Source organism: Ipomoea nil, unplaced genomic scaffold (assembly GCF_001879475.1).
Source record: "Ipomoea nil cultivar Tokyo-kokei standard unplaced genomic scaffold, Asagao_1.1 scaffold2036, whole genome shotgun sequence".
NCBI classification, from domain to species: domain Eukaryota; kingdom Viridiplantae; phylum Streptophyta; class Magnoliopsida; order Solanales; family Convolvulaceae; genus Ipomoea; species Ipomoea nil.
Window position 1 is genome coordinate 225,017 of NW_017618464.1, and position 60,948 is coordinate 285,964.

The following is a 60,948-nucleotide window of genomic DNA, read 5'->3' on the forward strand; positions in this document are numbered from 1 at the left end:
AACTGCTCCTGGTGCTTTCAATTGCTTCCCAATTTGAATTGTTGCAATTGGCTCCCAACTGCTCCTGGTGCTTTCAATTGCTTCCCAATTTGAATTGTTGTCTTTGACTTTGAAATTGGCTCCCAGACTTCTCCTGGAATTGAATTTCTCTCCATATCTTCTTTGAATTGGCTCCCAGACTTCTCCTGGTATTGAATTTCATCTCAATTCAATTTGATCTCCATGTCTTCTTTGAATCGGCTCCCAGACTTCTCCTGGTATTGAATTTCATCTCAATTTAATTTGATCTCCATGTCTTCTTTGAATCGGTCCCCAATTTCTCAATTGGCTCCCAATTTCAATTCTACATTGGCTCCCATATTGAATTGATTCCCATGGTTCCCAATTTCAATTGGCTCCCATATTGAATTGATTCCCATGGTTCCCAATTTCAATTGCTTCGAACTAGCTCCCAATTTCAATTCCTATGAAATCGGCTCCCCTGCTTCCCAATTTCCACTTGTAATTGGCGCCCAACTCCATCAAATTAATTTAATTTGACTTCTCAAATTTTACCTTGTAAAATTATTGATGGTGAGTTTTGAACTTGAGCCATTTCAAATAATATATCAAACATCATCCACTTCGTCCGTACAACTTTTGATTAAATCTCTAATCACATTTGATGTACTTCTTTCTTTCCATAGATACTTGATCTCCAAGTCAATTTCATGCATTCTTCCAATATTAATTTTCTTCACGAAAATTCTTCTGGGATATCTTCTTTGAGTAGCATTGACGTGATTTCATATCTTTCATCTTCTTCTTCAATTTGTCATTTTCTCCAGACAAATTCTTGATTTTCGGCTTGATATCTTCTTCTTCTATTTTCATGCATCTTCCTCTGTTTTTCTCTTTTCATAATTAAATAATTTCCCGATCACGGTCTAAGACTCTACTAGACCTATGAAATAAAATTGGGGGATCTACAAATACAAATTTGGCATATCAAAACCATTACACTTTATTCCTAACACAATCCACTAAACCTTTGTAGACTGGGTACGTACCTTGTGTGGGGCACTTGGGTGAGATTGTTATTTCTCTACCTTTGTACATTGGATTATGAGTTAGTGGATTGGACGCCTCTGTGATCGTCCCCCAGATGTAGATACACACTGTATCGAACTGGGTAAACATCTTATGTGTTGCTTTATTACCTGCTTTAGTTTACACTCTCTGCAAATGGATCTACGATCTATCTAACTTACAGACTTTAGATCTCTGAATTTTTCAGTACAATTCATCAGTCGATTATCTCTATTAATAATCTTAAATTGAGGAAATGCAAAATTACAATATTTGCCTCCGGCTGCTCATACTTTATCAAGAAAGGAGAAAATAAGTTTTTGTGAGTGTTTACGTGGAGTAAAGGTACCACAATGGTATTCATCAAATATCAGTAGACTTGTTAATATGCAAGATTTAAAGTTGGTGGGGTTGAAGTCTCATGATTGTCATGTCTTAATGCAACAACTATTGCCAGTGGCTGTTAGAGGCATATTGCCTAAAAAGTTGAGATATACCATCATAAGACTTTTTTTCTTTTTCAATGCAATATGTGGGAAAGTTGTTGATCCAGACAAATTAGATGAATTACAAAATGACATTATTGTTACACTGTGTCAGCTAGAGATGCACTTTCCACCTTCATTTTTTGATATCATGGTTCATTTGCTTGTGCATTTGGTGAGAGAGATCAAACATTGTGGTCCAGCTTATTTGAGGTGGATTTACCCATTTGAACGATACATGAAAGTATTAAAATGTTATGTTAGTAACCGATATAGGCCGAAAGCATCTATAGTTGAAAGCAATGTTGCAGAAGAGGTTACTGAGTTTTTTACAGAATATTTGGCAGGGGTAGATGCTATTGGTGTTTCTAATAATCGACATGAAGGAAGAATTGTTGGGAAGGGTACTCGAGGAGTCAAAGTGAAGACTCTGCCTCGTGAAGATGTTGAGGAGGCACACTTGTACATCTTGCATAATACAAGTGAAGTCAAACCATATTTAGATGAACACAAGGCATTGATTAGAGAGCAAAATCCCAGAAGGACAGACAGGTGGATTGTGGGCGAACATAATCGAAATTTTATTCGTTGGTTCAAAAATAAAGTTATTGAAGAGAATAATGTTTCTGAAACTGTTTCATGGTTAGCACATGGTCCTGGTTTGGATGTCATATGGTATAATGGATATGACATTAATGGGTTTTCTTTTATACAAAAGCTCAAGATGAAAAAAGCACTATGCAAAACAGTGGAGTTACTTTGGTTGCAAATTCAATGCATTTCAGTAGTTCGAAAGATACAAATCCTGTGTTTGCAGAGTTGTCATATTATGGTGTGATTGAAGAAATATGAGAAGTTGATTACGTTTTCTTTAGGGTGCCGGTGTTCCGATGTAGATGGGTAGATAATAAACATGGTGTAAAAGTTGATGAGTTAGGATTTACACTCGTAGATTTTAATCGTGAAGGGCACAAAAATGAACAGTTCATAATGGCATCTCAATCAAAACAAGTCTTTTATATTAGTGATCCTTGTGACAAAAAAATGGTCAATTGTTCTTCATGGAAAGAGACAAATTACTAGAGATGAGAATGAAGATGTTAGTTTTGATATTGAGGAAATACCACCATTTTCTTCAACTTTATTGCCCACTATTATTGATAATGAGATAGATGAAGTACATGCATCACGAGATGATCATCATGAAGGGATATGGGAGAATTGATTATTACATGTAATGCTCACTATTTATTTTGGTTTTTAGTTTTCTTATTGTAGTACTTCTATATATTCTAATAATTTTTGTTTCTAAATAAGCGTATGGATTCAGCAAATGGTGATGGTACTACACAAGATACTCATATTACTCAAAGTAGTAATACTACTTCTAAGACGAGGGGTGCCACTCGTATGCAAAAACTCATTTTGCAGTGTTCTACTTTGGGGAAACACCACATTGAGCTTGATGGATTGGAGTCTATCTACAGGCCAGAAGGCAGTGCATTTAAAAGTTATGTTGCATTAGTGGGATGAATCCATACACCTATCACAATAGATGAATGGTCGAATGTCCCTGGAACTATTAAGAGTACTATTTGGAAACAAATCCTGGTAACTTTTAATTTTTTAAGATTTTGATTTATTCATAAAGTTTCTATAATTACATTTCTAACTAATAAATAATTTTGTTTTGCAGAATACTTATGATATTCCCGACACACCTGCTATAAAGAAAGAATGGATAAAATATGTGGGTGATCGGTGGAAAGATTTTAAAGCGAAATTGGTGAGCAAGTTTATATACGGCAGTTTTGCAAGTATGAATCCATGTATAAAATACAACTTCATTGAACAAGAGACATGGGATGAGTTTGTAAAGTCGTATACAAGTCCAGAATATGAGGTATCATTAGTATTCTATCAATGTTTCGAACATAAACTCTATCATTATTATGAGGGACATGGAAAGAGTTTGATTAATATTTTGTATTTATATAGGCAAACAGAAAAAATATTAAGACATACAAGCTAAGAATATTCATCCACATCTTTTAGCTCGAGGAGGTTAAAAGGTTGGAGAAGATGATGATGGATGAGAAGTTGAAAGAAAAACAAGCATGTGCTGATGCAGATCCGTCGTATACAATGAGTCCTCCACGTAGAGCCGAAAAGTGGAAGAAAGTAAGAATTGACAAGTTAGGAAATTATCGCACTGAATCAACAAAATTGGTGGCGGAAAAAAAATGTAAGTAAAATATGTTGTCATTTACTAAAGTAATAGTAATTATTATTGAATAATTTTTATATATGTTAGGATACTCTTGCGTTCCAAATTTCTCAAGTAGAACTTGTTGAGGAGGGAAGACAAGATGCATTAACTGTTGCATTGAGTACTGATGAGCATTCTGGACGTGTTAGAGCCATGGGAAGAGGACATGGCTTCAAAAGTGTATTTGGCCATGCAAAACGTCGCCAAAAGACTCCTGAAGATGTTCAACGATTGGTTGATGCTGCTGTTGATGCACGTCTTGATGTTGTTGTTGCACTAGCGCTAGAAAAACAAAATCAGCAAAATATTGCTAAGCAGGAGGAATTGAGTCAATGATTAACTGATCAATTTGAGGCACGCGTGGCTCAGATGATGCTACAATTTAGTTCTCTGCAGACTCCTGTTCACCATTCTGTACAATAAAAGCAGGGGAATGACGTATGTGTGGATGCTGAGCTACCATCTCGAAGTGACAAAGCTAGTTCCCCGGATCCTTTTAGTAATTTACCGGCTGTAAGTATTCGTTTATAGTTAATCTTATTATTATTTTTCAATAAAATTTTATATGAATCTTAATTAAAAATTAATGCAGTTAGGGGCACGATGTCAATTGTTCTTAAAAGATCCAATTAGACGGCCAGTGGCATATGGGATAACTTACAGTGGTGGGCCGGTTCATGGGGTTGTACTGGATATAAATCATGTGAAGGTGAGCGTAAATAAAGTTAGTGATCCAAGTGCACATGTACCAATCCCCACCAGTGAGGTTCAGCTTGTAGGTGATGCAATTCAACACTTTATTGCTTGGCCAAAGAAGTTGGTAGAGTTATGTACTGAAGCTGATGCGGTATGTACACTGAAATTATTTCTATTTTAAAATAGTAAGTAATTTACTTTTTAAAATAATAATTCTTACTTGTATTATAATTCACAGTCAAAAGAAAAGACCAAATTGACTTTTCAATCGGGTGTGCAATCTGTACATCAACAATTCACTATAGCTGAACCAGATTCTTTGAATGATGGATGCAAAAAGGCCTTTTCAATAGCTCGCCGTTTTGAACACCATCTTGTGGTCAATGTGGCTCGTGGTATTATGGGCAACATTGACTATGACTTGCACCTTGCAAGTGATGAGATAATGCGTTTCTTAAAAATTGAGACCATCGATGTTTCTCTAGTTCAGTTCTTTATGAGGTAATAAGTTCTTTAGTATTATTTATTCATAATAGTTTTATATTTATATAGTTGGTAATCTATATATAATTGGTTGTGCTTGTGAATAGGGGTATTTACATTAGTTTTGAGTTGGCATCAAAAAACACGTATGGCTTCCTAGATCCATATTGGATTCAACCACAAATGAATAATATGGAGGACAGAAAATCGTATATAAATGTCACCATGCAGTCTGGGAAGAAATTTGTATACTTAGCCACATATGTTCTCAAGTAAGTATTAATTACGTTTTAAATAAAAATACGTATATATAATATATTTTTATTATATATTATATTCATTTAAAACTTATAAATATTTATTTGTAGTGAGCATTGGATGTTGATGGCGATTTGTCCTGGACTAAATGAATTTTTTTGGTTTGATACACTTGGTCATGGGCCACGTGAAGACATTAAACATATAATGGAAACGTATGTAAATTTATATAATTAATTAATAGTTATCATTAAACTAGTGATGCGAAGTATTTATATATATTTTTTATGTCTTATATTAATAGGTGTATGACTGCAACAAACATGATGAGTGGAAAGAAACAAAATCGTTCACCAAAATGGACTATATGTTAGGTAAGTACTTCATTCACTTTGTAAAACATGCAAACTTATTGTTTTTTATTAATTTATTTTAATTTTGCTGTAATTCAAATGTAGTGTGCTATACAAAAAGGAACCACCGAATGTGGTTATTATGTGATGAAGTTCATGTTGGAAATTGTTTCCAACAATCTAAACAAATGAATGGATAAGGCAAGTAATTTCATAATATATCTTTTTTCTTCAAATGTTTAAAAATACTTGCTTATTTATTAATTTTATTTCTTTTGAACTTTGTAGGCTTTGGAAAGACAAGGAAGATTGCCCTACAACAAACAAGAGATTGATGAAGTTAGAAACAAATGGTCTAAGTTTCTTATTGATGAATAGGTTAATTAATAAAACGCTTCTTAGTTGATACTTTACGTTTAAAATTAGTTTATGTTTAGTAGTTTTGTTGAATTGTGTTACTTATATTCTTCCAAAAGGTTGGACACTGCGCACAAGGAGCCCCCCTCACTTTGAGAGGTTGTTCCCACACTGCCGCTGGTGAGACTCAATCCCTAGTCATTCTTCCAAAGTTTCACCTCTACGACCAGTTAAGCTACCCATGCGGGCAATTGTGTTACTTATATTAGTTTTATGTTTAGTAGCTTGAATTAGCTTAGTGAATTGTGTTCTTTATATTAGTTTCATGTTTAATAGTTTGTGAATTAGTTTAATGAATTAGTTGATTTTGAATGTTAAATTGCTAGCTGCGCAGGATCTGAAAATTGATACAGGTTGGGGTAGAAACCATAAAACAAATATAATAATAAAAAAATAACATACGACGTCGGCTTTTAGGATAAAGCCGACGTCGAATAGTTTTTATAAATTTAATTAATAACATACGACGTCGGCTTTTACCTAAAAGCCGATGTCGTATGTTAATTATTTTAAAAATAAATAAATACTATACGACGTCGGCTTTTAGGTAAAAGTCGACGCCGTATGTTAATTATTTTTTTTTTAAAAAAAATAAATAATATACGTTGTCGGCTTTTACCTAAAAGCCGACGTCGTATGTTAATTATTTTTTTTAAAAAAATTAAATACTATATGACGTCGGCTTTTACCTAAAAGCCGACGTCGTATGTTAATTATTTTTTTAAAAAAACATACGACGACGTCGTATCATTTACTTACTACATTTCTAAAGTCGACGTCGAAAGATAACCGACGTTAAATGGGGTATTTTAACCGACGTTAAAACTCTTTTCTGTAGGAGTGACTTGACAAAACAAAAGGAATATGAATCTTTCATAACAGTAATGCTCAAACCTCCCATGCAGTGTCTCTCTTACAGGGTTTCGAACAACAAAACACATGGGTTGAAAAAATAGACTCACCATCATATGCTTTTTATGGACAACTTCACCAAAAGGTAGAGGTTTTTTAGCGACTAACAATAGTTCTCAGCATTCAAATTATACAAGAAATATTTCACAACGGTTGCAGAAAGGGAAAAATCAAACTCCACGACCACTACCGCTTGGTAAATGGCGCATGACAAGTACAAAATGAGAAATGTATAGTACAACTATACAAGAACGAACACTGTTAGCTTTGTGGAAGACATGGACATATTGCCAAAATGTGTTGGAGTCTACCAAATCAATCAGCAAATGATGAGGACCTTTCTCAAGCTGTTGTTGCTCTCACCATGGATACTTCAGTTCTAGATGTCAAATGGACAACCGACACTAGAGCCTCAAATCATATGACTGCAAATTCAGGTATGTTACTAAATCTTTAAAAAATATGCTGGTCATGATTCAATATTCATTGGTGATGGTTCTCACTTAAAAATAGATGTTGTTGGGGATGTTGTAGTTTTTGATGGTAAGAATGATTTATTACTCTGTGATGTCCATCATGTACCCCAACTAACTCATAATTTACTCACTATTAGTCAGTTAACATCAGAATATCCTTTTAAATTGTGAATTTACTGATAAGATTTTCTGCATTAAGGAACGAGCAACAAGTCGAGCCATAATAGTGGGTCAACATAAAGGGGATTTTTTTTCTTTTATCCAAACCAAAGGAAGCACACTTTTCCAATAGACAAAACTCATGAAGAGTTGTGGCACCAACACCTTGGACATCAGCAAAAACCAATTGTTCAATTATTACGTACTAAGAATTTAATTCATGTTAGTTCAAATAAAAAGCTGGACATTGTTTGTGAAAGTTGTCAATTAGGCAAACTTAGCAAACTACCTTTTAATTCATCTTCGTCTTCCAGTATTGGTGTTTTTGACAAAATTCATTCTGACATTTTGGTATCAGCCCCTATTTGTGATAGTCTTAAGTTAATTATTTCTTTTTTATTTAGTAATTTAGTAACATTTATAATAATAAGGTTTTGAAAAACAGATCTGGTTTTTTTTTTAATCGAAATATCAAGTAAAAAATGTTGCTTTAAGCGTAACACTAATGTTTAGCATTTTGAATAAAAAACATAATGAAAATTGGTGTCCATTGCAATTTTTGACATGATAAAATGACTAAAGTGATCAAATCTAGAACAAAAAATGGAATTAACTCTAGTTTTAAGTTAATTGGATTAACTAATATAAGTAACTAAATTTCATAAACAATTTTTTTAAAAAAAAAAATCCCAGTAATAGAGATACTTGCATCATAAATTTCTTTGGGTTCATTTAGAAAGCGGCAGAAAAATGACTTATGAAAAATGAGTCTGTTAGGAACACTTGTATTAGGATTTTGATGATACCAATGTAACCTAGAAAGTAGACCCCTAACCTTTGCTATTTTTAATCGCTGCTTTCGTTCTAGATGAGAGTTGCCATAACTCACACTGTAACTCGTGTTAAGCTAGTCAAACACACGAGAACGAGTTATGCTTAGATGTTAGGGCTATCAAGACGAAAGAAGGTTCAAGACACGAAGCATGAAGCGTCCTGAACGAAAGTTAATCGGGAGTTGTCATCTACCACGAAGAGACAGTCTTATTTATGACAACCCTTCAAGACATTCTTTGTTCCCAATAACAAGAAGAATGTCTTCATTGTCTGATTTGACAACATCCTAGGAACAAAAAGGACCTCAACATATGGGACACGCATACCAAGGAGCATTAAATGAAGTTGTACTATTCTAAAGCTAAAAGACAAAACCCTAAGGCTATCCATGCCATCAACGGCTACAAGGTACAAAACCCATTAATGGAGCATTTAATGCGGGAAGCTCCCAGGTCCTTACCCACTGGATATTAGGTTTGAAAAATTTCATTTCCCTCCAACGGATGAAATCTTCCTCACCTATATAAACCCACCTTCATCAACTAAGAAGATGTTGGTTCTTTTCACTCGATCTAACCTCTAAGCAAAAGCTATTAAAACTTCTAAGTTCTCATCAAGCTTTTGCGAACCAGTGTTAAGGTGTTAAGATATTTGAAGAAGTCCATTGATCCTAATCTTACACCTTGAAGAAGTCTTGTAACTTGTACGAAGCAACCATCTTTCATCAGTCAAGACTTCACCACGTTGGAGAAATCAGAATTTATTTTCTACCAACCACAACTCTGAAGAAGAAGTTGATAGAGGCTGAGTAAACTCCTGGAGTTGAAAAACCTGCAGGAAGCTGTCCGGCTTAGTGATCAAGGAAGCATTCTGTGTAATTGTACTAACGAGTGATAGTGCAAACCTTCCATAAGTTGTGGAAGAAGAGTGGATTAGGTAAAGTTGTCCAAACCACTATAAAAACTCTCGTCTCCTTGTCTCTTTACTTACTTTATTTACTTTCTGCATCATACTATCTTTCGCGCCCAAACCGAAAGTTTCCTTAATAACGTCAAACCGTGCAAAGCAAGTAAACGAACTTAACATTTCCGCTGCGCCAAAACACCAAAAGGTTGTTATTCGGCAAAACACGAAAAGAGTCTATTCACCCCCCCCCCCCCCCTCTAGACTCTCGCTATAACTCTACCGGGACCAACAGAGTCATTTTAATTTCAAGAAAATATGCATTTTCCTATGTTTGATTGCATTATGGAAAACTATCTTCTTTTTTTCGTGTCCATGAATTAATTAACTTAACATTTAAAAAAATAATAAATAAAAAGAAGATGGGAGAGCTGAGAAAATTAAATTTGTGATAGTCTTAACTCTTTAAGTTAATTATTTCTTTTTTGTTTAGTAATTTAGTAACATTTATAATAATTTGGCTTTGAAAAACGAGATATTGTTTTTTTTTCTAATCAAAATATCAAGTCAAAAATGTTCTTTTAAGCGTAACACTAATGTTTAGCATTTTGGATTAAAAACATAATGTAATTTTTTAGCAAATTTTGACATGATAAAATGGCTAAAGTGATCAAATTTATGTTAAACTTTTTATTAAAATACTTTTTTTTTAAAAAAAAAAAAAGGAGAAGAAGAAGGAGGAGGAGAGGAGTACGTAGAAAGGAGGAGGAGGAGAAGAGAAGGAGAATGAGGGGAAGAGGGAAGAAGATTTATATATGATATTAGTTTAAAGAGTTAATTATATTTTTGTCTTAGATTTATAGGTGACAATTCATTTTTAGTCTTTTTTTTTATTAGAACATGCAAAGTCATAGTATTATTGTTGCATGACCATTTTTGGTCCTCCTCCAACAAAATTGTTGAAATATCGATAAATACAAAAGACATTTCAATGTTTTTTAAATAAAATAGGTTGAACCACTATATTTTTTTTATGTTTATTTTTTGAAAAAAATACATCCATAATTGAAGAATGAAATTAAATGTCATTGTATTTAATGAAATTTAATGTCATGAGGATAGAAATCACAATTACCATTTCATAAGAAACAAAATTAAACAATTGTACATATAATTTTGAGATGTTTCAAACCTGCAAACCTCTACCTTCCTCCCACTCTTCAATTTCTTTAATTTATTAATGGCTAAAGTGTCATTCCGCACCCTGAACTTTCATAAGTGCTATTTCGATCCACAAACAAACAAAAAAAAAATTCACCTAAAACATTTTGCAGGTTTCCCGGTTGCTTGATGACATGGGACCGGTAATGTGCTGATGTGGACTATTTATTAAAGTCAATTCTTCTTTTTTAAGACCAAGAAACCTCTGCCGCTGTAAACTTGAGCTCGAAAAATCTCACCGGCGGACGATGCATGTTTGAATCGTCGAGAAGCTTCAGAGAATGGGGAGAGAGGTGGCTAGACAAAATCCACCGTCGGCGCTGTCGTAAATGGTGGAGCAACTCATCGTTGTCAATCCTTACAATTCAGACATCCTCCCTAATCTCGAGAACTACGTCAATGAACAGGTTTCTTCGCAAACTTACAATTTGGATGCAAATCTTTGCCTGAGAGGATGAGTACACAAATTGTTACTCGCATTTGGTCAAGGCTATGATGGCCATGCCAATCTTTGCCTGAGAGGATGAGTACACAAATTGTTACTCGCATTTGGTCAAGGCTATGATGGCCATGCCAGCGCTAGATTTTTGTCTTTTCTTAATCCAGGCAAGGTCTTCGTGAATTGCATCATGAAATCCAATGCAACCTATAGGTAACCTGCAAAAAGTTCTAGGCGACAAATTTTTTTTAGTTTGTGGATCGAAATAGCACTTATGAAAGTTCAGGATGCGGCATGAAGAATCGCTTATGGTTCATGGTGCGGAATGACACTTTAGCCTTTATTAATTTATGTAAAGAATTTGAGAACTGAGCGCATAAGCTCTTATAGAAAATGTTGTACTCTATATATTATTATATGGTACTCTGTACAAGATTACAAAAATAAAAAAATTCAATGCCCATCGTCTTCTATTCTATAGGTTGGATTCCTCACCCTAAGGGACCCCTCACACCGTAGTTCGTCTGCACTATAAAAAGATACAAATCACGATAATTCAATGACTCGATCAGCATGTAGGGCTAATTGGGAATACTGTCAATACTGAACAAGCGAGCCCGTATCTTCTATTCTATTCTATTTAATATGCACCCACAATCCCTTGCTGGGTACGCCACGGTGCACAACAAAGATCAAGTAATAGCCTGGTGGTGCAAGCTTGCCAGAGGACGGCGCCACAGCGGAGATGGTCTCCTTGGCCACAGAGGTGAGTCCCAAAATCAGCATCCTTTGGCCCTCAGAGTACCCGTGAGTGGTGAAAGGCGGCGGATACATGGTAACCTTAATACTAGACATGTCCGCCGCATCATCTAGCTTGAAATGGATATTGAAATTCTTTCCATAAACCAATTCCGTTTGGGAAAGCTTCTCCACGATCTGCGGCCGGAACTTTTGCAGTGCGGGGGCTAAGTACGGCGGCGAGAATTTCTCGACGCGCATGTCGGTTGGGTATTTGGCTTTCATATCGTAGGAATCGTGGGTGTTACTTCCCGCTACTAAGATCTTAGCGTCGGGCAAAACCGCAGAAGTGGAATGGTACATTCTTGCAATTTTTGTTGGTGTCAACTCAGTAAACCTTTCCCCTTTCGGTTTATCCGGGCTGTAAAGCACCGGAGTGAAATTTGGTTCCTCCGCCGCGTCCCAACCAGAGGTCCCGGTTTTCGCGCCATTAATTATGAGGACATTCTCATCGGGGAGAATCAACATATCTCCCATAACCCTCCCCGACGGCATCTCCTCAATTTCCCACTTGGCCCCTTCCTGATTCGCAACAATCCTGCCGCAATCCTTTAACGCCGGCGGAAATTGCCTCGGCGGATGCTCTGTGACCTTGAAGGCTTCGTGTGTATTGCCGCCGCAAACCAAAACCTCCGCCTTCACAAAATCATTCGCTTTGGTGAGTTTGAGAGGAAGAAGCGCGGATTGCCCCGAGGCCGGGTAGTTCCGGGACCCCCCTGGCAGCTTAGGAAGCTCCCGAACCGTCTTTCCGGTTCTAGGGTTGAAAATAATGGAGCGATCGTTGGCGAAGAGGAAGACATTGCCGTCGGGGAGGAGGTACACAAATGGATACAAATTATTCTCCAGAAAGCCGTCGGTGGTTTCCTCGAGCAGCCGAAGCGGAAATTGTTTGTTGGGGAATTTAAGCTGATCTGGCGGGACAATTTCATAGTTGTGAGATTTTCTTCCTCCCACCACGATAAAATCACCATTTTCCAAGACTTGTTGAGAAGCATACCTGCCAGTTCAGTTCAACGTAGTAAATTAAATTAAATTAAATTAAATTAATTATTATAAGATCAGAATTTGAAAATAATAATGCTTACCATCTGTTTGCAGAAAGTCCAACATCTTCCTTGAAATCGCATAAATCGCAGGGTTCCAGGATTCTAATTCCTCGAAAACCTTTGTCGTAGCCTCCGGTGCTTATCAATTTTCCGGTGCTCGACAGCCCTCCCGACGAGCACCATGTATTCAGGCTCAACTAAACATATATGCATAAAAACAATATAATTAATTAATTAATGAAATAAATTGTACCCAGGCCAGGCCAGTATTATATATATACCTTGAGTGTCTTGACAACTTTAGCGGTGTCGAGATCATAGGTAACGCCATGAGCCCAGCAGTCTTCACAGCCCTTATCATCTTTTCTGCACCACTTAGGATTCTGCATCAGTGCGGAGCGACCAAGATTAATGGCGTCATACCAGACAACCCTGTTGTTTGTCATCAACTGCATGTGCATGGCGGAAACACCCACGTTTTCAGTTACAGTTTGCCAGCTCGAGGCTGAAGGATTCATCTCCAAATCTGGTTTCCCATAGGCGCTGCAAACAAACAATACAAGAACATAATAATAAGCTACTGTTATTGACGCCATTGGAGAAACTCGATCTTTTATTTATCTAGCTTCTCCAATGGACTAATTCTTTTTATTTATTTCTCGATGTTCGATGTTCGATGTTCGATGTTCGATGTTCGATGTTCTTCGTCCTGCCTACCTCTTCACATATATATACTTGCATTATTGCGCTACTCAGATTCAAATGCCTACAATTATGGATATCCACTATTATTATATACAAACAAACTACCTAGCTCTTGCCTCATGCCCATCAAATTTTATTTTCTCAGCTCTCCCCTCCCCTCCCCTCTTCTTTTTATTTTATTAAAATGTTAAGTTAATTAATTCATGGACATGAATAAATAAATAAATAAATAAAGATAGTTTTCCATAATGCAATCAAACATCAGAAAGAAAAATGCATGTTTTCTGGAAATTAAACTGACTCATTTTCCAGAAGTTATTTTCATGTCGCTTTCTAAATGAACCCAAAGAAATTTGTGATGCAAGTATCTCTATTACTGGGCATTACCATTTTTTTGTACTTTATCAACAAAACAATTTAAATATCATTAAATACAATGACATTTCAGTCTTCAATTATGGATTTAATTTTTTCAAAAAATAAACCTAAAAAATATAGGGTTCAACCTACTTTATATAAAAAAGATTGAAATGTCTGTCTAAAAAAAGATTGGAGGACTATAAATTGTCATGCAATTTTGAAGTGTTCTTAATGGAGACTTTTGTGAATAAGCAATGGACTAACAATGTTCGTTCTTGTACAGTTGTACTAAACATTTCTCATTTTGTACTTGTCATGCGCCGTTTACCAGGCGGTGGTGGTCTAGAGTTTGATTGTTCCCTTTCTGCAACCGTTGTGAAATATTTCCTGCATAATTTGAATGCTGAGAACTATTGTTAGTGGCTAAAAAACCTCTACCTTTTGAGGAGAATTGATTGTTGTAACGGTTGTTGTTGTTGTTATAAATATGTTGCTGGTTTTGGTGAATTTGTCCATAAAAAGCATATGATGGTGAGTCTGTTGTTTCAACCCATGTGTTTCGTTGTTCGAAACACTGTAAGAGAGACACTGCATGGGAGGTTTGAGCATTGACGTTATGTGTAACACCCCAAAATTTTGAAACTTTCAAAACTTATATAATAAAGGTAAATTCTCATTAAATCCCAAAATAGAGTATTACTAAACATAAGGGTGCGGGGTGCTATGCCACATATGAGCTGGAGAACTCAGATGCACAGGCTAAACTAACTAATTATCCACGATACATCATTGAGGCACGCAGGCCAAAAAGGAAAACTATCTATCTACTCCAAGCTCTTCTAGCGCGCTCTGGGGACTAATCAGTTGTGCCTGAAAGCCAAATATATCTGTTCAGCGAATGATGCCGGTAACCCACTCCAACGCGTTGAAATACAGTACGTATAGATAGATATATATAGATATACGAAAATCATTTTGAAGCAGGAAGATATATACTTAAGAGACACTAGTTTTAAAACCGGGAATAGACTAAGCAAGTAGGGACAAACACATCAAACAATGATAAACAGTTAAGTAGAGATAACATCATAAGGAATACGCATCTAAGGTCACAGAACACTTTTCAATTCAAACACATCATCATTCAATCATCATTCATATCACATAATCGTTGATGGCGCCACGGGACCAATCGCATGCCCCGAACATGCGGGTTAATTATAACACCCCCCCCCCCCCCCAAAACAAGCTATAATAAATGCCTTAACGCATGCAGATAACATAACAAAACACTAGCACAGCGGAAGAAAAAGGATAACTGGATAACATAAAATCCAAACGGGGGTGTTATGCCGCGCTTATCAACACGATAAACGCTACGGCCAAATCTGCATGGTTTACATCTATCCAAAAACTCATAAGTCTAAAAACCAAATCGGCTCACAGGCCGTACAACAGGGAAAGGTACTATACTATCGGGCACTAGACATCGCGCTCGACTAGACATCACCTATATGAACACAAAGATAAACATGGGACGACGCCCGGTCAGCGAATAATGCTGGTAACACACCAATACATGTGAAATATCATACAGAAGTAAGGTATAAGCTGTAAAACCATTTTCGAAACGGAATACATATATATAAGTTCAAAACCAAGAGTCAAAGCCAACATAAGACTCAACACTCTCACAAGCAACACGGGAACACATCCCAAGACCACAAGAACAACACAACTCACAAAAGAGTCAAGGCATGACCTATCATCACTCAATAGATCAAAACCCGACAAGTACAACGTGAAAGAATAAGACGCACACAACCGGCAACACATGCCAAGGCCACACCTGCCTTTGTGACTACACACATCACAAGAGAAGAATACACAACACTGGCTACAATAGCCCTTGCGACATCACCCATCATGAGTTGGTATGCCTGCCTTATGCCCTGTTCCAACCTTATGGCTACCCCCAACCTTGTATCTTCATTCCAACCATTACCTCCAGGACCCCTGTACTTCTTAGTCCAACCTTCTTCCTCCTAGGACCGTCGTCCCCCGCCAACAAACCACCAACAAAGCCACCAATTCATAGTACACAAGGTACCGTACACAAATGGCAACACATGCCCGGATAACACATGTTATCCCCCATAAACACGTGAACCTTACACAAAGGCACAGCTCCATAATCACGCCACGGCCACCACGAGGACCGCTGCAATACCTTGGTGACTAGTGTCTCATACCACTAATCGTGCAATCCAGGTAAAGCCACACACACCACACCTCAACAGGAATCAATCAACGGATTGCAACGAAGGTATGAAACATACTCAATCAAGGAATGTGTCACAACCCAACAACAACAACGATGAATAACACAAGTTATCATCAACCAATCGGAAGGTACAAACAACACACATGCTAGCATTTAGACGCCGAACTAGCATGCTTATCAACGAGGAAACCAAAGATAGTTCCGAGGAACACACAAGACACTTCACGGTTCAGCGAAACACAATGTTGAACACTTAGCACGATTCAAGAAACCAAAGTCCTACATGGATACCTACCATATAGTTCTAGACATACGAAACATCAAGAAGACACTCAAATAGTTCCACAAAAGAACACCGGGAAGTCAAAAGACCAAATACCGAGTCAAAAGAATCACGGGGAACAAATCCCATCACAACACCACTGTGTTCCCCGCAGGTAGACCCACGGGTAGGCCCCTACCCGTGGTTCCGCCGGCGGGTACACACCCACGAGGCCAATGTACCTGCGGGTGGGCGGCGGGTAGGGCTCTGCCCGTCGTTCCGCCCACGGGTACATCCCTGTGTCCAAATAATCCCTTCGGGGATTTTCAACTCCAAACTCAAATTCAAGTCCAAAACATGCCAAATCTCACCAAGTACAACAAAATGACTTGAATCAAAGGAAATGTCAAGCAATGGCACACAAAAACCCTAAACACAAGCTCTAGATATGCATTTTCACAAGACAAATGCATAAACACTCACATTTCATAGCAAAACACATGTAGAATCCAAGAAATCACATATAGGTAAGAAAAATAGGTTTTGTAGAGCATGGGTTACCTCTTGTAGACTAAAAGACTTCACTTTACACTTCAACAAGCTCCCCACAAGGCTTACTTCCCAAACCCACTTCAAGAACAAACCAAGAGATCATAAAGATCCTACTTTTAAGAAAAAGACATCTAAGATGGAACCAAAAACACAAGATGGACTTAGATCTTACCCTCCTAGATGCCCAAATAGGTGAAAGGTTGAATCTTGGAAGCAAATCTTGAAGTCTTGACAAGGTCTAAACTTAGCATGGAGGAAAAGCTACTCATCTTTCTAGAGAGAAGGAAGAGCTAATGTTTTAGAAAGTGTAAGGGATGAAATGAAGATGTCTTCTAGGTTAGGTTACAATACTAACACTAGGTAAAAGGTCAAGAATGCCCTTACGAACATTTAGAAAGTGTAAGGAACAAGGGAACACCCTTCAAAGCTCAAGGTACAACATGACTTTGAAGTTGACTAGTCAAATACTAGTCCTCAAGTATTAAAAATCAGGATTTTAGGAATTAATTCCTCAATTGAAATAGGATTAATTACTCAATTAATCCATGGATTGAATGTGGATTTTTGGGGTGTCACATTAATGTTTATAGCATTAACACGGCCACGCAGCACCCTACCTCAGTACCGTGGTATGAGGGGAGTTGATCGCAACCAACCCTTTGAGAACCGCTGATGAACTCAACGTCGGACCACGATCCGACACACCGCTGACGCGCACAGTCGGTGGACCGCGATCCCCTTTACAAGGGGGGACTTACGACCCTACACACTGTTGATGCGTACAGTCGGTGGATCGTAGCGGCTCAAGTCCGACACACCACAGAGCTAAACTCAGTCGATGGGCGAAGATCCTCGGAGACTACGGCCCTACACACCACTGTCCCATCACTCGGTGGATCGCAGCCAGCCGTAGCCCTACACACCGCCTGATTACTCAGGTCGGTGGACTACAGCCTTCCTCGGCTTGTTGGCACTACACACCGTTTGGCGCGTCCAGGTTGTTGGGTCATATCATCGAGGCCCATGTGGACCTGTAGTCCAAGAAGTGAATCAATTCGGCCTTTAGCCAACTTTTGAGCTTTATCTCATGAACAATCCATTTGGCCTCCAGCCACTTCCAAACCTTTAGTCCGGGAACAAACCATTCGACCTTTAGTCGACTTCCAAACCTTAGTCCGGGAACAATCCATTCGGCCTTCAGCCGACTTCCGAACCTTAGTCCGGGAATCACCCAATTGGACTGTAACCAAAATGGGGGATCATGCAACACATAACACATAGGAGCACGTAGTAGCACATTGGGGGGAGGGGGGGGGGGAAGACATATAAATAAACTTACGTGTGATCATTCACATACTAAGAATAGTCATAAGGGTTCATACAACTTCCACCTAGGTCAACGGGTTACCAATTCAACTAGCATGTAATTCCTAAGACTTATTTAACCTACGAATGGTACCCGAAACATCAAGCTAAAGTCACGCACGACAAACGGGGTCCGTTGGGACACCATGGGGAAGCGGGGAACATTAAACGGGGAAGCCAAAGACCCGAGGTGGGGTACGGACCAGCGGGTAGCCGGTGGGTGGGAGTCACCCGCCGAAGGACACTGTTCAGTGCAGCGGGTTGCCGGCGGGCAGGCGGCTACCCGGTGGCTTCCCGCTGCCGGGCGGTGTCCTTCGGACAGCGGGTAGGTGGCGGGTTCCCCTACCCCCCACTGACTCTTTTCTCATATATTCGTCCCGGGAACCTTTGTGGAACCTGAAACCATGCTTAGACACTTTAAAACGCAATTAGCGACACCACGTAGGCAATTAACGGATCAAAAGCAAGAATCACGTAGAACTCATCCTATTACGACTCCTAAATATAAACAACACCCGAACATGCGAATTCCCACCCAAATATATATCAAGAACATCCCAACACAAATTCCCAATCCAACCTAGGGCTCTAATCCCACCCAAATCATCAAGATCATATTTTATCTTTAACATCAAGAAATATCAAGATTCGTCAAGAACTATCTCATCAATATCAAGAACTTCCTTTCAACATCAAGATCATCAAGTTTATCAAGAATGCACATAAATCCTCTTATCAATCATCAAGAACATATATCAATTAACATAGAAGAATTCATCAAGACACAAGAGTATAGAGGGAGACCAAGGAAGAGATTATAGCGAAGAAAATAGGTTTTGTTGAGACATGGGTTACCTCTTAGCCTTAATTAATCCTCCCTTGGCTATTAAGGTTCTTCCCTAAAATTTCCATCTGATTGACCTCCCTAGGCTTGGTGGTGGGGAATCCCTTGGGAACTCTTGTGTGGTGATATCTATTGTGGTGTGACTTCTAGGTGTCTCATATGTCCTTTTATATATATATATATATATATATATATATATATATATATATAGGAGTCCTAATTAGGGTTTGAATGATATGGGTTTACTAATTCTATTCCTTATAAGACTAAGGGTTTGGTTTAGGGATAAGGGTCCATGGTCCATGGTGGACCATATTAATTAATTAAAGGGAATCCTAATCATAATCTGAATAGTAAAGGCCTACTTTCTTCATTCCTAATAGATAATTAGGTCTATGACTCCTAATTAGAATCTGATTAGTAAAAAGGTTTACTCCCTTTATTCCTAATAGGCTTAAGACTCTAGTTTAGGCAAGGGTCCACGATCCATGGTGGACCACATTAATTAATTAAAGGGAACCCTAGCCAAAATAAATCCCTTTTTAATTATTATTAATGGAATTAATTAAATATTTAATCCAGGATTGAAGGCCGTAACACGGGGTGTTACACTCTCCCCCGCTTACAAGAAGCTTCGTCCCCGAAGCTTGGAAATCATTTTGGGGTAAAGAGCCCTAATTAGTATTAAGAAAATATTATACGGGAGATATATACATATACACATAAATTTACTGGGTTTAAGCCTAACTATTGTGCTAGCAAAATGCATCAAATAATAAGATTATGAATATGCAACTCACATTATGTTAATTTTACGGATGAATGATAACATAACATAGAAGTCTTACACATGGCATGTTCATTGTGTAATCAATTTTATAATGATTTAACACATAGGATCACAAGTTGCACCGATCATTTATTTATGTACCTATTTAAGAGGCAAATACCACGTGTGTGCAGATTCGGATAGTCACATCTACTATACTAATAAGAGCCCAAGAGAGTTAGGCCTATAATGGGTAGAAAAAATGGCGGTCAAATTTTTTAATCAAATGAATGGCTCAGATTGATCAGATTTTAATTTTTCCTTGAGATTTCCTAATTTATCCTTAATTAATATGATTATGTGTTAACTTTTCCGTTAAATATTATCTTTTCCGTTAGTTTCTGTTAGTTCACTGTTAACTTACTCATTGATTTTAATAAGAAATGTCTCAGTTTCGAATCCCATCCCAATCAAATTAAAGTTGGCATAATTAGTACTCTATTTTACTCTTATTAAATTAATTAATAATTTAGTAGCTACAATAAAAAATAATACATATGTATTTCTTTAATTTAGAATTATGTGTGTACAATGTCTTTATTCAAAAAAAAATATTCATTATCAATAAATTAAATAAGAAAAATAATTTTATTAATTAGTTAGATTGTCTTTATTTTTCTCAAATGTAAAAATTCTTTACATTCAAATTAATCAATTAATTACCTTCAAAAAAAAAATTAATCAATTAATTATATTCACTACATTGTCTATTATCTTTTTTGTGCACTATTTTTTAATTAAATATCAAAGTTATAATACAAAATAATGCTATATATTTATTTACCAAGTATTTTATTAATATCATGAAAAAATTAAAAATTAAAAAAAACACAATTAATAAAGACAGTCATATTAACTACTTGAGGAATTTGTTGACAAAGAGAGTATTCGAATCACACAACAAATTGAAGTGACAACTACATCGCAATGTCCTTGTTTGATAATCAGCAGTTAGCGGTTAGCGTTAGTGGATTTGACCAGCGAATTAAGGCAATCAACAGATAATTATTATTATTATTATTATTATTATTATTATTATTATTATTATTATTATTATTATTATTATTATTATTATTGTTATAAAAAATTTAAAAAGTATAATTAAGGCAATCATATTAACTATTTAGGGGATTTATTGACAAAAAGAGTATTCAAATCACACAACAAATTGAAGCGGGAAACTATCTCGTAATGTCCTTGTTTGGCAATCAACAGTTAGCTCTTCAATATTAGTATATATTTAATATTTTATGCCCTAATTTTTATTTGCTCTCCCTTACTTCCCGTATTTGGTTTCAACCATACCCATACAATTATTTTATTGACAATTATAATCAATCTTGACTATATTATCTTGCATTTATAAACTTAGAATTACCTATTTAAATACACAAATTCAACATTCAATTATCTATGCATGAACAATTCCAATATGCCCTTAGGGTTGGGGTTCAGCCTTTTGGAAGAATGAACAATTCCAATATAATCTTGCATTGATATATTTTATAGTACTTATTTAAAAAAAAAAAAAAACATTGGGCATTATCCCAATCGCGCAATGCGCGTAAAAAACTAGTAATTATTATAAAGCACATATGTACATATTTCAAGTTGTTAAATAATAACTAGTCTTATGGAAATCATAAAACACATGTATGTATTATTCAACATGTTAAACTAGTGCATGATTAACAATTAAATTCATGTACTCAACGTCGTGTCATAACCAAACGATTGTTATATAAATTCAGGAAAGTCATAAATCATATAACAATTATTCAAATAGCGAAAATCAGATTTTGAGGAAAAGGTTTTAAGTAGTTTAGGAGGGAGGGTCTTGCTTCTTATGTGGTAAATAAGTTCTGGGGAGACAATAGAATTAGTATCTTTATTTTGCATACCATGGATAATGGTGGGTAATCACATAACAAGTATTGGTGCTTATATGCAGATTGCTTGTAATTAATAATATTGCATATATGCATAGTGGGATGCTTTATAACATATAATTTTGTCTAACATGCTTTGTATATATACCTGAATGCGTGTAAGTGTGTGTTTTGACATAAACGTGCTGGCTATGTGTATATGAAAGTATAAATTTCCACCTATGATTGGAATATGCGATTCGCATACAAATATTCTTTAATATTTACAAGTAAAATAGCATAGGTTCTCAAATACTAAAAGGTTTATCTTGAGAAATCTTGACAGAATTTGACCGCACAATTACTTAGGAAAATTAGTTTTATCCCGGTGGTAAATAAATTTTAGGTAGGCATAAATCTTACCTCTAGGAGCCCAGGATACCTAAAAAACTTAGGATTGAAGACCCATGATTGCTAATTCCTAAATCAATTGGTGACCTGATGATGAGGCTAAAGTTTTTAATTACTTAGGGAAGGTAGGGGTGGTAACAGGGAGGTCATGCGAGGGGGAAATGAAGAATTAGGGCTATCTCAGGATATGTGTATATAAGAGTGATGTAATTTGTATGGAATGGTATTTTAGGGTTAGGATATGCTAAGTGCAAACTCATAGATGCATATAAGATTTTCATAGCTAGGATACATGTGTACGGTTTTGGGGCTAGGGATATTATTGTATATAATATGACTGTAACAATTTATATGAATATGTATGAATAAGGGAGGATGTTCTATGGGTTCACAAGTCTATATATATATGAATATATAAGCATATCGGGGTGTACCGTATATGACGCAACCATGGAAGACTTAGGCTTAGGCAAGGTAACTAGGGTTAGAGTGTAATTATAATGAAAATAATAATAATAATAATAATAATAATAATAATAATAATAATAATAATAATAATAATAATAATAATAATAACAACAACAACAACAACAACAACAACAACAACAACAACAACAATAATAATAATAATAACAACAACAACAACAAAAAAAAACAACAACAACAACAACAACAATAATAATAATAATAATAATAATAATAATAATAATAATAATAATAATAATAATTTGCGTGTAGCTGTAGCATACAAATGTAATTGGGGTTTACTATATACTTTAGGAACGTATATATATATATATATATATATATATATATATATATATATATATATATATATATATATATATATATATATATATATATATATATATATATATATATATAATAGAGTTTTTTTAGGGGAACATATTCAGAATAGTAGTGATATATCTATTTATGTGTAAATGTTTGTTTAGGGGGGTCCTTATCATAATGGTCAAGGGTTCTAAACAAGCATTGGAGGCTTGTGGTCTATTATGCAACATGGAACAAAGTCTAGAGGGATAGTTTTGAGATAGTTTGGGGATGAAATATAATTTTTCGAAGGATAATTTTGAGATGACCACTTGGTTTAGGTTCCACGGGTTTCTCCCGGTCTCACTCATATTGTCTTTCGGGTCGAAACTTAATACGCAATGTACCCGAGGATTTAGATTTCTAGAAGTGGAATTAGTCCCTATAATTTCTATGTAACTTATAAACAAATCAATTAGGAAGATAATTTGTCTTTTATGTTCAAGCATTCGATTGTTATTTACATGTTAAATACATAAGAAGTATCAAGGAAGACACACAAATGCACAATGGATCAATAAAATGAGAAGTCAAGAAAACATACCGTACCAGTGGGCGCGAGGTGGGCGGTCGACCGCCTGTCAAGTCCCCACTGGAACGTGGCAGTGGGCACATGGTGGGTGGTCGACCTCCTGCCAAGGCCCCACTGGAACGTGATTGTGAAGAAGGAATCACTTCGGGAAAGTTCCGAGAATGCACAGATTTAAGTCCAAACAATTTCATGCTCATATGAACAATAAAAGGGATTTAAGTGCATGGAAAATCTTAGGAAATCACATTATAATGATACTAACAAGGGACACGGGAGACACTTAATGAGATATCATAAGGATCACACACCCCATTCTCCCCCTTCTTAACTAAAGCTACGCCCCCACAATTTTCCTCCATGCAAACTTATGCAAGTACTTATCAAGCTTTTAGTAGATTAATTATCAAAGTAATTGGTCAATTATGATTAGGGAAAGTGAGATATTATATGTCGAATAAAATTACCAATTACAAGTTCCAAAATACTTTATCAAATAACAGATATCCTAATAACGTATGTTTGATCAAATAGTCTAAGCAACAATATGCAGTTCCTAACTTGGTCTAAATCAATTAGGAACATACGCTTAAGCAAATAAACAAGTATGATAATCAAAGAGTGATAAGCAACAAAGCAGGTAAAAGCATGCAAGGACATCACAAATTTCTAGGGCAAGTATGTGGAATGAAGAGTTAGTGCGTTGTACCCTTACCTTGACATGATAAGCGAAGGGGGAAATTATTTAAATTAATGAGGGATAAAGTGAGGGGAGGTTATGTGATGACAGGCAGGCTCACAATCTCACCGCGCGTCCTAAGATTCCTGAATCCTATGTTCCTAAATACCTAGAGTTCAAGCCTAATGTCCTAAAGTTTGGTCTTAAGAGTCTTATCCTAAGGTCAAACTTAGGCTCTGATACCAACTGTAACACCCCGAAATTTTGAAACTTTCAAAACTTATATAATAAAGGTAAATTCTCATTAAATCCCAAAATAGAGTATTACTAAACATAAGGGTGCGGGGTGCTATGCCACATCTGAGCTGGGGAACTCAGATGCACAGGCTAAACTAACTAATTATCCACGATACATCTTTGAGGCACGCAGGCCATAAAGGAAAACTATCTATCTACTCCAAGCTCTTCTAGCGCGCTCTGGGGACTAATCACTTGTGCCTGAAAGCCAAATATATCTGTTCAGCGAATGATGCCGGTAACCCACTCCAACACGTTGAAATACAGTATAGATAGATATATATAGATATACGAAAATCATTTTGAAGCATGAAGATATATACTTAAGAGACACTAGTTTTAAAACCGGGAATAGACTCAGCAAGTAGGGACAAGCACATCAAACAATGATAAATAGTTAAGTAGAGATAACAACATAAGGAATACGCATCTAAGGTCACAGAACACTTTTCAATTCAAACACATCGTCATTCAATCATCATTCATATCACATAATCGTTGATGGCGCCACGGGACCAATCGCATGCCCCGAACATGATGGTTAATGCTTATAGAATTAACACGGCCCCGCAGCACCCTACCTCAGTACCGTGGTATGAGGGGAGTTGATCGCAACCAACTCTTTAAGAACCGCTGACGAACTCAACGTCGGACCATGATCCGACACACCGCTGACGCGCACAGTCGGTGGACCGCGATCCCCTTTACAAGGGGGGGACTTACGACCCTACACACCGTTGATGCGTACAGCCGGTGGACCGTAGCGGATCAAGCCCGACACACCGCTGAGCTAAACTCAGTCGGTGGGCAAAGATCCTCGGAGACTACGGCCCTACACACCGCTGTCCCATCACTCGGTGGATCGCAACCAGCCATAGCCCTACACACAGCCTAATTACTCAGGTCGGTGGACTACAGCCTTCTCGGCTTGTTGGCCCTACACACCGCCTGGCGCGTCCAGGTCGGTGGGTCATATCACCGAGGCCCATGTGGACCTGTAGTCCAAGAAGTGAATCAATTCGGCCTTTAGCCAACTTCTGAGCCTTAGCTCAGGAACAATCCATTTGGCCTTCAGCCACTTCCGAACCTTTAGTCCGGGAACAAACCATTCGACCTTCAGTCGACTTCCGAACCTTAGTGCGGGAACAATCCATTCGGCCTTCAGCCAACTTCCGAACCTTAGTCCAGGAATCACCTAATTGGTCTGTAACCAAAATGGGGGATCATGCAACACATAACACATAAGAGCACGTAGTAGCACATTGGGTGGGAAAGACATATAAATAAACTTACGTGTGATCATTCACATACTAAGAATAGTCCTAAGGGTTCATGTAATTCCTAAAACTTATTTAACCTACCAATGGTACCCGAAACATCAAGCTAAACAAACGCACGACAAACGTGGTCCGTTGGGACACCATGGGGAAGTGGGGAACATTAAACGGGGAAGCCAAAGACTTGGGGTGGGGTACGGACCAACGGGTAGCCGGTGGGTGGGGGTCACCCACCGCCTGCCCACCGGAGGACACTGTTCCGGGCAGCGGGTTGCCGGCGGGCAGGCGGCTGCCCGGTGGCTGCCCGCTGCTGGGCGGTGTCCTTCAGGCAGCGGGTAGGTGGCGGGTCCCCCTACCCCCACCAACCCCCCACTGACTCTTTTCTCATATATTCATCCCGGGAACCTTTGTAGAACTCGAAACCATGCTTAGACACTTTTAAACGCAATTAGCGACACCACGTAGGCAATTAACGGATCAAAAGCAAGAATCACGTAGAACTCATCCTATTACGACTCCAAAATATAAACAACACCTGAACATGCGAATTCCCACCCAAATATATATCAAGAACATCCCAACACAAATTCCCAATCCAACCTAGAGCTCTAATCCCACCCAAATCATCAAGATCATATTTTATCTTTAACATCAAGAAATATCAAGATTCGTCAAGAACTATCACATCAATATCAAGAACTTCCTTTCAACATCAAGATCATCAAGATCATCAAGTTTATCAAGAATGCACATAAATCCTCTTATCAATCATCAAGAACATATCACAATTAACATAGAAGAATTCATCAAGACACAAGAATATAGAGGGAGACCAAGGAAGAGATTATAGCGAAGAAAATAGGTTTTGTTGAGACATGGGTTACCTCTTAGCCTTAATTAATCCTCCCTTGGCTATTAACGTTCTTCCCTAAAATTTCCATCCGATTGACCTCCCTAGGCATGGTGGTTGGGAATCCCTTTGGAACTCTTGTGTGATGATATCTATTGTGGTGTGACTTCTAGGTGTCTCCTATGTCCTTATATATATATATATATATATATATATATATATATATATATATATATATATATATATATATATATATATATATATATATATATATATATATACATACATACATATATACATACATACATATATATATACATATATATATATATATACATATATATATATATATACATATATATATATATATATATACATACATATATATATATATACATATATATATATATACATACATATATATATATATATACATACATACATATATATATATACATACATACATATATATATATATATATATATATATATATATATATATATATATATATATATATATATATATATATATATATATATATATATATATATATATATATATATCTAGGATTCCTAATTAGGGTTTGAATGATATGGGTTTACTAATTATATTCCTTATAAGACTAAGGGTTTGGTTTAGGGATAAGGGTCCATGGTCCATGGTGGGCCATATTAATTAATTAAAGGGAATCCTAATCATAATCTGAATAGTAAAGGCCTACTTTCTTCATTCCTAATAGATAATTAGGTCTATGACTCCTAATTAGAATCTGATTAGTAAAAAGGTTTACTCCCTTTATTCCTAATAGGCTTAAGACTCTAGTTTAGGCAAGGGTCCACAATCCATGGTGGACCACATTAATTAATTAAAGGGAATCCTAACCAAAATATATCCCTTTTTAATTATTATTAATGGAATTAATTAAATAATTAATACGGGATTGAAGGCCGTAACACGGGGTGTTACATTATGAAAGATTCATATTTCCGTCCAAGATTGGCAAGTAAAGAGTATACTTTTGTTTTGTCAAGTACTGGGTTCCCTATGGCTGCAAGACTATCGCAAATAATTTTGAACTTTCTTAAATATTCTGCCAAAGACTGATTTGGATCTTTTCTGAGATATGTGAGTTGGTTGCCGAAGATTAAATTCACGTTCTTGGGAATAAGGATAATGAAAGCCTATAAGAGATGTTTAGGAACCATACCATTATCCAAAGCCTACTTGACCATCGTGGTGACGGACAGACCCACATCATCTAGAAGTGTTGATAGAATGTCGCGAGAATTCTGTCTAGGCCTGGTGACGTGCTGTAGGTATACGTGGGGTGGAAAGAAGTTTGGGAAAAGAGATTCCCGGAGTTGTCGTTCTTCATGAAGCTTTCTTTTGAATAAAAGGGAAAAGGTGAATGGTTTTCAAAATTAAAGGGATATGCACTACAATTGGTGACAATTCTCTATCCCTTGACTTGTTAAGCCCTATGTTTTAATTCTAAAGTTTGGAAATCTTGATTGTTTTGCACATGCTTAATTGGCTTTACTTTATCGCGAAGGATTAGTTTTCAAGCTCACACAAGTCCCGTAAAAATCCTAAAGTGTGGAAAGGGACAAGCACTTTTGTTGAGACCTTAACTTTCCTTGTCTACCTATGTTTTAAAGAACATCGAGGGCGATGTTTGGTTTAAAGTGTGGAAAGGGAAGCACTTTGTGCTTAAATAACTCTTGTTGTTTAATTGATTCATTGGTGCTTGATTGACGAGTGTGTTGGATTTGGAGAGTGCATAGTTGTTCATATCATGTGATAAATGTGATAGTGATGTGCCCGTACGAAAATATTTACTCTTGAAATATCTTTTGGAAGTCTTTCCCTTTACACCCAAGTTAGGAATTGCATAGATAAGCCATTTAGGTTTACATTGGATGCATGCTTGTATAAATTCACCTCTTATCTTGCTTAGACCTTAGTAAGCGATCTCTCGAAGTGGGAGTGTGTACTCTCTAATCTTGGAAAGATAAGAGAAGAAAGGTCGGGAATGAACCTAATCTTGGTAAGGTATGGGGCAAAAGGTGAAGCCTTGTGGTGAGAAGTGTGAGAAAAATTCCCTAATCCCAAAAGAAAAGAATGAGTTAAGAAGTAGGGGAATGACGTTGAGAAAAAGGCAAAGACCAAAAATAAATGGCCATCTCGTGAGATAAGAAAAGAGGTAAGCCATCTAGCTAGGACTTGGGGCAATTCCATTGCACTGTCTTCGAAAAAAAGTAGAGCTCTAAGTAAAGTCGGTTGTCCTAATGGCGATGTCTTAGGAGATGAGAAAAAAACAGAGCAAAAAGAGGGAGCCATTGCCTATGTCGGGATCACAAAAGACTTCCTCGGGTTAAAACATAGAGATCTATGCCGTGGGGAGTCGATCTTTGGCATAAGGGTGGATGTGTGTAACACCCCAATTTTTATATCCAAATTTTCTTTAAAATTTTTTTTCTTAATTTACAATTTACTAAACTCATAGCGGAAGCATTAACTAATCAAAAGAAAATGGGTGTTACCGCCACACTCAGGTATTTCTCTATACCCAAACGCTAAGGCTAAATTTACAATTTACAATAAACAACTCAAGATATATACTAGTACAAAAAACAACTAACAATTCAATTGTCTAACTAATAAATGATATCTCTAGCTGGTTCGCTCATTCTCATGCCCAATGCTCATGCAAGAGTTCCTGCAAAAACAATTAAAGAATAGAAAACAAAGAAACACACAAATTCAGCATTAAGCTTGTAAGATCTACTTCACCCCGTAAAACATTTTTGCACATAGCATGTAACATACAGGAGAAGATAGTTTACATCTAGAATGACCCCTTAATACATTTTTATTCTCATTAATAATACCAAATCAGTATTTCTCACAATAGGAATTTTAGGAACCATTCAAAAGTAATATATATTTTTGCAATATGGAGGAACACCAATTTCAATACAATGGGCAGGGTCTTGTTTCATCAAGCCCTAGTGAACAGTAATCACCATACTGAACACTACACAAAATCTCATTCAATCTCAAGTAATGGGCAGGGTCTTAATTATTTAAGCCCTAGTGAACAGTAATTCTCTTTACTGAACACTACTCAAAAATCCCATTTAAATCAACCAAATAATGGGCAGGGTCTTATTCGATAAGCCCTAGTGAACATTACTCACTGTACTGAACACTACGCAAAATTCCCATTTAAAGTGGAACAGAACTAATACCTTAAGTGTGCACACCCCCAATGGGTTTCCAAGCCCAATAGGTAGTAACGAGTCCTAGTAGCCAGGATACGTTTCTACTGACTACTACTCAACAGGGTAAATACCCTAGTGGTAGACTCCGCTAACCACTCCTCAAAATACAACAGGACTAAAAGTCCTAGTGAGACAGGATATGTTTTCACTGCTCACTCCACAAAACATCAGAGATTTTTTAAGCTCCCTAGTGAGTCGGTATATTCAACCGCTCACTCCACAACAAACTGGGTCATAACCCAAGTATCCAGAATTTCACAACAGGATACTACACAAGTCTTAAAATCAATTGTCTTTATCCTCAATCTTTATAAAAGTGATAACATTACTGATATTTCTCAAGCAAACAAATTCTCAACACCTCAAATAAGGAACCAACAGAAATTTTCAGAAGGTATGACCTATATTGCAAAATTTATAGAAATATATTGGTAACACATTTTCAGATGAAATTTTCCAGATACAAGGTACAGTGAGTCTAGATTATACACAAAAAGTTTCAAATCAATCCAAGATTTAAAAGTATTTTTCCCGAATTATTTCCCAACACTGCGCCAGACAGAAATTGAACTGGCAGTACACTGCCTCAACTTTACGAAATTTTTCTGGAAAAACTGAAACATATTTTTAACCAAAACTTTTTACAAACATCAAATATAAAAAGTCTAGGTTCTCCATAAAAAATTTCAAGAAAAAAGAAGTTCAGGAAGCAATTTTCACGAATTTTTCTTTCCAGCTGCGCCAGTCAGAATTTTCTCAGGCAGTGATCAAATTGTGTAAAATTTATCCTTTTTAATCACCAAAGAATCACAATATCACATGTGCAGGGATTTCAAAACATCTAAACTCATATATCAACTCACATAATATAATCAAATAACTTACAACACTAAATATCATCAATTTTTCAAAATCACGAATCACATAAACAATTAGAAAAATCAATTTTTGATTTGGGGTAAAAGGATTTTAGTGAACATAAATCTTACCTCGAACCAGAATCAACAAAATCCTTGAATGAAATCCTACGATGAACAGAGCCAGATGATAACAGAAGAAGACCGACGACAAAGCCAGCGATGACAAAAAAAGACCTATGTATATTTTTCTCTTTAATTTTGTGTTCGGTGATATTGGGAAAAAGGAAAACGATGAGAGTATTGACTAATGATTATGATGAAGGGGAGGATTTAATGAATCAGCTACTGATGAGGATGGGAACAATTAGACTCCTACTTAAATACTTAACTAATAGCTTATATTATAAATAATAATTCTAGTTGTAGGAGACTACAATACTTAAAAACTTAATATAATATTAATATACATATTAGCCTACTAGTACTTAACATATATACATACGTAACACATATATAAATAAATAATTATTAGCCATAATACACCGTTTAGAAATAAAAGAGTAGCAGTATTAGACTAGTTTAAATAGTTTTGGGTCACATAAAATAATATAATTTCAGACCGTATAGTAAAAATATTTTATTTAACATAATATCTATTTTATAAAATTTTATTTAGAATAATAATATTTATAACAAAATACTCAAATAACCGGGGTATCACAATGTGTGTGACAACCAACGCTTAAGTCGGGACCACAAAAAGTTTCCCCGGGGTTAAAACACGGAGCTCCGTTCCGGAGGAAATTGGACCTTGGCTTAAGGTTGGTGAGTGGACCATGCCAAACCATTCACTTATTTACTTGTAAAGGACCTTGGCGGTATAAGAATGGGGTCGGTTGGTTTGTACACATCGTTCCCACTAGTGTGGCTCGGCTATAGGCGTTTGTAAGATAAGAGGTGAATACCAATTTTGGATTGCATGCTTCACGAATGGTGTGAGCGGGTATCCCTTTTTTAGTTTTCATTCTATCTTTTAGGAGTATGAGGCTTCCTTAGTATATTCCTTGAGTAGCTTTAGTATGGGTGCATGGCTAGCATATTTATTACATGATATGAGGGACTTCACCCCCTCTGTTTGAGTGACACTTATCTTGATTGACCTTTGGATGAATTAAGTTATCATTGGGTTGGGGTTAAGTGTATCTTTGACACTTAAGTGATCATTGGTTTGATTGAAACTTGCTTGAGGGCAAGTGATTTGTAGCAAAAATGAGATGTGAGCTCGGGTGTGTTATGTCGTCCTCAGGGGATTGGTGATTATGGCACGCAATATGCAATCACAATAAACTAGGCACTAGCATAAGGAAATCAACAAGAAGCTAAGCAAACTACAAGTTTAAGGAAATGATAACACTAACACATATACACAAAGACGAAATAAAGAAATAGGACTCAAGCACGGGAGCATTATCATCTAGATGCTTTAACATCCTAAACGATTAGGCAGAACAAGTAACCAAGGAATCAAGCGGGAATGCACGTAGGTGTCCTAGTCTATGAACCATTCTCGTGATTAATAAACAAGGATTAGAAGAAGGAATTGCCCCAATTTCATGGTGAATCAATTCCAAGTCCATCAAGCACACAAAGCATCTAAAGCCCCCAATTTCCCCTATTTTCGTAGGAAGAAATCGGGTCTATGCAAGGGGTGGCTTGGATTCATCACCCAACTCTCGTTGAGGCAAGGAATCTTCCAAATTAAAAAACAAGCTAATGAATGTGTACATCAAACATTAACAAGATATAAATATAATACCTTCACAAACACATGAACCCTAGGTTGGAGTTCTTCCCCTTTTTTGCAATAATCACAAATCAAGCATCAAGATAGATAATACAACCCTAACTGGAATGTGTGCTTCAATTGTAACTGTTGCAGAGTCAGGGATAAAGCAGATCAACTGGTAATGGAAGGAACACGATCCTCTGACAACTGTTATGTACTGACTAATGAAAATGCTTGTCACCTATCAAAATCAGATGAATCAAAACTTTGGCATAGACGACTGGGTCACATAAACTACAGAGACATGGATAAAATGATCAAATTGGATGTTGTGCGAGGGATACCTAAGATCAGAATAGAACAAGAAGGGATTTGTGGTGCATGTGCCATTGGGAAACAAATAAGAACTCCTCACAAAGCAGTAAAAGTTATTACTACCGAGAGATGCCTAGAACTGGTTCATATAGACCTTGTGGGACCAACACAAACTGAAAGCATTAGTGGAAAGAAATACATATTTGTGTGTGTAGATGACTTCTCTCGGTTCAGCTAGGTATATTTCCTAAGAGAAAAATCTGAAGACTTCAATGCTTTTAGAACCTTGTGCATAAGGGTTCAAAAAGAAAAGAACGAGCCTATAATAAAAATTCAAAGACTAAGAAGTGATCATGGTAAAGAGTTTGAAAACTCTTTCTATTCAGATTTCTGCTCCGAAAATGGTATAGCCCATGAATTCTCAGCTCCCAGAACAGCTCAATAGAATGGTGTGGTGGAAAGAAAGAATCGAACCTTGCAGGAAATGGCTAGAGTTATGCTACATGCATCTCATCTACCACAACGTTTCTGGGCTGAAGCAGTACACACTGCATGTCATACAGTAAATAGAGTCTACCTGAGACCAGGTACGTCCAAAACGCCATATGAGATCTGGAAGGAGAAGAAACCGAACTTGAAGTATTTTCATGTGTTTGGGACAAAGTGTTATGTGCTGATCGATAGGGAACAAAGGGGGAAGTTTGAACCTAAGAGTGATGAGGGCATCTTCCTGGGGTACTCTCCAAACAGTCGAGCAAATCGAGTCTACAACAAAAGAACTCAATCTGTAATGGAATCAGTAAATGTTGTTATAGATGACTATCCTGACGAATCTGTAGAAGCATCAGTAACTGAACCAGAGACAGAACCTCCTCTTAGTGATTAGACACAGCTGAGGACACCAGATCCAAAACTCAATATTCATCCGATGATGATCAAGAAAGTTCTGAACAGGAGACGTCTCTCGTCGATAATGTGGGTAAGAACAAGCCCACCAGAACTCATAAAAATCATCCTTCAGACAACATTATTGGCAATCCAACAGATGGGATGAACACCAGAAGTCGGATGAGAAACAATCTGATAGAAATATCCGGATCAGCCTGCTATACCTCAAAAATTGAACCAAAAAGTGTAAAAGAAGCTTTACAGGATGATTTGTGGATCAAGGCTATGCAAGAGGAGCTGCACCAATTTGACCGGAATCATGTCTGGGATCTGGTTCCAAGACCTAATCGTGTCAACATAATCGGAACAAAGTGGATCTTCAAAAATAAAACTGATGAAGCTGGAAATATTGCAAGGAACAAAGCTCGGTTAGTTTCTCAAGGATACACTCACATAGAGGGAATTGACTATGATGAAACGTTTGCTCCTGTGCCAAGGTTAAAGTCGATCAGAATTTTGTTGGCAGTCGCAGGCATACTGGGATTCACACTGTTTCAGATGGATGTTAAGACAACGTTTTTGAATGGGTACCTGCATGAAGATATCTATGTGGCTCAACCGAAAGGATTTGAAGATCCAGACCATCCATCTCATGTCTACAAGCTTAGAAAAGCCCTCTATGGTCTCAAACAAGCTCCAAGGGCATGGTACGAACGACTGACACAGTATCTGCTACACCATGGGTATAAGCGAGGAAGTGTTGACAAAACCCTATTCGTAAAAACCACTGGAAGTCATGTTACCATTGCTCAGATTTATGTGGATGACATTGTCTTTGGCTCTACTTTACAAAAGTACACCGATGATCTAGTAAAGGTCATGAAGGAAGAATTTGAAATGTCCATGGTTGGTCAACTGACTTATTTCCTAGGGCTGCAAGTTAAACAAAGTTCTGAAGGGTACTTTATCTCAGAGGAAAAGTACGCTAAGAATTTGGTCAAGAAGTTTGATCTAGAATCGTGTAAACCATCCAGGACACCTATTTCTACCTCCACGAAAGTATCAAAAGATGACACTGGTGCATCAGTGGATAACACGGTCTACCGAAGTCTGATAGGAAGTCTGCTGTACTTAACCGCTAGTCGACCAGACATAATGTTCAGTGTTGGAATATGTGCAAGGTATCAATCTGATCCAAAAGAATCACACCTGATAGCTGCTAAACGAATTTTGAAATATATAAAAAGAACAATTCAATATGGGCTATGGTACTCCAAGGACAGTGAACTTAGTCTGGTTGCATACTGTGATGCTGATTGGGTAGGAAATATTGATGACAGAATGAGTACTTCGAGTGGATGCTTCTTTGTTGGTAAGAACTTGGTATCGTGGCTGAGCAAGAAACAGAATTCAATTTCCTTAAGTACTGCAGAGGCAGAATATATAGCCGCTGTTAGGAATATATTGTATAAGTTTTGATGAGCCAAATGTATTTTGTAGACCCCAATTTTATTTTATTTGAGTCAGTTCTGGTTCACCAAGTATAGTGCACCACTGCCATGAAGCCTACATGAAGTCTACGAAAAAGCAGTTTGAAGGAAGAATAAATGAAAACGAGATCATAGCTTAATAGATTTAGGAAGCATCAAGTCACCAAAGGTTGAGATGGATGAGATGGTAGAAGATTTGTTGAAGCATGCCTAATGCGAGATGATCCACAGTTCAATTCTCATTAGAAGAAATTTTGGTGTAAAGATGAATTTCTATCGTGAAGTAGCAATATAAGGAGATGATGTCATCATGATAGTAATATCAGGTTATACTATCATGAAAGAACAATTTTTATCGTGATAGTTGAGAATTATCGGGTGATGACGTCACGACTATCGGGTAATGACATCACAATGTGATCAAGCTAGTGGAGAACACGTGGAGGAGATAAGTCAAAAGAATTTAAGTCTTGGATTATATCAATTGGTTACCCAGTTGAGATGGAAGAAGCCTTGCTAAACAAAGCAAATGGTCCACAGTTTAATTCCCGCCTGAAGTGATTTTATGATTTCATAATATTGGTTCATGATATATAATAGAACGTGATACATGGTCCATGATACAAGGTGGAACATGATATATATATGGTCCATGATACAAGGTGGAACATGATAGCTAGCTCATGATATGAAATGGAACATGATATATATGGTCCATGATACAAGGTGGAACATGATACATGGTCCATGATACAAGGTGGAACATGATAGCTAGAACATGATATGAAATGGAACATGATATATATAGTCCATGATACAAGGTGGAACATGATATACTATTGGGACATGACTTCATCAAAAGGAGCTATGACATCATGATAGAATTAGACAGAAACATTTTTTGAAGCTCTGTTTCTGCAGAAGAAGTCGAAGGAGAAGAAGAAGCTGATATACGAAGGAGATCTTTTTAATACTCAAGCAAGAATCAGCAGACAAATTATTTGATCAACTTGGCACATCAGATCAATAATTCAACAAAAGTCATGCCAGAGAAATTCAAATTTGGAGGCTACCCATGCCAAGGAAAAAGCTTTGTCAGATTAAAGAGGAGCAACGGCAAATTTATTTAAATCTTCTGACAGACGGCGAAATGATTTTTGCAGACCAAGTTGGCAAAATTATTTGATCAACTACAATTCAAAATGGACGATCGAGATTGAAAGTTGATCAACGGGCAAATAGCTTTCATCTGCTATAAATTGCCCAAGCAGACTTGAAGACAAGCACGACTTGAACAAGAAAATTATCCAATCAATCATCAAGTGATATATTGAGCTATACACGATCAAATTCAAGTCTGAGTGAGAGAAAAATCTTTGTATTTCATTGTAAATCTTCTACTGAGTGTAGAAAAGGGGTAGAGTAACTAGGGAGAGTGAAAAACCCAGTTGGAGTGTAGCTTTGTGCGTAGCACTCGGTTGTAACGGGCAGAGTAACAAGGGGAGCTTGTGAAAACCCGGTGAGAGCGTAGCTTTGTGCGTAGTTCTCGTGGTGTAGGAGTACAGCTTGGTGCGAAGTACTCGGGAAGGCGGAGTAACAAGAGGAGCTTGCGAAAAACCTTGGTGGAGTGTAGCTTTGTGCGAAGCACTCGGAGAAGTGTCGTTGGGCACTTATTCACTATTGTATCTGGTTGATCGAAGAATAGTGAATTTCCTCCTTGAAGTGAAAGGAGAAGAGTGGACTAGGAGGATTACACCACCTCTGAACCACTATAAATCTCTCTCTCTATTTACTTACTGCTCATATATATTTCGTGCATGCCTATATTATCTGTGAACTAACCTGTTACGGTTTATTGCGTATCTTTATCTGTCTGGGTTTGATAGTTCCCTCGTTTGCATGCAAGTGAAATTTTATATACATCATCCTACATCTATATCAAGTGTTTCTAACGTGATGCATGTATAGAATCTCTCTTGAGCACGACACAATTTAAAGCATAACACTTTGCCGTTACAATTCCGCTGTGCACACTCTAAGTTGTTATACTTGTTTATGCTTGTTACTTAGAGTTGAAGTTACAAAGTGTTGTTTGCAGAAGAAGTTTGAAAAAGTTAGAGAAGTCTATTCACCCCCCCCCCCCCCCTCTAGACTTCTCACCACCCTTTCGAGACCAACAAGTGGTATCAGAGCGGTTGTCTATTTGAGTCATTTCTTGACTGCTAGACAGATCTCGAAAAACTTCAAGATGAAGAGAGATATGGTTCTTGCTCAAAATTTGCTTTTCTCACTTGATAAATTTGATGATTGGAAAATACGTATGCAGGTGCACTTATCTGCTTTAAATGATGAAATGTGGGAAGTCATCACAAATGGCCCTATCCAAATTATGGAAGCTAATACCGCTACCCCACGAGATCCAAATGCTCCACGATATATTCCAAAGCCAAAAATGGAGTGGACAAATGAAGACAGAGGACGAAATAACTTGGACAATATTGCCAAGGACATTTTGTTCAAAACAGTCGATGACACCATATTCCCAAAGATTCGAAAGTGCACCACGGCAAAAGAAATATGGGATACTCTCATAAGTATCGGTGAAGGCGACGAACAAGAAAAAGACAACAAACTAACCATCGTCATGAAGAGGTTCGAAGATTTCAAAATGCTACCGAACGAAAGCATCACCGACATGGAAGCTCGATTGATCAAAATACTTGGAGAAATCACGGATCTGGGAAAGACCATTACCCAGAAAGAAATATCGCTCAAAGTGTTACGCGGACTACCTACAAATTGGGATATGAAGGTGACCGCAATGCGCGATCATAGAGATCTAAGGACATTATCTACAGATAAACTCTTTAGTGATCTAAAGGCGTATGAGTTCGAGATGAAGACACGAGTTGAAGAAGAACGCGATGAACGAACATCCGCATTAATGGCCGATCAACCGTCTACATCAAGGTCAGTCGTAAATAATGACTTTTTATCTGACGAACAATTTTCCTTATTTGTTAGGAAATTCAAGAAATTCATGCGAAAGAACAAAGGATCACCACAAGGAAATTCTTTTCGAGAGAATAGAAGATCAAGAAGGGAAACGGTCGAAGATAACACAAATGTGTGTTACAATTGTAGAAAGCCTGGACATTTTATGGCTGAATGTCCACATCCCAAGGTGAACAAAAATTCGAATACTTCTAACTCTCCACAGGTTGAGTACAAGTCGAAAGAGAAGAAATTCAAAAAGGACAAACGGAAGGCACTAATAAGCGATCCGCTAGAAGCAAGCGAATCCGAAGAATCATCTAGTGACGAGAGTGATTCATCACAAGAAGATACGGCGCTACTATGTCTAATGGGCAAAACATCCGAACATGAGGAATGCTATATGGCGCGTGAAACCGACGAAGAGGTATCTTCTAGTTCTTTTAGTTCCTTTAGTTCCGTTGACACCTCTTTCGAGACTCAAAAATCTTTTCAAAGTCTTATGGAAGATTGTCAAAAAGTCATGGCCACTCATACTCAAATCAAAGAGCGCAATAATACGTTAATTCTTGAAAAGGAAGAAATGTCACAAAAATTGCAGAATGCTCTAAATGAAATGAGTAATTTGAAAGCCGAAAATGTTCGACTTCAAGAAGAGTGCAAAGCTAGAGAGGTTAGAGAACATAACCTTCGGGAAGTAATCGCATCATTTACGCATTCATCCAAGATAATGGATAAAATGGTAAACATGCAAAAACCCGCTGGAGATAAAGCCGGACTAGGCTACGATCCATCATGTTCTAAAACCCCTCAAAAGTTGACTAATTCTACTACTACTTTAATTAATAAAGTTCCAGTGGTAAAATTTGTGAAAAGTCAACATAGCACAATGAGACAAGGAGTTGGAAACAAAATTAATGCCCAGAAAATTGTTGCAAGGCCGAATCAACACAATGATATCATGGCAAGACAACAAAATTTTAAAAGGCAAATATTTGTATCTCAAAGGAGAACCAACGAGTCTAGTGCAATAAAACCTCATAGGAATATGGGAAGAATTCCGAGAATTGGGGCTGGGAGATTATATCCCTTAGAAGAAGATTGGTCGCTTGAAATCAAACCATGGACCAAGTCCAGATTTGCTCTATTTCATAGAATCAAGCAACTATCAGCTTCCTAACCCGCACCGAATCATTATTCGAAAGTGCGTTATGATTATAAAGTTTTTAATGGTTACAAATCACCTACTCTTGGATCAGTGGGATCTAGGTGGATTTGGATGCCAAAAATTACTAACACAAAAGGACCCAAACAAGTATGGGTACCTAAAAGAAATTAATCTTTCTTGCAGGAAGTTTGGTATTTCGATAGCGGTTGCTCTCGACATATGACCGACAATAAAGCTAGTCTAGTTGAGTTCAAAAGTATCGAAGGACCAAAAGTAGTTTTCGGTGGAAACAATCGATATGGAATGACAAAAGGAACCGGCGCAATTGTGAAAAATGGTCTACGAATTGATGACGTATCTTATGTCGAAGGATTAAAATTTAACTTGTTTAGTACAAGTCAATTTTGCGACAAAGGATATCTCGTAGAATTCTACAAAAGCAAATGTCAAGTCAAAGACGAATCCACGAAAGAAGTCGTACTCGCCGGATCAAGAAAGAAAAACATGTATGTTGTAGATTGGAATACAACAAAAGATTCTGTATGCTTGATGGCAAATAATTCGAATGAAGCTAGTTGGGAATGGCACAGAAGGCTAAATCATTTGAATTTCAAAACAATCAACAAGCTTGCCAAAAGGAAGTTAGTCGAAGGACTACCCAATATTGTGTTCAAGAAAGATCAAATATGTGACGCATGCCGGAAGGGAAAACAAATCAAGTCATCATTCAAATCCAAAGCTCAAGAGTCAACATCAAGACCCTTAAGTCTACTGCACATGGATTTATTTGGTCCAGTAGACCCAGTAAGTATAAGTGGTAAGAAATACACTTTGGTTGTTGTTGATGATTTTTCTAGGTACACATGGACAATATTCATCAAGAAAAAGGATGAAGTCTTATCAAAGTTGCCAGAGCTATTAAAGCTGCTACAAGTCGAAAAAGATATGAAGATTGCAACAATTCGAACTGATCGGGGAACAGAGTTCGTAAATGGAGTAATTCAATCTTACTGCAATTCACAAGGAATTTTACATCAATTATCTGCCGCACGAACGCCGCAACAAAATGGTGTAGCTGAAAGAAGAAATCGAACACTGAAGGAAGCCGCACGAGTCATGATATCAGCCGCCGGACTACCAAAGAGATTTTGGGCAGAAGCAATCAATACGGCGTGCTATACTCAAAATCGAAGTCTAATCCACAAGTCTTATAACAAAACACCATATGAATTATGGAAAGGGAGAAAACCCAATCTCACCTACTTTCATACATTTGGTTGTAAATGTTTTGTACTTGTTAATGGAAAGTCCCAACTAAAGACTTTTGACGAACGTGCAAACGAAGGAACATTCTTGGGATATTCATCCACCAGCAAGGCATATAGAATATTCAACAAATCAACCATGGTGGTAGAAGAATCGATTCACGTTGTGTTTGATGAGAATCACGACAAAAATGGCAAAGAAGGTGAAGGTAATCGTGATTCAATTATTACTAACGATATGTTGGAAGATAATGTGTTGCCGGAAGTAGAAGAATCAAGTGATATGGGTACTCACCAAATTGAGGCAATATCCAATGTGATACCCGAAATGTCACGCACACCTACAACCGAAGTTGCACCCGAAATAGAAGGAACTCCAGTAGATGAACCCGAAGATGCACCCGTCAACAATTCACAACAAGTGGAATCACAACAAGTATTCCAACAAGAAGGAAACTCTGAGAATCCAACAAGTTTCCAACCAAATCGAAAATGGCTAAGAAGTCACACACATGACTTAGTCATTGGAAATCCAAGTGACGGAGTAAAGACGCGATCATCTACTAGGAATCAACAACAAGATGCAATGTTCTCATGCTTTCTATCACAACTGGAGCCAAAGGAAATTGACGAAGCATTAGCCGATCCAAGTTGGATAGATGCCATGCAAGAGGAATTAGATCAATTCAAGCGCAATGACGTATGGAAACTTGTTCCAAGACCAACGCACCAAAATGTAATCGGCACCAAATGGGTCTTTAGGAACAAAGCGAACGAAGATGGCGTGATTGTTAGGAATAAAGCAAGATTAGTCGCAAAGGGGTATTCACAAGAAGAAGGCATTGATTTTGATGAGACATTCGCCCCTGTCGCACGACTCGAAGCAATCCGGATATTCCTAGCATACGCAGCGCACAAGAATTTCATCGTATATCAAATGGACATAAAGAGTGCATTTCTAAATGGCTTACTTGAAGAAGAAGTTTACGTCGAACAACCACCCGGTTTTGAGGTAAAAGACGTTGGTGATCAAGTCTACAAATTAAAGAAGGCATTGTATGGGTTAAAACAAGCTCCGCGAGCTTGGTACGACACCTTGTCAATGTTCTTAATTAGTTGTGGATTCACCAAAGGTCTAGTCGATAAAACCCTCTTTAGAATTCAAGAAAATAATCACATTTTATTAGTACAAATTTATGTTGATGATATTATCTTTGGAAGTACTGATAAATCTTTATGTGAGAAATTTTCCAAGCTCATGCAAAACAGGTTCGAGATGAGTATGATGGGAGAACTAAATTACTTTTTGGGACTGCAAGTCAAGCAACTTGAAGAAGGAATTTTCATAAATCAAGCCAAGTATACAAGAGATATTATCAAGAAGTTTGGCATAGATGGAAAATCCTCAGTCAAAATTCCCATGAGTACATCTCAAAAATTGGATAAAGATGATGAAGGAAAAGACGTCGACCAAACGATGTATCGAGGGATGATTGGATCGTTACTATACTTAACCGCAAGCAGACCAGACATATCCTACTCGGTTGGCGTATGTGCAAGATTCCAATCAAAGCCCAGAGAAAGTCATCTGATTGCAACCAAGAAGATAATTCGATATCTCAAAGGAACAATCAATGTGGGATTATGGTATCCCAAAGAAGGTGATTTTACACTAACTGGTTATTCAGATGCAGATTTTGCAGGGTGTAAAATAGACCGAAAAAGTACCTCAGGGACATGCCAGTTCTTAGGGGGAAGATTGGTCTCTTGGTTCAGCAAGAAACAAAACTCCATAGCTACGAGCACTGCCAAGGCCGAATATATTGCAGCTGGGAGTTGTTGTGCACAAATTTTGTGGATGAAGCAACAATTGTTGGATTATGGGATTAAATGCGAAAATGTTAGTATTTTATGTGATAATACTAGCGCAATTGCAATAACCCAAAATCCTGTGCTCCACTCGCGAACCAAACACATCGACATCCGACATCACTTCATACGAGACCACGTCAAGAAGAAAGATTTGAAGATCGATCATGTTCCCACAGAAAATCAAATTGCCGACATTCTCACAAAACCGTTGTGTGAATCTCGTTTTGCAACTCTAAGGCACGAAATGGGAATGATCGAAATGAGCTAAGTATTTCGAAACTTTTAAATTTGAAAAATTTATGTACGTGATTTGCATGAAATTGCATGAAATTTGTTACCTATGTGTTCAACGTGATTTAATTTAATTAATGTGTTACAATTTATTTGTGTACATGTTAGTAATTTTATCTTACGAACTTAGGTACGTAGAAATTGGTTATTTGTTTTTAATTGCTAAAAGGGATATAAAAGTTAGGGGGAATGCATCATGATAGTGGTGAGATTATATGACTTAGGGGGAATGACCTACTGCTAAGCTATGCTAAAAGTTAATAACAGTGCATGCAAATTGAGTTGTCAGTCTGAATGGTCATCAGCTTTAATTTTAATTTTCACCTGCTTAAGTCAAATTGATGTGATTCTTTTTAAAATTAAATGTATCTAGCATCATTTTTGATCTTATCTGTTTAAATTGATTTTATTGGTCGATCAATTTTAATTCTCAGATTTATCAGATGTCGAAATTAAATTGTTAGCATGAAAAGATTTATTGCCCTAACAATTTTGTGTCGAAGAAATTTTTGCTCCATGAACATCTACAGGTGGCAGCGAATTAAAGCTTAATTTTTGGCGCTATGTACCCACAAATGGAGTATTAAAATCTGAGTTGGCAAATTTAAATCAGTGAAAGTTCGAAGTTGCCCTCAATTGTTCTACAATCTCTTTCTATCCACTAAAGGGCAAAATGGTAATTTTGCTAGGCATTTATTTTGCCTCCAGGAGACAAAGAAGAAAGAAGTCCATCTTCTTCTTCCTCCCTCTCTCACCGCCGGCGCATGCAAGAAGAAGAAGCAAAACTTGAAAATCTCTCAATTCAATCAAACCCATCCCAAATTTCCCACAAAAATCCATTCTACACCCAAATACCCATTACCCACCCTCACCATTGTCCTTGAAACCTCTCACAACCAAAAACCCATTTCCTTCTACCCTTTTTTTTTCGGATTGCCGAAACCCCTACCCGAAACCCATCTCAAAATTCCCTAATTTTTGTTCTATCAAGATGGAAGGAGCTCAAAACCCAATTGGAGCAGAAGGATCTAGGAAACTCACTCGGGTGATTCGAGGGATGATCATGGACCTTGAGGACTACAACAAGTTCATCCAAAACCAAGACTTGGGGGTAAAAATCTTAACCTCTCTTGAAAGTAGTGGGTTATTGAAATTTTGCTCTTTCAAGTATGATGGTTTCTATTTGAATGAAGTAGTAGAATTTTATAGACACGCATTTGTCGAACATGGTGTTATAAATTCTACTGTTGGAGGAGTTGTGTTAAAAATTGAGTTAGATGATGTGAGAACTCATTTTGGATTGGAGGAAAAATTGTTGAAAGTTGAAGATCACGGCTTTGATTTAAATGATTTTTGGAGTGAAATTAGACACGAAACCGCACAAGTCGAGACGTGTACTAATGGCTTTAAGGTTATGTTGAAGCACGAATATGGAATGCTACTTGATATAGTGCATAAAACTATTGAGTGCATATTCTAGTAGGAATTATTTTACTAAGAAAAATTTGCCTTTGATGCATGCCATTGTGAATGTTGTTGCCGTAGATTGGGGACGGTTTATATATGGCCGAATAGTTGATCAAATTGGCCTAGCGAAACCATTGGTGAATGGATGGTTTCCTAATGATATTGGATACGGTTTTGTTGTTGGGGAGTTGTTGAAGTTGAAAGGTGTTGCCCTATCCAAATCAAAACCCATACAAAACCAAAATTACCTTTTTCGAACCCCAATCCCAGTTGATACTTCCCTAGCCAATATCCGAAAACGAAAACCGGCAAATGCATCAACCCATTCCTTAGCCAAAAAGCCTCCTTCTAACCGAGCTACTAGTCACGGGGAATCCAATACTCATGGAAGGGGTAGTGATGATGCTTGTAGCAATCAATTTGTTACCATACCCATACCCGTAACCCACACCCCAAACCCGAATGAAGAAGAGAGAATTCCAAGTAAAGTTGGGAGTGTAGATGACATTCCAACTTATGGGGCAAGTAGTGAGTTGTTGAAGGAGTATGAACGTGTGAAAGTTTAGAGAAATTAGAGACTAAGTGATCATAATTCGGTTGCTACAACAATAGGACCGGATACTCTAGAGTTGGAGGAATTTGCTCTACAATGGATTGGAACAAGAAATCTTGCTACCGCAACTAGGCTTTCGGTGATTAATGAGTGCTTTGTTAAGAAAGTTGCCATTAGTCGGGGCAAGGAAGTGGCTCAAGAAGTTCCCGAAAATGCTGTTGAGACAATATATGGATTTGCTCGTGATGATATTGCCCGAGCATTGGTTATTTCTAGAGAAGAAGTGCACGGCACACATGGGGAAGCATCACATTTGAAGGAGACCGAAGGTGGAAGCTTGCAAGAATTAGACCTATTTCCTTCGAATATAGGGGATGACAACCTTAGTTTTGATGCTATTTCACCCCACACGGCTACGGATGTGACAAATTCGGTGAATGAAAATTTAGAAGCAAATGTTGATGATGAAAGCCGAATGGAGGAACAAGAAAATGTGCTACAAATTGAAGTGTCACCTTTGCCACTAAGCCGTGCCGAACCGATTCATATTGCCACTGCCGAACCATTCATTCCCACTCATGATGAGCCCTTGTGTCTTGAAGATACACCACATGTGGAAGCACCGGAGCCGGATAACACCACACTGCCGAGACATCCACATGAGACACACAAGGAGGTACATTCTACTCCCATTGATATTAATGCTTTGAAAGAAAACATTATTGGGGATGTACGAAAAGAAATTCAAGAGTTGAGAAGAGATGTTTTTCAAGAGTTTGAGAAAGTCCAAAATCAATTTGGTAATGTTGATACCAAATTAGATGACTTTCACAAGCAAGCATATGAAAGGGCCGAATCCTTGTTACTTGGACAAGGATCAATCCAAGGTGATATGGCCACAATGTCTACTAAGCAAGAAGAGCGTAATGGGGAAGTCTTGAAGATGTTCCTTGACTTAGGAAAGAAAGGAACGGAGTGTGAATCGAGGCTACGATTGGTAGAGAACCAATTGAAGGCTCTACTACATCAAGTTGGCGTGAACAATGATCTTTTAATTGGAGTCCAAAAGAGCCAAGACAAAGCTTCGGCGAGTTTCCAACATTATGTGGATGCTGCCGAAAAGGGGGAAAGAGCTAGAGGAGCTCCAAGTCATTTGGTGAACCATTTGATTGGATCGTCGTCACAACGGCCACTAGTTGAGCTTGTTAGACCTCCAGGAGCACCAAGAGGAGTAACACCCACACCGAGAGCTCAAGGCCGAGGAAAAAGGAGAATAATGGATTATTTGGTGACCCCTCAAAGCATGGATTTTCCTAGCCAACAAGAATGCCAAAGATCAACACCTTCAAGATCAATTTATGAAGAAAACAAGATGAAGCTTATACGAGAGTTGGAGACATTCTTTGGGCACACAAGCAACGAAATGGTGGATGGAAGATCATTTGAAGAATGTGTTGCTTGGTACCAAGCCGGAGTGTTACGGGGTGACAATGTTCAAGAAGCTTATGGAAATTATGTTACCGAGCAAGTCACCGCACCATACCAACTCGAAGGAAAGAAACGAGACTTCAAGGAATTAAGGACACACGTGAATGCCTTAATTGGCAAGAGGTAAAATTTTGAAGCCTCAATTTTTGGTGTACATAATAGCTAGCTTGTTCGAATTATGCTTTTTGGAACATTATATAAATTGCTAGCATATGGTTTATTTCTTTACTTTGTCTAGTATGTTAATTGCTTTAAAGTCTCAAGATTTTAAATTGGACTTAGTAATTGCATGTGAGGCGTATAATTGAGAAAATAAAATTGAAAGGAGGAAGAAAAATTAAAAGATAAAATTCAATACGCAACCCCGCGTTATAGTCTCAATATACGTTTAGGACCGTCCAAAATTAAAATCTCTAGGTCTTAAATGTGTTAAACCCGTCAAATGGCTAGTCGCAATAAAATTGGACAAAAAGATTATTTTTCAAAAATTTGACATCGCCAAATGACTTGGGTATAAGTTTCGGCATCATCAAAAAGGGGGAAACTGTTAGGAATATATTGTATAAGTTTTGATGAGCCAAATGTATTTTGTAGACCCTAATTTTATTTTATTTGAGTCAGTTCTGGTTCACCAAGTATAGTGCACCACTGCCATGAAGCCTACATGAAGTCTACGAAAAAGCAGTTTGAAGGAAGAATAAATGAAAACGAGATCATAGCTTAACAGATTTATGAAGCATCTAGTCATCAAAGGTTGAGATGGACGAGATGGTAGAAGACTTGTTGAAGCATGCCTAATGCGAGATGATCCATAGTTTGATTCTCATTAGAAGCAATTTTGGTGTAAAGATGAATTGCTATCGTGAAGTAGCAATATCAGGAGATGATGTCATCATGATAGTAATATCAGGTTATACTATCATGAAAGAACAATTTTTATCGTGATAGTTGAGAATTATCGGGTGATGACGTCACGACTATCGGGTAATGACATCACAATGTGATCAAGCTAGTGGAGAACACGTGGAGGAGATAAGTCAAAAGAATTTAAGTCTTGGATTGTATCAATTGGTTACCCAGTTGAGATGGAAGAAGCCTTGCCAAACAAAGCAAATGGTCCACAGTTTGATTCCTGCCCGAAGTGATTTTATGATTTCATAATATTGGTTCATGATATATAATAGAACGTGATACATGGTCCATGATACAAGGTGGAACATGATATATATATGGTCCATGATACAAGGTGGAACATGATAGCTAGCTCATGATATGAAATGGAACATGATATATATGGTCCATGATACAAGGTGGAACATGATATATATGGTCCATGATACAAGGTGGAACATGATAGCTAGAACATGATATGAAATGGAACATGATATATATAGTCCATGATACAAGGTGGAACATGATATACTATTGGGACATGACTTCATCAAAAGGAGCTATGACATCATGATAGAATTAGACAGAAACATTTTTTGAAGCTCTGTTTCTGCAGAAGAAGTCGAAGGAGAAGAAGAAGCTGATATACGAAGGAGATCTTTTTAATACTCAAGCAAGAATCAGCAGACAAATTATTTGATCAACTTGGCACATCAGATCAATAATTCAACAAAAGTCATGCCAGAGAAATTCAAATTTGGAGGCTACCCATGCCAAGGAAAAAGCTTTGTCAGATTAAAGAGGAGCAACGGCAAATTTATTTAAATCTTCTGACAGACGGCGAAATGATTTTTGCAGACCAAGTTGGCAAAATTATTTGATCAACTACAATTCAAAATGGACGATCGAGATTGAAAGTTGATCAACGGGCAAATAGCTTTCATCTGCTATAAATTGCCCAAGCAGACTTGAAGACAAGCACGACTTGAACAAGAAAATTATCCAATCAATCATCAAGTGATATATTGAGCTATACACGATCAAATTCAAGTCTGAGTGAGAGAAAAATCTTTGTATTTCATTGTAAATCTTCTACTGAGTGTAGAAAAGGGGTAGAGTAACTAGGGAGAGTGAAAAACCCAGTTGGAGTGTAGCTTTGTGCGTAGCACTCGGTTGTAACGGGCAGAGTAACAAGGGGAGCTTGTGAAAACCCGGTGAGAGCGTAGCTTTGTGCGTAGTTCTCGTGGTGTAGGAGTACAGCTTGGTGCGAAGTACTCGGGAAGGCGGAGTAACAAGAGGAGCTTGCGAAAAACCTTGGTGGAGTGTAGCTTTGTGCGAAGCACTCGGAGAAGTGTCGTTGGGCACTTATTCACTATTGTATCTGGTTGATCGAAGAATAGTGAATTTCCTCCTTGAAGTGAAAGGAGAAGAGTGGACTAGGAGGATTACACCACCTCTGAACCACTATAAATCTCTCTCTCTATTTACTTACTGCTCATATATATTTCGTGCATGCCTATATTATCTGTGAACTAACCCGTTACGGTTTATTGCGTATCTTTATCTGTCTGGGTTTGATAGTTCCCTCGTTTGCATGCAAGTGAAATTTTATATACATCATCCTACATCTATATCAAGTGTTTCTAACGTGATGCATGTATAGAATCTCTCTTGAGCACGACACAATTTAAAGCATAACACTTTGCCGTTACAATTCCGCTGTGCACACTCTAAGTTGTTATACTTGTTTATGCTTGTTACTTAGAGTTGAAGTTACAAAGTGTTGTTTGCAGAAGAAGTTTGAAAAAGTTAGAGAAGTCTATTCACCCCCCCTCTAGACTTCTCACCACCCTTTCGGGACCAACAGCCGCTGGCGGATGTTGCACTCAGTTGGTTTGGATGAAACAGATGCTTCTGGGGTTGACTAGTCAATTACTAGTCCCCGACTATTGAATTTTCAGGATTTTTAGAAATTAAACCATTAATTGAAATAGGGTTAATTACTCAATTAATCCCTTAATTGAATTTGGATTTCGGGGTGTCACATCCTCTCCCCCTTCAAAGAAGCTTCGTCCCCGAATCTTGGGTACGACGAATTAAAAGTAAACGGTGATAGAAAACAACATTGTGACAAGAGGTTCAAGAACAAACTCTTTTTGTCAAAACTCAAAAAGGATTCACAAGGATTTCAAAGCAAGAAAGAAGGCATACCAAAACAAGGATTCGCAAGAATTTAATAAACAGGTAAATTGAGCATCACGAACTCTAGCCTTAACACAAACACCGACTCCTAGTCAACCACTAAGAACTAAACAACCAACACAAAGCACCAACTACTACTAAGCTAACTAAACAACAAAGCAACAAGCAAAACGAGCACAAAAGCGAACAACAAACAACCTACAAACGGCAACAACGGCTAAGAAGATACAACTACTAAGGAAAGGCGAACAAGATAGCCACAGCTTCACACTAGAAGGACTCGCTCTCCGACTCCTCGGACTCTTCGTCATCTTCTCCTCTAAGGCTTGAACTGGCTTCAATCTGGTCCAACCTCTGGTTAACTGAAACGGACGGCATCTTCCTAAAAGCAAAGCAACTAAACCAACTACTAAAACTACAAGCTAACAACCATGGCAAACAAGAGAGAACGACTAAACGCACAACTGAGCAAACAACTACCAGCGGACCTACTAACAAAACAAGCAAGGGATGCAACAAGACTCCACAACGAAAACGGTCAGCTTGCGAAACGGAGGACAAAGCTTAAGAGATGGGTTGCAAACGAGGTTTAAGCAATAAAGGTGTTCGCCAACTAACCAGGGTTAGGGAAACAAGGGTTTAAAGTAAGGTAGTAAGATTGATAGGCTTGGTCACAACGAAGTTCAACACCAAAACCATCGATTAACAAAACGAGAGACAAGACTTAGAGATAGGTGGAGGGTTCACAAAGGTAAGATCGATAAGAAAGAAAGATAAGGTGATAGATAAAAGATTAACCAGAAGGGAAAACTAACTTTACACCGAGCCTGACTCCTGCTCAAAACTAGCCAACGATCTACTCAAAACGAGACTGCTCAGCTAAGGAACAAGCCACAAACAGAAACTGACACCACAAGAACCCTAAACTAGATCACTCGGGATCACAGAACCAAAGGAGACAAGGTACCCCCACTACTTAACTTGAGCTCGGCATCTGCTTAAACTAGATCCGACACTTCCAACAAGAGCTTCACTAAACAACTTAAGGTCTCAACTTAGAGCACTAACCTAAGCTCAACTTAGGTTCTTATGGTCCAACACTTAACATCCTAGGCTCAAACCTAGGCTCTGATACCAACTGTAACACCCACCCCCCCTAAAAACAAGCTATTTTAAAGCCTTAAACATGCAGATAACTAAACCAAACAACAATCACAGCGGAAGACTGAAAGATAGATGTATATAAATAAACTGGAATACGGGGTGCTATGCCACGTTCACCAAAGAGATGAACGCACAGGCAACATCTGCAATATTTAAATCTAAACCCATTGTCTCATTGTTCTACATCTAAGCTGGCACACGGGCCACAAAACGTAAGGGAGAAGCTATACTAGCAAGTACTAGACCGCGCACTCGCCTAGACATAACCTGAAAGAACACAATAAACATGGGACGACGCCCGATCAGCGAATAATGCTGGTAACCCACCAATACATGTGAAATAAAATACATAGGTAAGATATAAGTTGTAAAGCCATTTTCAAAACGGAATACATAAGTATATAAGTACAAAACCAAGAGTAATAGTCAACACAAGACTCAACACTCTCAACAAGAACACGGGAACACATCCCAAGACCACAAAGAGCAACACGACTCACAAGAATTCTCAAGGTATGATCTATCATCACACAATAGATCAAAACCCGACATGCATAACGCAAAGGAATAAGACTCACCCACGGAAACACATGCCTTTGTGACTACACACGTTACAAGAGAAGAACTCACAACAACGGCTACACAAGCCCTCCTGACATCACCCATCACGAGTTGATATGCCTTCCTTATGCCCGGTTCCAACCTTATGGCTACCCCCAACCTTATTTCTTATTCCAACCATTACCTCCAGGACCCCTATACAACCAAGTCCAACCTTTTCCCTCCAAGGACCGTCGTCCCCATCCGCCGACAAACCACCAACAAAACCACCAATTCATAGTACACGAGGGTACCGATCACACACACGGCAACACATGCCTCCCAATAAATACGTGAACCTTACACAAAGGTCACAAACTCCATAATCACGTCACGGCCACCACGAGGACCGCTGCAATACCTTGGTGACTAGTGTCCCATTCCACTAATCGTGCAAATCAGGTAAAGCCACACACACACATCACACCACAACAGGAATCAATCAACGTATCACAACGAAGATATGAAACCATACTCAATCAAGGAATGGATCAAAGTCCAACAACAACGATGAATAACACAAGTTATCATCAACCAATTGGAAGGTACAAACAACACACACGCTAGCATTTAAACACCGAACTAGCATGCTTATCAAACGGGTAAACCAAACATAGTTTCGAAGAACACACAAGACTCATCACGATTCAACGTGTGATACCCCGGTTATTTGAGTATTTTGTTATAAATATTATTATTCTAAATAAAATTTTATAAAATAGATATTATGCTAAATAAAAACATTTTTACTATACGGTTTGTAATTATATTATTTTATGTGACCCAAAACTATTTAAACTAGTCTACTACTGCTACTCTTTTATTTCTAAACGGTGTATTATGGCTAATAATTATTTATTTATATATGTGTTACGTATATATATATATATATATATATATATATATATATATATATATATATATATATATATATATATATATATATATATATATATATATATATATATATATATATATATATGTTAAGTACTAGTAGGCTAATATGTATATTAATATTATATTAAGTTTTTAAGTATTGTAGTCTCCTACAACTAGAATTATTATTTATAATACAAGTTATTAGTTAAGTGTTTAAGTAGTAGTCATATTGTTCCAAATAAGCTAATTCAATATATTTTTTTCTATCTCTCCTGTCGACAATCCCTCCTTTCTCCCAAACAAAAATAAAACCCTAGCAGTTTCTTCTTATCAATTAATTTCAAGAATTAGATGTCAAGATCATCAAGCTTAGGTGATTGCTTTTGGGCATTATTAGAGGTAAGATTTATGTTCACTAAAATTTCTTTTGCCCCAAATCAAAAATCACTTTTCCTATGTGTTTATGTGATTCATGATTTTAATGAATATGTGATATTTAACGTGAAAAGTTATTTGATTATATTATGCGAATAGATATATGTGTTTAGATTTTTTCAAAACCCTGCATATGTGATATGGTGATTTTGTGGTGATTAAGAAGGATAAATTTTACACAATTTGATCATTGCCTGAGAAAATTCTGACTGGCGCATCTGGAAAGAAAAATTCGTGAAAAATGTTTACTAAACTTATTTTTGCTTGAAAAATTTTCTGGAGAATCTAGACTTGATATAATTGATTTTTGTAAAAAGTTTTGATTAAAAATATGTTTAGGTTTTTCCAGAATAATTTCGTAAAGTTGAGGTAGTGTTCTGCCAGTTAAATTACAGTCTGGTGCTGTGTAGGGAAATATTTCGGGAAAAATACTTCTAGGCCTTGGATTGGCTTGAAACTTTTTCTATGTAATCTAGACTCTTTTTACTACTTATCTGGAAAATTTTGTATGAAAATACGTTACCTATTTTTCTCAGTAAATTCTGCAATTTAGGTCATAGTTTCTGAAAATTTTTGTCAGTTTCTTATTTGAGATATTGGGAAGTTGCTTGCTTGTGAAATATCATTACTGTTATCATTTTTATAAATATGGAGAGTTGTGTTCATAATAATTAGGTGTGGAATATGCTAATCTGTGTTATATCTATGAGGTTAATAGGATGTTTGGAAATACATTTTTGGAAATATTGGTACAAAGGTTATAGATTCAGGTGTAAAGTTGAAAGTATTATTTGGGTGGAAAGATTTTGCTTTAAGTGGTGAACTTTTGAGGTTTTAGATATATATATATATTTTGTCAATGGAAAGTGGTGCCATCTGATGTTTTTGTGAAGTGAGCGGTTGGAATATACCGACTCACTAGGGAGCCTAAAAACTCTCTGTTTTGTGGAGTGAGCAGTTGAGATATACTGACTCACTAGGGAGTTTTATATTAACTTCCCTGTTGTTTTGAGGAGTGAGCAGTGATGTAAAAGCTGACTCACTAGGGAGCCGTGAAAACTCCCTGTTTATGAAAATCTATTTTTTGAGAATTTGAAAATCCTCCATTTGGTACCCATTTCTTCTTGGCAATTTATATATATCAAGTGTGGCTGATTTTGAGAAATTTTAATGTATCATTGGAAGATGTTCTCTTGGAAAGAGATAAATTGAGAGATTGGAATTCTCTCTTTGGTAATACTATTTTGAGATTATGTTGAGAGATTGAAATTCTCTCTTTGGTTATTATTTTTGGAGTTGGAAACTCTATTTGGTTATTATTGGAAATTATTTTGGTGATTATATTATGATTATGATTTAAAGAAATTGAGTAATGAGGATGCTATGAAATATTTTGAGGTTATGGGTGTATGGAAATGTTGATAAATGTTATATGGGAATCTTGAGGAAAGAATAATGGTTGAATGATTTTGGATTATGGATAGGCAATGCCTTAGTCGTTTTGTTAGAAGTTGTTATGGATATTTTTGTATTTGGATGTGTGATTTCCTCAATATATATTATAAATGGTTAAAGTTAAAGATTATTCGTTTGTTGATGAAAATAAAAATGTTTAAGGGGTCATTCTAGAAGCAAACTATCTTCTCCTATATTTTTTGAATGCCTATCTTCTCCTATATGTTACATGCTATGTGCAAAATGTTTTACGGGGTGAAGTAGATCTTACAAGCTTAATGCTGAATTTGTGTGTTTCTTTGTTTTCTATTCTTTAATTGTTTTTGCAGGAACTCTTGCATGAGCATTGGACATGAGAATGAGTGAACCGCCTAGAGATATCATTTATTAGTTAGACATTTGAATTGTTAGTTGTTTTTGTACTAATACATATTTTGAGTTGTTTATTGTAAATTGTAAATTTAGCCTTAGCGTTTGGGTATAGAGAAATACCTGAGCGTGGCGGTAGCACTCTCCTTTTCTTTTAGTTTTATTTTCGCTTCCGCAGTTACATTCGTTTTCAAAAAAAAAAATACATACGCTTTTGAGAAGAAAGAAACACTCCGACATATACTAAGAGATCACATCCTTGATTATCATAACTCTTCTCAAGACAATTTGTTCTTGTTGATTATGATGAAGAACTTGAGAAGAGATATCGTTGCTTAAACGAAAAGGATGCTAAGATCACACAGTTGTGGGAACAACATTGGACTGCGTTATTGAAGTGGACTGCATCAGAGTTAGCTCTCCAAGTGAAGGCATTTCATTGGACTTCTGTATGCACGGCTCTCCATCTTCAACAATCCACTAAATCAGTGTAGACTGGGTACGTACCTTGTGTGGGGCACTTGTGTGAGATTATTGTTCTCTACCTTTGTACATTGGATTATTTGTTAGTGGATTGGACGCCTATGTGATCGTCCCCCAGATGTAGATACACACTGTATCGAACTGGGTAAACATCTTGTGTGTTGTTCTTTTCGCTGTCTGCCTTAGTTTACTCTTTCCGCAAGCTATTTAGTGATTCAACTATCTGACTGATATCATCGTTGAATCTGTCAGACTAATTTGTCAGTCGTTTAATTAATATCATTAAATTGAGAAAATGCAAAATTACATGTGTGATGGTGATGCTTTTGTGACTTAGTTCTTGAATTAGGGATTGGTTGATTGCAATGCTTCTATGTCTTGTTGTTGGGGATTTATTTGTTTGCATCAAAGGAACTTGATCACCTCCTATGGTTGTTTGAGGGATTGACCAATGCTAGGTCAATCCAAGCTCCCATCCTTGGTATTTCCTAGCTCAAGGAACCCTATGGGGCTTGGTTGGGAAGGAGTTATAGGCAAGATATTTGTGGAAAGGTTTAGGTGAGGCCTAAACAAGTCCTAGTAGTCTAAGTTACGAAAGGACACAAGCCACACTCTTAGCATTTGAATCCTCTTTCCCTATGTCTAATGATTCTATAAGCATCTTAACACATACTAAGCAATTCAACCCTATCTACCTTTCATTTGCTTACCACTTGTTAGCATTCATTTTACTAGTTCACTACGACGTTTATCTTTTGTGTGCGCGTCACATGCAGTCAAACAATACCGATGTCTTTACTTTATGACGTTAGCAACTTAGGGGTAACTCCGAGCGGCCATCCCTTGAGAACGACATAATCCGAAAATCATCCCAACACAATCAACTCTTACGCTATACCTAGCAAGAGTAAAGTAGTAAAAAACGCGACAATCATCGATCAATTCTTTCCTACTTTTCTATTCGTACTATAATTCTACATTAAAATTCATATTCTAATATTGTAAAATAGTTTAATACAATTTCTAATAAAATATATTCTTTTCTACATTTCTATTCGTACTATAATTCCATATTCAAATTCCTATTTGTAATACAATAGGACAATATTAGAACACTATTATAATACTTCGTGCGTGACAAATAAATCGTCTGACAGTACAAATACTAGAAATAGGAAGCAACATATATTATAATTAATTTTAATTTTATCATTATTATAACATATATATAATATTTGAACATATGTCAGTCAGAAATGGATGATTGAGTTGTAAACCCTCAAACATAATATTAGCAATACTACAATATTAAAATTCATATTTCTATTTAACAATATTATATTATTCCTTTTTGCTGTTAAAAATTATATTCTACATTATTAGTTTTATAATTCTCCATTAATTCTCGGTTAAATTTACTAAATTTCATACTCCCATCAAAACTCAACTGCATGGCTAAATTATTAAGATTTAAATAAATAAAAATCCTTTAAAACATGCATGCTTAATTCCCAGTTAAAATTAAACTCAATCTCTCAACTTCATGTTGTACTCAAACACTCCTAAATCACCTATAAATATAGCCCAAAACTCAGCACTCCATCACCAAGACTAAAACAGAAGATTGAGGAAGAGCAATTTGGAGCTTGGCTTTACAATTTGGAGCATTCCATTCTATTAACTTTAGTTTCTATAGGTGAAGTAAGGATTACAAGTTCTTTTTTGGTGATTATGCAGTTTATGTTTTTTTAATGTTGCAGTATAAAATGCTATATCATGTTTTAGTTCCCTTTTATCTTTATTTATTAATTGTTTTAGATTATAGTTTTTTTTTTAAAGGAAAATGCTATATCATGTTTTAGTTCCCTTTCTAAATTGTGTTATGTGACATCAATTATGGATGAGATTCCAATGTCCTGATTGCGTGCATCCAGTAGGAATTGAACCTACGTGCATATATTACGTCGCATATATTTGCCCCGTGTGATAAATTGGGTCGTTGAATTTTTGTCTACTAACTTGATTGGGGGAGATTCTACGAGTTTCCACCATCTCTGATAGCTCCAACTTGTTATCCCTTAGAACCCTGCCAAATAAAGAAGAATAAAAAGTCAGTCACATACTCACATGCGCTCATCTGTCCAAACTCCATTCAAATTCGTACATGCAGTCAAACAATACCGATGCTAGGTCAATCCAAGCTCCCATCCTTGGTATTTCCTAGCTCAAGGAACCCTATGGGGCTTGGTTGGGAAGGAGTTATAGCAAGATATTTGTGGAAAGGTTTAGGTGAGGCCTAAACAAGTCCTAGTAGTCTAAGTTACGAAAGGACACAAGCCACACTCTAGACTTAGCATTTGAATCCTCGGTTCCTATTTCTTTAGATAATAGCGGAGTTGTAGTAAAATCGGGTGTTACAATCACCCAATCAAATCCACTGACATAATGTTTATTTTTAATATACTAAAAATAATTTTTAATACATTGAATGTTAATTTTTTGTGTTGAAGGTTCACTATATGGTATAATATTTAAAAATGAACTTGCATATTAAAAACAAACATTATACTAAAAATGAACGTTTATCTATGGTCCACATGATCCACATTGCAATGTGGATCAAGAAGTAAAACTACGTCGTATCATTTCATTTGCATATACGTTATTGTATGAGTAAAACTACGTCGTATCATTTCTACGTTATTGTAACTACGTCGTAAATTTTAGTTACATTATCATTTGATAATATATGTTATTGCACTAGCTTTGTTTTTTAGTATCATTTTCACATGCACTAAGGTGAAAAGCCCGTCGGAAATTAAAGGTTTGAAAGAAAAGAGGAAGATAGAGAATCTCCATTTGGGAGAACTAGAGTTGGTAACACAAACTCCTTCTCCCAACAACAATAATCATGAGTATACATATATATTTTCCAGTATTCCACCCACTCATGATTGCATTAATAATCTATCATAGGAGGAAAGAAATCACAATTACCATTTCATAAGAAACAAAATTTAACAATTGTACGTATAATTTTGAGATGTTTCAAACCTGCAAACCTCTAACTTCCTCCCACTCTTCAATTTCTTTAATTTATTAATTTATGTAAAGAATTTAAGAACTGAGCTCATAAGTTCTTATAGAAAATGTTGTATTGTATATATTATTATATGGTACTCTGTACAAGATTACAAAAATAAAAAAATTCAATGCCCATCGTCTTCTATTCTATAGGTTGGATTCCCCCCTCACACCGTAGTTCGTCTGTACTATAAAAAGATACAAATCACGATAATTCAATGACTCAATCAGCATGTAGGGCTAATTAAATGCACCCAAATACAGTCAACACTGAACGAGCGAGGCCGTATCTTCAATTCTGTTTTATTTAATATGCACCCACAATCCCTTGCTGGGTACGCCACGGTGCACAACAAAGATCAAGTAATAGCCTGGTGGTGCAAGCTTGCCAGAGGACGGCGCCACGGCGGAGATGGTCTCCTTGGCCACAGAGGTGAGTCCCAAAATCAGCATCCGTTGGCCCTCAGAGTACCCATGAGTGGTGAAAGGCGGCGGATACATGGTAACCTTAATACTAGACATGTCCGCCGCATCATCTAGCTTAAAATGGATATTGAAATTCTTTCCATAAACCAATTCCGTTTGTGAAAGCTTCTCCACGATCTGCGGCCGGAACTTTTGCAGTGCGGGGGCTAAGTACGGCGGCGAGAATTTCTCGACGCGCATGTCGGTTGGGTATTTGGCTTTCATATCGTAGGAATCGTGGGTGTTACTTCCCGCTACTAAGATCTTAGCGTTGGGCAAAACCGCAGAAGTGGAATGGTACATTCTGGCAATTTTTGTTGGTGTCAACTCAGTAAACCTTTCCCCTTTCGGTTTATCCGGGCTGTAAAGCACCGGAGTGAAATTTGGTTCCTCCGCCGCGTCCCAACCAGAGGTCCCGGTTTTCGCGCCATTAATTATGAGGACATTCCCATCGGGGAGAATCAACATATCTCCCATAACCCTCCCCGACGGCATCTCCTCAATTTCCCACTTGGCCCCTTCCTGATTCACAACAATCCTGCCGCAATCCTTTAACGCCGGCGGAAATTGCCTCGGCGGATGCTCCGTGACCTTGAAGGCTTCGTGTGTATTGCCGCCGCAAACCAAAACCTCCGCCTTCACAAAATCATTCGCTTTGGTGAGTTTGAGAGGAAGAAGCGCGGATTGCCCCGAGGCCGGGTAGTTCCGGGACCCCCCTGGCAGCTTAGGAAGCTCCCGAATCGTCTTTCCGGTTCTAGGGTTGAAAATAATGGAGCGATCGTTGGCGAAGAGGAAGACATTGCCGTCAGGGAGGAGGTACACAAATGGATACAAATTATTCTCCAGAAAGCCGTCGGTGGTTTCCTCGAGCAGCCGAAGCGGAAATTGTTTGTTCGGGAATTTAAGCTGATCTGGCGGGACAATTTCATAGTTGTGAGATTTTCTTCCTCCCACCACGATAAAATCACCATTTTCCAAGACTTGTTGAGAAGCATACCTGCCAGTTCAGTTCAACGTAGTAAATTAAATTAAATTAAATTAAATTAATTATTATAAGATCAGAATTTGAAAATAATAATGCTTACCATCTGTTTGCAGAAAGTCCAACATCTTCCTTGAAATCGCATAAATCGCAGGGTTCCAGGATTCTAATTCCTCGAAAACCTTTGTCGTAGCCTCCGGTGCTTATCAATTTTCCGGTGCTCGACAGCCCTCCCGACGAGCACCATGTATTCAGGCTCAACTAAACATATATGCATAAAAACAATATAATTAATTAATTAATGAAATAAATTGTACCCAGGCCAGGCCAGTATTATATATATACCTTGAGTGTCTTGACAACTTTAGCGGTGTCGAGATCATAGGTAACGCCATGAGCCCAGCAGTCTTCACGGCCCTTATCATCTTTTCTGCACCACTTAGGATTCTGCATCAGTGCGGAGCGACCAAGATTAATGGCGTCATACCAGACAACCCTGTTGTTTGTCATCAACTGCATGTGCATGGCGGAAACACCCACGTTTTCAGTTACAGTTTGCCAGCTCGAGGCTGAAGGATTCATCTCCAAATCTGGTTTCCCATAGGCGCTGCAAACAAACAATACAAGAACATAATAATAAGCTACTGTTATTGACGCCATTGGAGAAACTCGATCTTTTATTTATCTAGCTTCTCCAATGGACTAATTCTTTTTATTTATTTCTCGATGTTCGATGTTCGATGTTCGATGTCCTGCCTACCTCTTCACATATATATACTTGCATTATTGCGCTACTCAGATTCAAATGCCTACAATTATGGATATCCACTATTATTATATACAAACAAACTACCTAGCTCTTGCCTCATGCCCATCAAATTTTATTTTCTCAGCTCTCCCCTCCGCTCCCCTCTTCTTTTTATTTTATTAAAATGTTAAGTTAATTAATTCATGGACAATTTTACATAATGCAATCAAACATTAGAAAGGAAAATGCATGTTTTCTGGAAATTAAAATAACTTATTTTCCAGAAGTCATTTTCCTGCCGCAGAAGTCATTTTTCTACAGCTTTCTAAACGAACCAAAAGAAATTTATGATGCAAGTATCTCTCTTACTAGGATTTAAAAAAAAAAAAAACAAAAAAAAAAGTTTATGAAATTTAGTTACTAATATTAGTTAATCCAATTAAGTTAAAACTAGAGTTAATTCTATTTTTTGTCATAGATTTATAGATGGCTTGACAATCGGTTTTAAGTCCTTTTTTATTAAAACATCCACTTTTGGTCCTAATATTATTGTCGTATAACCATTTTTTTACTTTATCAACAAAACTAATATCATATATAAATCTTCTTTCCTCTTCCGCTCCTCCTCCTTCTCTCTATGTACTCCTCTCCTCCTCCTCCTCTCCTCCTTCTTCTTCTCCTTTTTTTTAAAAAAGTATTTTAATAA

General features: G+C 37.2%; 2 protein-coding genes and 1 long non-coding RNA gene across 3 annotated transcripts; all 3 read right to left on the minus strand.

Annotated features, from left to right (window-relative positions):
- Positions 1-11,448: 11,448 nt before the first annotated feature.
- On the minus strand, positions 11,449-13,508 carry LOC109147895 (aldehyde oxidase GLOX1-like). The gene is made up of 3 exons (XM_019295557.1): positions 13,099-13,508; positions 12,857-13,014; positions 11,449-12,768 (listed from the first exon to the last, which is right to left on the minus strand). Exons 1-3 carry the CDS (start codon positions 13,411-13,413, stop codon positions 11,610-11,612), a joined length of 1,632 nt encoding a protein of 543 aa, XP_019151102.1. The 5' UTR covers positions 13,414-13,508; the 3' UTR covers positions 11,449-11,609.
- Positions 13,509-29,743: 16,235 nt separating this feature from the next.
- Positions 29,744-49,953, minus strand: LOC109147949. Its single transcript, XR_002048736.1, has 3 exons — positions 49,942-49,953; positions 48,869-48,870; positions 29,744-29,857 (listed from the first exon to the last, which is right to left on the minus strand). It is a non-coding gene; the product is annotated as an uncharacterized LOC109147949 (long non-coding RNA).
- Positions 49,954-58,127: 8,174 nt separating this feature from the next.
- On the minus strand, positions 58,128-60,235 carry LOC109147735 (aldehyde oxidase GLOX1-like). The gene is made up of 3 exons (XM_019295392.1): positions 59,840-60,235; positions 59,598-59,755; positions 58,128-59,509 (listed from the first exon to the last, which is right to left on the minus strand). Exons 1-3 carry the CDS (start codon positions 60,152-60,154, stop codon positions 58,351-58,353), a joined length of 1,632 nt encoding a protein of 543 aa, XP_019150937.1. The 5' UTR covers positions 60,155-60,235; the 3' UTR covers positions 58,128-58,350.
- Positions 60,236-60,948: the final 713 nt, after the last annotated feature.

Coding starts and splice junctions, on each gene's coding strand:
- LOC109147895 (XM_019295557.1), bottom strand. CDS start 13,413: ATGGCGTCAATAACAGTAGCTTATTATTATGTTCTTGTATTGTTTGTT. Junction 13,015..13,098: donor AAGTTGTCAAGACACTCAAG/GTATATATATAA, acceptor ATATATGTTTAG/TTGAGCCTGAATACATGGTG. Junction 12,769..12,856: donor GGACTTTCTGCAAACAGATG/GTAAGCATTATT, acceptor CTGAACTGGCAG/GTATGCTTCTCAACAAGTCT.
- LOC109147735 (XM_019295392.1), bottom strand. CDS start 60,154: ATGGCGTCAATAACAGTAGCTTATTATTATGTTCTTGTATTGTTTGTT. Junction 59,756..59,839: donor AAGTTGTCAAGACACTCAAG/GTATATATATAA, acceptor ATATATGTTTAG/TTGAGCCTGAATACATGGTG. Junction 59,510..59,597: donor GGACTTTCTGCAAACAGATG/GTAAGCATTATT, acceptor CTGAACTGGCAG/GTATGCTTCTCAACAAGTCT.